The 65,246-nt window shown below is 34.5% G+C and overlaps 5 protein-coding genes and 2 pseudogenes across 7 annotated transcripts; 3 read left to right on the forward strand and 4 right to left on the reverse strand.

Moving 5' to 3' along the window:
* Positions 1 to 694: 694 nt before the first annotated feature.
* On the reverse strand, positions 695 to 3,789 carry LOC143536508 (universal stress protein A family protein C25B2.10-like). Of its 2 annotated transcripts, none has more exons than XM_077030490.1 (5): positions 3,239 to 3,789; positions 1,732 to 1,811; positions 1,402 to 1,520; positions 1,105 to 1,181; positions 695 to 1,002 (listed from the first exon to the last, which is right to left on the reverse strand). In XM_077030490.1, the coding sequence occupies exons 1-5, from the start codon at positions 3,438 to 3,440 to the stop codon at positions 962 to 964; spliced, it is 519 nt and encodes a 172-aa protein (XP_076886605.1). In that variant the 5' UTR covers positions 3,441 to 3,789; the 3' UTR covers positions 695 to 961. The 2 variants fall into 2 exon arrangements, with proteins under 2 accessions (XP_076886605.1, XP_076886600.1); XM_077030485.1 differs by having other exon boundaries at positions 695 to 1,005; positions 3,239 to 3,623.
* Positions 3,790 to 10,635: 6,846 nt separating this feature from the next.
* Positions 10,636 to 13,355, forward strand: LOC143536525 (putative pectinesterase 11). Its single transcript, XM_077030500.1, has 5 exons — positions 10,636 to 10,855; positions 11,460 to 11,619; positions 11,708 to 11,896; positions 12,767 to 13,005; positions 13,091 to 13,355. Exons 1-5 carry the CDS (start codon positions 10,689 to 10,691, stop codon positions 13,272 to 13,274), a joined length of 939 nt encoding a protein of 312 aa, XP_076886615.1. The 5' UTR covers positions 10,636 to 10,688; the 3' UTR covers positions 13,275 to 13,355.
* Positions 13,356 to 15,068: 1,713 nt separating this feature from the next.
* LOC143537742 (adoMet-dependent rRNA methyltransferase spb1-like) lies at positions 15,069 to 19,809 on the reverse strand (annotated as a pseudogene). The gene is made up of 10 exons (XR_013136118.1): positions 19,353 to 19,809; positions 18,209 to 18,256; positions 17,988 to 18,143; positions 17,651 to 17,854; positions 17,497 to 17,558; positions 17,212 to 17,407; positions 16,711 to 16,800; positions 16,493 to 16,631; positions 16,277 to 16,403; positions 15,069 to 16,170 (listed from the first exon to the last, which is right to left on the reverse strand). The product of XR_013136118.1 is annotated as an adoMet-dependent rRNA methyltransferase spb1-like (transcript).
* A 2,543-nt stretch (positions 19,810 to 22,352) lies between these two features.
* On the reverse strand, positions 22,353 to 23,802 carry LOC143536534 (small ribosomal subunit protein eS25w-like). The gene is made up of 4 exons (XM_077030507.1): positions 23,724 to 23,802; positions 23,558 to 23,632; positions 23,351 to 23,485; positions 22,353 to 22,578 (listed from the first exon to the last, which is right to left on the reverse strand). Exons 1-4 carry the CDS (start codon positions 23,724 to 23,726, stop codon positions 22,465 to 22,467), a joined length of 327 nt encoding a protein of 108 aa, XP_076886622.1. The 5' UTR covers positions 23,727 to 23,802; the 3' UTR covers positions 22,353 to 22,464.
* Positions 23,803 to 25,303: 1,501 nt separating this feature from the next.
* On the reverse strand, positions 25,304 to 29,846 carry LOC143537752 (phosphatidylinositol/phosphatidylcholine transfer protein SFH8-like). Its single transcript, XM_077031455.1, has 14 exons — positions 29,665 to 29,846; positions 29,528 to 29,579; positions 28,367 to 28,797; positions 28,008 to 28,274; positions 27,487 to 27,564; positions 27,317 to 27,418; positions 27,170 to 27,213; positions 26,961 to 27,060; positions 26,770 to 26,868; positions 26,573 to 26,683; positions 26,361 to 26,493; positions 25,874 to 26,274; positions 25,708 to 25,782; positions 25,304 to 25,627 (listed from the first exon to the last, which is right to left on the reverse strand). Exons 2-14 carry the CDS (start codon positions 29,559 to 29,561, stop codon positions 25,607 to 25,609), a joined length of 1,896 nt encoding a protein of 631 aa, XP_076887570.1. The 5' UTR covers positions 29,562 to 29,579; positions 29,665 to 29,846; the 3' UTR covers positions 25,304 to 25,606.
* Positions 29,847 to 33,593: 3,747 nt separating this feature from the next.
* On the forward strand, positions 33,594 to 34,289 carry LOC143536544 (bZIP transcription factor 44 pseudogene; annotated as a pseudogene).
* Positions 34,290 to 44,092: 9,803 nt separating this feature from the next.
* Positions 44,093 to 49,055, forward strand: LOC143535421 (threonine synthase, chloroplastic-like). The gene is made up of 3 exons (XM_077029684.1): positions 44,093 to 44,162; positions 46,637 to 47,560; positions 49,042 to 49,055. The coding sequence occupies exons 1-3, from the start codon at positions 44,093 to 44,095 to the stop codon at positions 49,053 to 49,055; spliced, it is 1,008 nt and encodes a 335-aa protein (XP_076885799.1).
* Positions 49,056 to 65,246: the final 16,191 nt, after the last annotated feature.

The raw sequence follows: 65,246 nt of genomic DNA on the forward strand, positions 1-65,246 counted from the left end.
AAAAATTATACTGACACCTAAAAATTTCTGCCCCCTATGAAAAAAGTTTCTGGGTCCGTCACTGGATGTGGCTCAATGATAGAGCACTCACTTTACTAGTGAGAGGTAGGGGGTTCAAACCTCACTATCACCAACTTATATGGGAGATATGAGGGATGACCCTGTTTCCCAGGGTTCGAGTCCTGATCTCACCCGGTTTTACCGGCTCCACGCTATCGTGCCATTAGGCGGGTGTGGGGGTCGGGTTTTATCCGGTGAATCCCTCAATAGGGTGGACCGCTAGGGGTTTCGTCCGTCCAGAATAGTGGCCGGATCGGGCTACCTTTGACCAATGGGGGCCACATACGAAGTACCCGGCGTTACTTAGTTGGTCGTTCAAAAAAAAAAGATATAGGCTTGGGAGTTATTCAATGGCCAGTTAGTTTTAATTAAACTTGGATTGAACCTATTGGGCTTGAAATTAGGATCCAGTTGCTTGAGCTTGTAATTAATAACAGTTAAACTGATTTGAAAAATAAAATATATCACATTCAATTAAGGTTGAACATAGAGCTTGTGAAGATGTATTGAAGAAAGAAAAATGGATAGTTCGCCATCACATGACACTAAACCAACCATTTAATTAGCGTTTGGTATACAGAAATGAGAGACAGATGAAAAATGTCCAAATGATGAAAAAATGATCAATAGTGACTTGAAAATAAAAGACTTGTTTGGTTTTCCTAAAAAAAATATAGCTCAATACATACAGTAATAAATTATACAAATCAACAAAAATAACATTCAGAACACAGAAAATAAACTACAACATATTCAATCTACACATGAAGAATGTAATCAGTCAATACTCAATACCACCTCACATCCACCATCTGCAACCATAGCTACCGCTTCACAACCATCGCTACGATTAACTAAATCCAGACAAACTTTGCCACAGAAGCAATCTTTCATAATGTATTTATTTCGTGTCCAAAGAGCTCACCGATTCTTCCCCGCCTTCTACTGTATCGTATAATAAATAAATTTAGAACCCCTTGTATTGTATACAACAACTTATAAAGATTAAAGTAAATAGTAATAATGGTAATTAACATTTCATACCTATTCCAGGAACAATTATAACAGGCGCGGCTTTGAAGTTGTGGAAACAATACTCACTCACACTTCCCTGTAATACACTGAACACACGAAGTAAAAAAAATTAGCTTAAAAAGAAAACGCGTCAAATGGGTCGAAAATATTAAAACAATATTATTGATATAAAACCAGTTATTGGTAAACTTTGAACAAAAGGTGTTTCGGGTCAACCTAAACTGGCACTTTTAAGAAAAATAAGCATTTTGACCCGAACCCGTAATCCAACATACCAACATGCCTATTTCACCACATAATTAATACCTTTGCATTAGGCTTCGGCCTCTTGTACCCATGACAAGAGCTATGGGCTTCACTCTTTCGGCTTCCTTGCAAATTGCCTTACCCGCGTCTCCTTCCACTATCCGAGTCACTATTTTTACCTGTTTTCAAGTAAAGTTAACAAATATAAACTTGGTATTTATGCCGGTTCAGTTAGGTTACTTAAGTTTGGTTTTTAATATTATATTTAAGTTAAATTGGTTTTATTGCACCCCTACACATACAAAGATACATAGTTCGTTTATTTCAGTTAAACCATCGCACATAGTCTTGGAATTAGGGTTTGCTTTGCATAAATGAATATTTTCTCACCCAAGAAACCTTCAAAGCTTGTGCTGATAGTTTATCCATTAGCGTCTGCGTCACATCATACACAACTTTGTTCTTTAAACCTAATCATAACAAACAAATTCAATCAAAACAAAGCAAAATCAAACTAAAGATATTGGTGTTTAAGATCAATTCATTCCTATACTCAACTGCAGGGCTGTTTCGAAGCTAGTCGGGCCCGATATCAAGAGGGGCCCGAATTTTTAAATATGCCTTTTTTAAACACTTAAGCCCACAATAAGCCTTTTCTTTTTTAAGTATAGTCCCAACAGATATGGGTAATTAACGCTTAGGTTGTTTGTTGTGGGACTGCATCAATGTGATGAACCTTCGAAGGGTTTGCAATTTTGAAGAAGTGATGCGAGACAATTTGGTTGTCGTCAAAGATTAGAAATGTCGACCAATATTAAAATAATAACATAGAGTATAAACACATTATGTAATGGATTTGGGTAGAATGGTCTATTCATTAAAAAATAGGCATATATTAAAGTTAAACTTTTAGAAAATAAGGGTAAAATAGTCATTTATTAAATTGTTATTAATGAAAGAGGATATATTTGATATTTTAATTATTTTTTAAGAGTATATGATATTTTAAGTTTTGCATGAGTATATATGATATTTATAAAGTTTGTAAGAGTATATATATGAAATTAATCATTTATTTAATGTCTAGTTTAACCAAAATGCACGTGTTAACAGATGGGTTAGTTAAAGACTCACTGCCTTTGTGGCAGTGACGTGCCGTTTTACTTAACCCAACCACAACAACCAACCTTAAAAATCTTAAACATCTTGTATTTGTTTATTGCCACAACAACTTTCTTCTTGTCTATTCTTATCACAACTAACCAAGGGCGGTAATTGTTGACAACTTGACATGACCCGAACCCGCCGCGAAAAAAAATAAGTTATGGGTTGACTAACATGACCCGTTTAACATACGCGTTGGGTTTGGTTAGGTTCACCCGTTTATCCGTTTAAGTTATTAAAATTAAAATTTTTTAATTATATTTTTGTTTTTGTTTTTGTTTTTTTTGTTTTCTGTTTTCCTAATATACTCTTGCAATTTCCAATCAAATTTCATGATTTTAATTATTTTTAAAAGTAAAAAAAATTATATTACTCATTTTCTCTACCAATTCTATATTATATCCATTATATATTTAAAAAAATCTTTTATTTTATTTGATAAACGGGTCATTTTCGAGTAGATCCAAATTTAAGTGGTGCGGGTTAAGGTTGAAATCTTTGAAACGAATAATAATATGGGCCGGGTTTGAGTTGGACGTTTCATCCTGTCAACCCGCAATCCATAACCCGCTAACCCTCCAACCGATACAATTTACACCCGTACGATTAACTATGTATTTGAAAAAGAACACATATGATGGCAACTTTTTTAGCACAGGGCACCCAAAATCTCGGAGACCATCCTGCTCAAATAAAAACCGCGATCTAATACTAAACGAAAACCGGAACTTACTTGAGACCGAGTGCACGAGGTAAACAGTATCGCCCGCGCAACAAAAGTTATGTAGCGCCCAATCGAAAGCGTGTTTCGATTTAGGACCATGATCAACAGCGATAACGATATCACGGCCCGTTCGTTGACTACGAGCAACCGAGTCCTTCTGGGTCCAATTGTACTCTTCTTCTTCGTTCAAAGTTTGCATTCGAAAACTCATATTGGCGTATAGATTATTGTTCGTTGGATATGAAATGATATGTGTTATAGTTATAACTTATAACGTATATATGACAGAACTGTTACGGGCCGCCACTAAGTAATTGATTATTGGTGGAGTCTAATTGGAAAGAGCATTAACGACGAATAATTAAATATTTAAACTAGTTGTCTAATATTGACCAAAGGTGACCTGGAAGTTGACTGGTACGCGTTCGTTTGTTTCTCGACATGTTGAATATTCGTAGCGCCGTCACCGATAGTATCTTTTGTAATAAGATATTTTTTTAAAATATATTCACATGTGTTTTTGATTTTATTATTTTATGACCATATAGATAGATTAAATAATGTAATGGAAAGGATTGAATGACCTGTCTTGTACGTTTTATGAGACTTATAATTTATTTAATATTTCTAGAAATTAGTGATTTTAGTTATATAACATATGATCAAATGGTGGCAAATATGAATATGATGATATTCAAGTTGGATATAAGGTGGATATAGATAAATCATTTGATTCGGTCAATTGATTGTTTATATATTCGATCGTCACAAATGCGATTTTCGGAAATAGGTTAAAGGCACTTTGTACCTGGCTAGATTGTTTATTTTTATTAATGGATCTTGACGACAGAGTTTAATGTTAGGCGGGGAGCTCGTCAAGGCGATGCTCTATTCCCATTTCTATTCATTATAGCAATGGAAACACTTCTTTGCTATGAGTTCAACGTGTTCAAATGTATTCAGACGCCACAGGAAGGGTCACTTATTTTATGCAAATGATGTGGTTTTCCTTGGCGAGTGGTGTCGGTCAAACTTCAATGATCTTACTTGTATCTTGAGGTCAAACTTCAATTAGGGAGTTGGGAGTTTGAACGCTACTAATATAGCCTTATTGGCTAAATGATGGTCAATTTATAAAAAATGCAAATCCTAACTTTGGGTTAAGATTATTTCAGCACTAAATACAAGTTCTCAAACGTGGGTTATTATTTATGTAAAAAAAAATCAAGTGGCACATGGAGGGAGATCGGTAAAATGGAAAAGGATGAATCTACTTGTAACAATAAAATGTTGGATAGATTGAGATTTCAACCGAGGATGGGAGATAAAACTCATTTCTTGTAGAATGTTTGGGTACGGAACTAACCACTAAAATTATCGTATCAACTTTTGTTTGCTTTGATAAAAAGAAAAAAAGAAGATGCTACGATAAAGGATTGATATGGCTTGTTGAACAATGAAACTAGGTGGATATGTAGATGGAGAAGATGTCCGTGGTCGACATAGGAACTAGGTGAATTACAAGCCTTATGGTCCTTGGTCTCTCATGTAACGGTCACCAAGCCCAGATAAGTGGGCTGGAAAGAGGCAGATGGAGGCTATAGATTATTTTTTTCTAAAAAAAATTGAGGTGGGAATTAGATAAGCTGAATCATCTAATTGATGACAAAGTTATCTGGTTGAAATGGATTCCTATTAAGGTTAATTGCTTCGTTTGGAGGCTATTATTGGATCAAATAGCCACAAAACTTGCGTTATTGGTGAACGGAGTAAACATTAGGGATGATACGTATGTGTTGTGTTGATCAAGTCCAGCTCAGGTAAATCGCCCAGCTCAGGTTCCTTTGATTTCATCCGGGATTCGATAAATTATCCAAATTACATAAGCATAGTATGACTGTCCTCTATGGTGAGGGGATTCGAAGCTCCTCCCCAATGCCACGTCAGCGCCACGTAGGCACCAAGGGCTTCAAAGCCTCACCCCAAATACGCCCCTCAATGGTGTGGGGGCTTCGAAGCCCCTTTATTTATTATTTTTTATAAAACCAAAAAATCAACAAACACAAACACAATAACCCATCTCAAATGGCTTGACCGGAAACCCACCTCCTCCACCTCTTCTTCCTCATCCTCCACCTCACCACCACCACCGATCTCACCAAAACCTCAAAACCCACAGCCGCCCAGGCACCGAGGGCTTCAAAGCCCCACCCCAAATACGCCCCTCAATGGTGTGGGGGCTTCGAAGCCCCTTTATTTATTATTTTTTATAAAACCAAAAAAATCAACAAACACAAACACAATAACCCATCTCAAATGGCTTGACCGGAAACCCACCTGCTCCACCTCTTCTTCCTCATCCTCCACCTCACCACCACCACTGATCTCACCAAAACCTCAAAACCCACAGCCACCCAAAACCTCCAAAACCCACCAAAACCTCCACCACCACCTTCTTCAAAACCACCGCCGGAGACAACGATTCATCTACCACCATCACTGGTCTCTACCAATGCCGGAGACCCTTGTGTTATCACCGGCCGGAAATTGGTCGGAACTTTGGCAAGGTATGTATGTGTGTTTGAGAGAGAGAGAGAGGGGGGCCCCACATGATTTCCCATCCGTGCCGGCCGTTTGAACCACCTTTCCCTCGGCGCCCTGGGTTGGACCGCGCCCCACTGCGGTGTTCCGCGCCCATCGGTGCCCTCCAGCTCAGCCTTTGGAGCCCCATAGCGACCGGTCTAAGGAGGAATGTATGGTGAATGAAATCAAATCATTACATGTCATCTCAATCATTAGGTGTTGATTAATTTAGAGAACAAGGAACAATATTATCTTTCAAATAGCTAGGTCTTTTGTGTTGAATAACATGGTGAACAAAATCAAATCTACCTCTTTCCTTTGGGCGAAGTATTGAGGCAAGAGTGCGAGCTTAAAATGGGAGAAATATTGCAAGTTTAATTTTGTCAATTTTCAATTGTAATATGCATGCCCTCATGGGCTTGGTATTTTTGTTGCTTCATTTCATTTTCTTTGTATGTTTGGACCTCTTACTACTTTTGAGTTGCTTTATATATATATAACTAGTTTGAGTCATCCTGTGTTATAGGAGTTTATTTAGGTTTTTATTTTAATTGTTTTGCTATTTTATATCTTGTAATGAACTTTTTTTTTTATTTTTTTAATGTTGTTTTGTTTTTATTTAATACATGTATATTAGTTTATTATGTTCATTATATTTTTTAACGTTTGGAATATTTCAAATGAGATGTGTAGGTTTTTTTGGATTTTTAACGAACGAACATAAACGAACACAAACAAGTTGATTTTTTTAAACGAGCAAACATGAACACAAATATTTGTCTTATGAAAAAGGGGCGGTTGACGATGGTGGTTGATGCATAAGAGGGGAGGATACGATGGTGGGTGGTAATCGGAAGTTAACCGGTGATGGAAATGCAAACCAACGATGGAGAATATGTAGAGAAGGGAAATTAAATTAGGGTTTGATGATGAAAAACTTTCACAAATATATGAGATTTATAAACTGTTTAAGGGTTATTCGGATTTGGTGAGACTCATGACCCACAAAAATTATTGTTTGATTATGAAAGGGTTTCATAAATAACTAAGATGTTATAACACATTTAAGGACTATCTGGGTTCGGTGAGACCATACTCGCGAATTTGAGTCAAACACATGAGAAGTCACAAATCATAAATTAAGCAATCTGGTGACTTAAGAGTGGATGGGAAGTAACCATAGAATAACACATAGGATTTTTTGATAGACATTTAGATAGATAGATAGATAGAATTGACATTTCAAAAGAAAAAAGAAAAAGTAAATTAATATATCAAAAACTTTAGATGTTTGAAACAAAGTAATAAAACAACCTTCAAACAATGAAAGAAAGAAAGAAAAAAAAAGACAAGTGTTACGGAGATCGAACTCTACATATTATATTACTATTACTAATGTATATAAAGAGTTAATTTCAGTTTTGGTCTATGTGATGGTACCTGAAACGCAGTTTTCAATCCTCAGATGGCACTTTTGCATTTATGTTCCCTGTGGTCAGTAATTTTTTGCAATTAGGACTTTGTCATGAATCCAAAGTTTGGTTTTCTGCGAAAAAAGCGTTCTACCTTTGCAATTTGCGACCTTGTGGTTTTAAATACATACAATTTGATTTATTTTTAATTCGATTACCATAGCGAACGTAAAGAAAATCTAACAATTGTGATTTTTTTTGTTTTAATTTTGGTACCATGACGAAAATTGACAGAAACCGACCAAATTCAAGTAGACTCGTAACTTCAACGCCTTTGACTGACAACGCTCAGGTTTTACCAACGCACAAGTTTACCGTCCGACCCCCCCCCCCCCAAATTAGCCATTGGCCCACCATCATTTTATTTATCTATTTTCATCAAAACCGACCGAATTCGTGTTGAATTACCGCCACAATGACCGAGACCAAAAACACTTGTATTTTCCACCATCTAGGTTTGCCGACCAAATAAATATTGTTTTAAATAATTTGTTCTGTTAAGTGTTTTTTTTTCCTTTTGTAACAGAAGGTTTAAGTTAAAACCTTTTTTATATATGTTTTTTTAGTTTAACCCATGCGTAATGCCCCCTCCGTTGTGGCGTTTTGCCTCCGAAACGCTGGGGGACACATGGTCTTATAAGGTCAATATACAAGGGCGTTTTGTTTTATTTCATTGGTTATTGACTTTCGGTTGTGCCCGGAGTCTTTGAAGTTTGGATAAATATTTTGGAAGTTGAATTAAGTAAATAACTAAACAAACAACAGAATGAATTAAATAGGTAAATACAAAGTCAACTTATTTGTAGATTAGTTAATTAAACGAAGAATCAAACAAGTCAATATATAATATATTTCTTAATCGCTAATTTTTGCATTGTATAGAGTTTTAACCAATGACCTCCCATTTCACTTCCTAACTACCTTACAATATTGAAAAACAAATGAATATATTAAATACACAAGTAAGCAAGTCAACATTTTTTAAGACAGGCATATATCTAGCTATATGCAAGTAATATAGCTAAACCATTTATAGATATAAATAGATGATAATTTTATAGATTAACATATATAGCTAAACCATTTTTGAAGGTAAAAATTCAGGAAATACCGGTCCCGTACTGTACCGGTACCGAACTTTGGTACCGTTTGGTACCAGTACTCATTTTGCTCATCCCTAGTCGACGATACAAAACAAAAAACCAAAATCGACTCGTCCAGTGCGAAAACTTGAAAGAAACTGAAACCCAACCCGGCTAGTGCTAAAACTCATGTCGGCACGAAACCTTATCCGATCCAAAACCTAAATCGATGTCGTTCCAACCCAAAACCCGTTTCAACCCAAACATGCTACTTTTCTTTAAGACACTAACCCACATCGACCCATATATTTAAATTTGTCGACCCATTTTGACCTGAAAATAAGAATGTGAAATTTCAAATGACCAATTTTGATCATTTAATTAAAACATATAAACCAAACCACCACATATAAATTTTGAAACAACCAAAATTAACCTATTTTAAAATGATTTGAATCAAGGTTTCCATCCTTACTTAAAAGTTAAAACAATTAGATTCTTTTGATTGTTTCAAACACAAGACAAGTAAGTAGTTGATTGTAATCCCACAAAACATTTCAATGCTAGCTGATTGTAATCTTTTAATTATATAAATAGATCTTATCAATTATTCAATTTACCAAAAATATTACTCACCAATATCATTTTATTACTTATATGATTCTCCGAATTATATATACGTATTTTTTCTAACAACCAACAAACATATAATGCTTAGATACTCCATACAGGATCACCCAAAGACAAAATGTCACAACCAGCTAGCCTAACCAAACGTTTAAGCGTCTCGAAGTTATATTCGGATTCAGAAAAAATCATTAAATTCTTTCTGGAAGGAAATTCATCAATAATAATAATAATAATAATAAAGCCATGGGGGCGGGAAAAAGACTGCGGGAAAACAGTGACCGAACATTCTCTAAATAATAATTTACACGTCTCGTGTTTTTTGTGGCCCACTCTCCCACCACATGCAGCGCCTCTTTATATTTCTTCCTTCCGTTATTTACTTTAGAGTTAATGGCCATTTTCGTCTCTGTAGTTTGTTACTTTCGTCACTTCAGTCCAAAGTTTGAAATTTTGTCAATTTCGTCCTCGTGGTTTTAAATATTAGCCAATTACGTCCCATCCATCTAACGGCATCCAGCTATGCCGTTAGTTTAAGGGTATTTTTGTCCTTTTCCTTTTTATTTTGAGTTAATGGTCATTTTAGTCACTGTGGTTTGATATTTTTGCCACTTCAGTCCAAAGTTTGAAAATTTGTCAATTTAATATTTAGTTTAATTCAGATTTTTATTTTATTTTTTTTGTCTATAACCCTAAAGAGCATAATCCAAGCCCATAACCATCGAGCATCAACCAAAACAACATGTATGTATTTAATCTGTCGACAACATTAATTATACCCCCTCCCATCGTATTTAGTGTCTAGATGGTTCCTAAACTCTTTCCCATGGTGGAATTCAGTGGTAAAATGGTCAAAGCAATTTCCTGAAACCAAATTGTACGAAAAAAAACTAAAAATCATTTATTTGATTAATGCATAATAGTTAGGGTTCAGAGATTTAACATATCGTAACGAAAATGGTGGTCGAAATCAAGTATTATACATTAATCAAAGAAACGATTTTTAGTTTTTTATGTACAATTCGGTTTCAGGGAATGACCTTGACCACTGAATTCCACCATTGGGGGGGGGGGGTTAGGAAATGTCTAGAAACTAAATACGAGGGGGTATGATTCATGGTGTCAACAGAGTAAATGCATACATGTATTGGAGGTTGCTCGATGGTTTTGGGATTGAATTATGCTCTTCGGGGTTATAGACAAAAATAATAATAATTATTATTATTATTATAAAACTGAATTAAACTAAATATTAAATTGACAAATTTTCAAACTTTGGACTGAAATGATAAAAATATCAAACCACAGGGACTAAAATGACCAATAACTCAAAATAAAAAGGAGAAAGACAAAAATACCCTTAAACTAACGGCATAGCTGGATGCCGTTAGACGGATGTGACGTAATTGGCTAATATTTAAAACTATGAGGACGAAACTGACAAAATTTCAAACTTTTGACCGAAGTGGCGAAAATAGCAAACCACAAAGACGAAAATAGCCTTTAACTCTTTACCTTATTTCACTCAATCTCCGCCGTAAAAACGCTTCACTTTCCAAAACTAATCGTTATTTCTCTCGCTTAATATTATTATTATTATTATTATTATAGTGCACAGCATCAACTTTGATTCACATGGCCGTCGTTTACACACTTCTCGTGTCGTTCATTTTGTTTTATAAATTAACCGATGTCATGTGCTCATCATCAACAGTGGCGGTTTCTTCTTCTTCTGATGCGGTTTTGATTGTTGTGGATCAGTCGGGACATGGTGATTATAGAAAGATACAGCAGGCTATTAATGCGGTTGCTTCCAATAACTCTCAAGTTGTTTATATTTCTATTAAACCCGGAATATACAGGTTTGTGGATTCTAAACTTTGTTTACAATTTGTTTTGATTCATTTAGGTTTTCAATTTTTAACTCTGCAACGAGTCGAGCTTTACTGAGCCCGAGTCTTAAATAAAGCTTGTTTAGTAATTAAGTCTGAGCCCGGGCTTCAAACAAAAAGCTAGAACTCATGCCTCGTGTTTTTCTTTAATTATAACTTTTTTATGACTTTCATGTATTAGTTTCATGGGCTTGAGGTAGCTTGTTTAAGGTACTACACACGAGCATGAGCCGAGCTTAAGCATGCTTTGTTTTATTAAAAATTTTAAAGATACTAAAGTTTGGTATTTTTCAACTATAAAAAATTTATAAACTAATAATTATTAATAATTAATTTTGATTTTATTTAAAAATATATAAAAATAATTTATAATGTAGATGAATTAGTTAATAAATAATGAACATAGCACAAGCTTGAAAAGTATAAATAAAAATGTATATAAATTAAGTACTAAATGATAAATGAGATGATCTTGAGCGTAAAGAAAATGACTCACGAGCCAAGCTGAAGCTCTTGTAAGTCAGTTGAGCTTCGGCTTATAGCTTATTTAACTCTAGATTCTTGATTTTATCAGAGAGAAGATTATTATTCCAGCGGATAAACCCTTTATAACATTGAGTGGTACACCGGGGACCAACACTACCATAACCTGGAACGACGGTGGAGACATTTTTGATTCTCCAACATTATCAGTAATGGCTTCTGATTTTGTTGCGAGATATCTTACGATCCAGGTTGTGATTTTGATATATTGATCTTGTATTTGATTTGATTAAATATGATTTTATTTGAATTTTTGTTTGGATTGTATTGATTATGTAGAACGAGTTTGGAACAAGCGGGAAAGGTATCGCGCTGAGGGTATCCGCGGATCGGGCTGCATTTTATGGGTGTCGAATATTGTCTTACCAGGATACTTTGCTTGATGATTTTGGTAGACATTATTATTATAATTGTTATATTGAAGGAGCTACTGATTTTATTTGTGGCAATGCTGCTTCTCTTTTTGAAGTAAGTTTATTTTTTCATGATCTATAGCATCTTTAAAATGATTTACACAATATGACAACTGTTTAAGGGGATCGTGCTATATAATTACTTATTTTACATAAAATTTCATTATTAGTTTTTTTATATATATGGATGTAATCTAAAACTTTTTTGTTTATTTAAGTCATAGGTTATAAGTTACAAAGTTATAACTTATGACTTATACACTCACAAAATTAAAACTTTCCCAAACACCTTATGATTTATAAGTTATAAGTTGTTATATTCATAAGAAGACACAATAATCAAATCCCAAACACCCCCTTAATCGCTTTAAATTTATACTTAGGTTTATGAACCGTTTTAAGTACACTATCATCCAAACTAATGTTGATCGGCTGATCATTTGAAATATTTATATGGTTTGCCTTATGTTTCGGCTTTGACAGCTCGTTTAACATTTTTTGTAATTTTTGTTTTTATTTTTGCAATATAGTAATTTAAAAAATCTAAATTTAAAAAACAAATTAAACCGCCAAACAATTAAAATATGTCAGTTTTCGGTTTTGTTTGTTGCCTTTTAAAACGTAGTTAGCAATTCAGTCTAAAATTTTGTCAAAACGAAATAGACAAACCTCAAACCCCCTTTCAATGTTATATGGATTTAAATCTATCTATATTTTTTTATTTTTCATACTCGAAATGTCGTTTTTTATAAATTTGACATCGATTCTTAAAATTTTGAAACGTTTAAACAATATCTTGTTTAAAAAAACTTAACATGTAATTGCATTTTAATTGGTTTTGGGGAATGTAATATATCAAAATTGAGACTTGTACATCTCTCTTCAATGTCAACTATATTTCATAATGCATTTAAACACTTTGTAGAGTTGCCAACTACATTCACTTGCTAGAGCCTTGGGAACCATAACAGCTCAACATAGGAACTCACCATCAGAAAACACCGGGTTCATATTCTTGGGTTGCAAAATAACCGGCTTAGACAACAGTACTTTTCTCGGAAGACCATGGGGTCCATATTCACGAGTCATATACGCACATACATACATGTCGAACACCATCTCTCCCGACGGGTGGCATGATTGGGATGATCCAAGGAAGCAAGGGTACAAACTTTATGTTCATATATTTTGCATAACATTTTAGTTTATTAATCTTAAAAAATGTGATTAATAATATTTTTGTTTGTAGGACGGTGTACTATGGTGAATACATGTGTTATGGTCCAGGGGCTAATAGATCAAAGAGAGTTAAATGGTCACGTGAGCTGTCACGTGTTGAGAGTGCACCGTATTTGAACAAGACTTTAATTGGTGGGAGGAGTTGGCTTAGACCTACACCGAGTCACTTTAAGATTAAAACACACTTGAACTAGATTCATATAAATGATGATTCTTGTGTGTTTGTTTTTTTTGCATTTAGTGTTGTTATCCATTAGAATGTTGATAGTTTTTGTTCTTTTCCAGGTATTTTACTAGTTAATAACTTAGTAAATGTGTTCTTGTATGAGTTGCTTTTTATTCCCAATGGTTCAAAAATTGTTTTATATTTTAACATAAGTAGTTGTTTTTTATTAATCAAAGTTGGATTGTAATAGTTTCTGATTTACAAGTTAACATATTGAATGATAAAAGAAAATTATAAAGTTATGAACATATATTTAATTTTACGAATCTATTAAAAATTGAACATACATTTTTTCTTTATTAAAAAATGTGCTTTAACTTAAAATTATAATGTACATAACACACAGATTAGTTTTTTTTTAGTGGTAAGTGTATCTTCTATATATCTATGAGTATGTGCATTTGAATTATACCGTTATAATGATTAAAATATATTATTGATTTTGAAATGAAACTATCATAATGAATCATCATGATTGAATCTAATGGAAATCGTAGGGGTTAAATGACTGAGTTATATCAACTTCAAATATTGTCATGTATTTTAAATGAATAATTAAAAGAAGAAAAGAATGAGCTTTTTCCAGCACGAATCATAGTTTGCAAACACAGCACCTAGTCATAACCCATCAAGTTTGAAAGAAATTTTAATAATGATGTAAGTTACAGCCCATAACACTACATTTAAAGAACAAACCATTATAAATGTGTGAAAATGTATTAAATGTGTGAAAGGTGTTTGATTTCACGTCATTTATGTCTAAGAGATTTTGAATCATGATAACTTTTGAATGAATAAAAGTTTTGATGGTTTAAATGCGTAGAATTTAATTCTTTTTATCAATACTTAATCCATTTGTTTGTATTTAGAGGGGAATAAAAATAATGTAATCGAGTGAAATGACAAAGTTACTATATGTAAACATATTTAAAATTTATATAGTAAGTAATGTAATCGTTGTATGAAATGTCATTAATTTTTTAAAAACTTGCATCGATCGTTAAAATTCTAACTAGTAATGTAATGAGATGAGCCATTGACTCAAAACTTGTTTATTGATATGATTAATTGATTGAAAATTACATGATCGATATAAAGTCTAATTAGTATTGTAATGAGGTGAGCAAGAGAAGCAATTGGCTCATAACGTGTTTATTGATATGAATAAACTATTGCAAATTACAATGATCGATATAAAGTCTAATAAGTATTGTAATGAGATGAGCAAGAGAAGCAATTGACTCATCATAACTTGTTTATTGATATGATTAATAAAATGCAAATTACAAAGATCGAATATATAACCCGAGCAACCCTACAAACCTATTTCAAATCAAACTATGAGAGAAACTAACTCAAAAGGCTCCTAGGTCTATAAGTACGACAACCAACCCTCCGTACAAAGAGCATGTTTTCTCTCAATCTTCGGTCCTTACATTTGGTACACAAGTAGTATCAGAGCCAGTTGGTTCATCTATAGACGCTTATAACGAAATCGATGCCAAATTATGCCAGCACGTGAACGAAAACCTTGACACGGCACAATTTCTGGTTTTCATCAGACGCACACCATTTTAAAAGCCCACCATAGGCTTTATCAAATCCACTCTTGATAGTCATCAGGACAAGGATAATAGTCATAATACATAAAGGAAAATTTGCGTTGAACATGGAATAATAAATATCAAAAACCTATTCCAAGTGTATCCAAAATGGCATACTGTAAAATATAAAACAAATAAAACTCCTTTTTTTTTAATTTTGTAAGTGTTTTATGACAAAGAAAGAGCATATGTTTATACAACTTAAAAAACAAAATTTCTTTCACAACTCATCAAATCATCTCAATAGTCCATACTGCTGTAACTTCACTTCCTTCCCATTTTACCCTTTGGTCCTTCACCTTTTCCCATTTTACCCTTGCCCCCTTTACCTTTCTGCCCATTTCCACCCTTTTTCGCCTTTTCCTTATCCTTCTTCATCCCATGTTTCCTTGCATCCTTCTTCATCCTCCTATCAACAAGCACTTTCCCTTTACCAGCCTTCACTTGCACCCCCTTCTTCGCCGCCACCAACTCCTTCTTCGGTCTCTGTGGAGTCGCTTTCTTATAAAGCGTGTTAATCATCTTCATCTTCGACCGATCGTTAATATCCTCTTGATCCGCAATAGTGTTCGCCTTCTTCCTAACCTTCTCCATCTTCCTCATTGCAACTCGCTTCTTTCGAGCCTTAGCTTGCGCCACCTTCTTAGCGGGCCGAGCGTTTATCTCTTTGAATTGGGCTTTCATCGCGTTCACTTCTTCCTTTGTTATGGGCTTAATGAGCTGCATGAGCTTCTTCTCCTCATCTACAAACCATTTTGGTAACCCTTCATCATCATGAAACATATACTTGTTGTACGCATCATCAAGCATTTGTTCCCTTTGCTTTTTTCTCAACATTTTCTTTGCACAAGCCAAAATTTCGGCTTTTGTTTGCACGTCATCATCGGACTCGTCCGACGATGAGTCATCGCTCGAATCCGTCTCTTGAGCGGGGACCACCTCAAAATCTCCGGTGGCAGCTGGTTGGGAAGATTGAGGCTTTTGCGGTTTGTTTTTAGATGTAGGTTTTCTTGGGACCATAAGTTGATCATCGGGTTTTTTATCCACTTGCATTTCGTCTTCGTCTTCATCGTCGGTTTTTGATTTTTCTTGTTCTTCATCGTCGTCAAAGACGTCTTGGCTAAACCATTTTGCAGCGATTTCTTCCTCGGTTGGCTCGCTATCGTTAAGAGGGACCATTAGAGGATTGGCTTCTTTATCATTGTCAGAATCTTCATCCATATTTAGAGCATCATTATCATCATCATCATCATCACCATCCTAGCATTGACCAAAAATATATATATGTCAACCTTCTGTCACCAAAATACAACAATATAGAAAAAAAACTTAAAACAATACAATAAACTCGACAAATAACACAAACCTCAAGTAGTTCACCATCTTCAGAGTGCTTTTGCTTCATTCGTTTTCTCAGTTTTGTACTTCCTTCTTTCTTAGTTATATACTGCTCATAAGCTTCTTCCATTAACTGTTCCATTTTCTCATCATATCTGAAATCAAAATGAAACGTTTAACGATGACTCACCAAGTTTAACAATCATTAATGATAAATATTTTTTTCATCCAAGCAAAAACGCACCTTCGACGCTCTTCATCAGAGTCCATGTCACTAAGCGCCTCGTTTTCAGATTCAACTTGATTTTCCTCATCGCTGTCCTTACTTCATTATTTGGACTATCATCTTCCGTGTTATCAACAGCTACCAAATCTTTCTTTCCCTGAATGACAATGAAAACGTGTCATAAAAAATATCAACAAATATTAAACTGTTTACTGATGAAAGAATATCAGTCTGACCTTGATAGATGATAAAGAGAGAAACTCAATATCAGTATATCCATCATCCATTATATCACTCTGCATTCCAGTTGCTTTCCTTGATTTATCCTGCATATTTCAATCATTCGGTTATGTTCTTTTGTGTTTATCAGTTTACGTTGGTTTATATATTTACTTAACCTTTTTGAGTCCATTACGATTTAGTCTAGTTTTATGGTAACCTTAAAAGCCCAACAGATCAATTTTTACGTTTACTTTTACTTGGTTTTCACTCGATAATGCCCGTTCATCTATGTTGAGTTATGTTCGTTCTTGTACGCTCGTTTATACAGTTAACAAAACGAACACGAACACCCTGTACGTCTAACTGTTCATGTTCAATCATGTGTTTGCATAAAATTAAACAAACAAACATGATTGTGCCATGTTCGTGTTCGTTTACAAGCATATGTATCATGCATGTAAACAGATAAACAAAATACCAAAATTAAGATGACAACAAATGAAATTATATAAAACCTTAGCTCGTCGCTTTGCAATGATCTTTTTTGCCTGTTTTTTCTTCCGTAACATAGCATTTGTTAGTTCTTCCATTTCTTTAAGTCCATCATCATCTTCATCTTCATCCTCATCAACTTTGCTCTCAGGTTCAACATCTGCAGGTTTAGATGTTTCCTTTTCTGGAGACAATGCCTTTCTAATAAGAATACGCCACCTAATATGCCAAATCAAAAAAAAAAAGGTTTCAGAATCATGAAAATGCAGTCAAAATACTTAATAACCAAACTGTAAAATGCAACATACTTCAACAGATGCTTAAAGTCTTGCTTTCCTAAAACACGCAAGTCGTCACATAGTGCTTTAACCTTATATAAAACAAGTATTAAAAACTTTGGCAGGTGCTTTCTGGAAAAATAACAAATGGAACCATGATATTATGATCAATCAAAGAACTAACCTCCTCTGTAGTCAAAGCATGATTCTTGATAGGCAGACACATGTCATCTTTAAAAGTAATAGATGTAACAGTACCAAGAACATCAAGAGGAGCCGTTGACCAAATAAAATCTGTTGCTGAACTCGTTTTCCTCAAAGTTGTATCACCATCTTCATACCCGTCACGATGTCTCTTTTGTTTTGCTGGTCTAAGTACATCAATTACCTGAATTTAAACGTTCACACAAAATCAGAGCTTCTTCATGAACCATTGTTTTATCATTTTAAAAACTTTAACAAACAAGTTAGTGAACACCACTAAATTGTCTATTAACTTGGATATGAATCTATTATATTACCTTTGGTGGTTCTTTGCCACCCTGAAACAAATGCCTAACATCAAAAAGACGAGGATCAATCTTAGCAGGAGCCTTGTATTTCTGACAAACTATAAAGATTTCAGCAGATGTTGAACGACTAGCAGCTGGTTTATCCACCTCAACATTTTCAAACAACTGCAAACAAAACAAAAAGTTAATATCTTATTCAATTCAATTACAATCAAATTACAATCCAATACCTGTCTAAGACAATAAAGAACGGCATTGTAATCCCGTGACCTGAAAACCTGTTACACATTAAAGACATCTTCAAGTTAGTAATTCTCAAACTTTATTGTGAGTAAACAATATGAAATGAAATTACAACGCTAATATTTCAATCAGTAAAACCCTTATCGAACAATGAACAGCCAAACTCAGTTAAACCATAACATTAGGATGTTGGAAAAACTAAGACTAGTAAGCCGGTGACTGATTACTTTTTGGGTAATTCACGAGAAATCTGTAGTCAGACCTAGCTAGACCAATTCAGACATTAACTCTGGCAAACTGCGGCAGTTTATGGCGATTCCATATAAAAAATGTGTGTGTATAAAACTGAAAACTAAATATAAAAATTCCAATCCAATCAATCCCAATTAATCGCTAGTCCACACCCCACCGCTAAACAAGTGAATTCTACAATACTGATTATAGAGCTAAATTTTAATCTGTGAAACCCTAAATGAACAATACAGAACTAAAACTTTAATCTGAAAAACCCTAGATGAACAATACAGAACTAAAATCTCAATCTGTAAAACCCTAATTGAACTACCGAGCTAAAACTTTGATCCAATAAACCTTAATTAAACAATATAAAGCTAAAATCTCAATCTGTGAAATCCTAACTGAACAAAACAGAACTAAATATAAAATCTTTGATTCCCTAACTGAACACTACAGAGCTAAGAACTCAAAACCATAATTGAACATTACAGAGCTAAAATTTCAATCTGTGAAACCCTAACTAAATAGCATAGACCTAAAACTTTCAATCTAGTAAACCCTATTTAAACAATATAAAACTACAATTTCACTCTGTGAAACCCTAAGCACTAAAAAGAGTCAAAAAAATCAATCCATAATAATATAATAAAAAAAATTAATATATAATAACCTAATTAAACAATAAAGAGCTAACATTCCAATCTACTAACCTTAATTGAACAATACAAAGCTAAAACTTCAATCTGTGAAACCCAAATTGAATAAAATAAAGCTAAAAATTCAATCTTTTAAACCCAAATTAAACAAAATTAAGCTAAAATTTCAACCTATTAAACCCTAATTAAACAAACTAAAGCTAAAATCTCAATCAACTAAACCCTAATTGAACAATACCTTCGTAACAAAGGCGCCTTTAGGCGCAAGCAACTCCGAAGCCAGCTTAATCGAATCAACCACCAACGCATTCTGCGTAACCGCCTCCTGATCCCAAGCCCCACCAACATTAGGCGAGCCATCATGCAACAACAAATCAAAAGCCTTGACTCCATTCTCACTCATCACCCTCTTAACAGTGGACCTACACTTAGGCGTAGTAATATCCTCCTGAACCGCAATCGCTCCACGGACCGGTCGGATCGGGTCAAGATCCACGCCGATGACGAGGCTGCCGACCGGAACTCGCTCCACGGCGGCTTGCATCCAGCTCCCGGCGTGGGAGGAGCGGAGGAAGGTGTGTTTGGAGTCGAGTTGGATGAGTTTCCATGCGGCGCGAGAACGGTAGCCGTGTTCTTTGGCTAAGTTGTAGTATTTGTCCAAACGGTGCTTGCCTTTTGCCTTGCCGCCCATTGTTGGTTATGGCTGCTGTGTTATGGTGTTGGTGTTTATTTATTATTTAGGGTTTAGTGGGAGTGAAGGTGGTGTTTACAAGTGGCGTTTTGTACCCTTAACTTTTACTATTTCCAGTTTTTCCACGAAAGTGAAATTGGAACAAAATAATGAAATATGGTTCGGTTTAAGCGAAAGTGCACAAAAAGCTCGAACCTGGAATGACTTGACAAAATCCTGGAACTGAGTTTTTTTTTAAACATGGATTTTTACTATTTACTACCTGAAATCATATTCTGGAACCCTACCTGTAGGGTACAGATAGGGTGTGCATTTCAGTATCCAAACACGTATCTGGAACCGGCCCGATTGTATCTTTTAATACCCGAAAACCGGACCTCGATTTTCCAATACCCCGAATCCGTTTTTTTTTCAAATTCTCAATCTATGCTCGGAAAATAGTTGAAAATACCCAGAAAAATGCAGCCCTTAAAAAAACCCGATCTATACCAAAAAACTACCCGGAATAAACCTAAAAATAGGTTTTTTCTATACCCGGAAATAGTGTATTCAAATACCTGGTTCTATACCCAACCCGAACTCATTGCATAGTGTGTGATTTTTAGAAACAATACCCATACCCGAACCTGGCCCGGGTATCGCTACTACCCGATTTTTCAATTCCCGGACATACCTAAACTCAATTTCATACTCAGAACCGGGTATTAGAAAAACTCGATTTATGTACCTCTAGTTTCAAGTGTGGGTTTGAAAATTGGGGCGGGATATTGATAGTCTTAGATTTGATTGTAAAATTGTGTTTCGTGCAGACCAATACCCATTGATGGACACATAGGACCATCTTTGAAAAATGTTGTATGTTGTATTTGTTAACGCTGTGTTCCCTAGTTCATTTATGAAAAGAAAAGAAAATAAAATAAAAGATTTTTTTTTCTCTTATATTTTCTTTTGGTCTTTTCTCTCTCTTCAGTATTCTTTTCTTTCAAATTCTCTTATTTTACTCTTCATTTTCTTTCACATTTCTCATTTTTTTTAATGAAACTCGGGAACACCCATTTTTATTTTTCCTTCCTTAAATGAAATCCGAGAACACAACAAATTTTTCTCATCCCTCATTTTCCTCCCTTTCCTTCTTTAAATGAAACTCGAGAACACAATGTAAGTGTAAATCAATTTATGTGTTATCGATTGATCTTGTATATATATCATGTACACTATCTAATCTAATCTAACTATACTAATAAAAGAAAATAATGAGGATGATGTAGCAATCCCACATTCATTCTTGCCTAATATCTCTTCTCAATCATCCTACCTATTCATGGGTTATGAAGCAAAACCATATTGGTAAGTGGGTTATAATTTCCTTTCTAATTTTCTAATCCATTTGTCATGGGTCATTCATCCTACCTATCTTCATTCATCATAACTATCCATTTGTCATGGGTCAAATTAGTTTAGGCAAATGGGTTATAATTTTATTTATAATTCTCTAATTTCTCATCTTATTTATCATACATATTCATGAGTCATGGGACAAAACAATTTTGAGAAGTGGGTTATAATTTATCTTCTAATTCTCTAATCTCTCATCTCATTCATCATAGTTATCAACAGGTAATTGGTCAAAACAATTTTTGCAAATGTTGTATAAAAAAAATTGAATTTGTAAATTTGAGATTCCAGATTTCTTATTGTTTGTACCATATATTTTATCTTCTTTTTACCTATAATTTTGTCCATTTCTTTCAAATAATGGATGTTTTACTTTTATTATTTGACAAATCCCGTGTAATCACGGGTTCAAAAGCTAGTATATTTATATGCCTAAATAGATATACTATTTGCATACATCTTTACTATCCTCAGACTTTACATATAGCTTTATTATAGATAAGATTGTATTGTGTATCATTGTTGCTAAATACATCTACATATCATAGCTGAAAGTTTATATTTGTATAATTATTAAAGTAGCAACTTTTCACTCTAATATAACAAGCTCTTAAGTCTTAACAATAATGTGCATACTAATATAGATTTTAAGTGAATTTTAATCTCTAGAAGTGCGTATCAAGTACCAACTAATCCTAAAACAGTTTTGGTTAAAATTCATTATCGACAGTCCTACATATACGTTACAATGGTAGAATTTGTCTTCACAAACAATTGCGGTATGTAAAAAACTCATTAAATTTTGGCGTTGTAAACTTTACAACTAACAACATGAGTCAAAGGTGATCACCTCACTCAACGATTCACATAAGCGAGACGAGACAAGACTTTTGAATGCCAAACACATTGACAAGACGTCCTTCACCTAACTCATTTGAGACATTCTTGTCCGTTTTTAGGTGCATGCAGGGCAAGACAAGACAGAACCACATTGGTTTAATGAGGTGACAAAACAAACATAAACTTGTGTTTTACATAACAAATATTTATGCATCTTGAATTTTTTTGCGCCTTGCGGCGAGACAAGAAAATTAACTACCTAGGTTGAACCATATAAAATAGTTTCACTTAGAAAGAAATACAGTTTTCAAATTTTCAACAATAACAAAATAATTATACCAAACACTTAAGGCATTAGCATATCCTCATCAAAACAAAGAAAATTGAACAAAACACATAGAAAAAGAAAACAAAAATGACTTGTTCAAGTGTTGGTAGCCCTGGTATAAATCTGCTGGCTAGAATGTGCAGAAACCATTCTGATTGCGCCGCTAGCCATCAATTCCCTGATTGCCTTCCTTGCAAGTGATCCATTAATCTGCATTCATCATACAAAATAAAAATTACAGTTAATTACCAAAAAGCACATCAGCTTCAAAGCAAATATTGCTCAAAATGCTCGTTCGGCAAGTTAGCCAGCTGATTGTTCTGTACAAGGAAACCAAAACAAGCAAGCAACAACCATGCCCAGATAAAAAAAACCCACCAATAGCAAGGCCATTAGTAGAGTAAATGGGGGTGAGACACTTAAATATCGGGCTCGTAAAAACATTCATTTCAAGATGAAAACTTGTAAAACATTGAGTCAGAAAGAACGAAACATACGCAAAAAAACATACTTAGCATAAAAACATTCACATTCATTTGAGATGAAAACCTCATTTAACAATCACATTTATTTAAAGCACACAACGCTCATATACAGCTATAAATATACCCAAAACTTCAACTAGAATCCAACACATCGTTTTATATATATCGGCGAAAATTAACATACAAATTAAATTAGTGTGCTAACTGTGAGAATCAAGTAGTATAATTAAATATACAGCATAGTGTAATTACACCATAAAATTACACTACTTGATTCTCACGGTTAGCAAGTTAATTCAATTTGTATTTGATCCAAACACTATATATAACTATGTTTTTATGCAATTTGCTAGTAATTTAAAATCCAAAAAAATAAATAAAAAAGCAAAAAACAATGGCATCAATCAGCTAAACTTATTTAAAAAAATTACAAAAAAAAAAAACAAAACAATATGATAACATGCATAGTGCATAGAAGTTAGAATCATGTAACTTACCCTAAGACGATCAGATAGAATGGAAGGAGTAATGAGCTTAAACTTAGGAGCTTCAGCTAGCAACTTGTCATAAGTAGCCTTATCAAACAACACCATATTATTCACCTTCTCCTTTTGCTTTCCTTTGCTCCATTTCTACACATAACCACAACATTATTAATTTATTATAATTATAATAATAATAATTATGATTATTATTATTATTACCTTCTTCTTCTGCTTTCCGCCGCCGGATTTGGCCGGCTTCGATGACGGTGGTGGAGCCTTCTCCTTCTTCGGTGCCTGAAAAACAATTGAGCGTGGATTTGTTAGGGTTTAAGATTGTATATAATAATTCTGTGTGAATATTGAAGTAATTGTGACAGTAATGTACCATTTGATCGGAAAACGGTGAGCGGCGGCGTAGTCCGGCGGAAAATACGATGCGAAAGCTCAGTGGTAAACCCTAGAAGGATTTTGAGCATTTTGTATAGTCTTCATGGAAGCCCATTAATGTCATGGGCTTTATTTGGCCCACTTGTTTAACACAAATAGTTAAAAGTTGAATTTAACATGATTTTTTTTACCGTTAAAAAAGGGTTGTTTATAGTTGATACTTAAGAAACAAAATCAAATACATTTTATTCTTAACACGAAAACGATGAAAACCAATTTACTGTTACTACTGGGTTTATTTTTATAAATGTTTGCTGTTATTTTTTGTTCGTATTTCCTAATTTTCGATTATGAGACGTTATAAGTATTTGTTGATTTATACTTTGTTGTTATTATTAAATGTTTTCTTTTGCTGTTATAAGTATTTGCTGGTATTTGTTATTATTTTGTTCTTGATTTTGATTATTTTTTTGTAATTTTATGTTGTTTTCTTTGTTATTATAAATCATTGTTTATGTAGATTGGTATTATAGTTTGTATTGTTTCTTACGTTCTCATTTTTCTATAAATTGGTATTATTTCCTATGTTCTCATGTTAAGATTAAAATGTACATGAACCTCCCTATGGTACTTAAATATATAAATAATAAGGCTGTAAACAGGCTCGATTCCTGTCCCCACGGCCACATTATTTAGTTTTTGCGGAATCGGGTGATGATGGGAGGCTAGACGATTATGTGGCATTTACTAGTTGAATCTTTGAACGGAACTAGTTTTATCTCAACATTGTCTTGCGTTAGGCGAGTATATCTTGATGAGGTGAATTTAGCCGGTAGATAATTTGAAAGATTCGTTGGTCATTTAAAAAAATAAGTAAATAAATGAGAATAAGACACAAATTAATACAAGAGGAAACAAAGAAAAGTATATTTCACTTAATTAGCCACCATAAATCTCATAATTCAAAAGTCTGGGATTTTAGGTCATAATTCATGGAAATTCCAAATACCCATTTAATGGTTTGTTCATCTCACAAATTAATAAGAATAAAACTTAAAAGCAATATCATTCTAAGTTAGATTACATCAATATAAGGATAAATTTCTCAACTTTTCCAATAAAGATCATACCAAGACACAAATGTTGTTTGTAATATAATGTGATGCAGAAGATACAACAGAAAAAATGAATGATGAGGCTTTCCAAGATCCACACATTGCAATTCAAGGCACTTAACACATCTTGACGGACTCATCGTAAATCATCTCAATTCAAGACTCATCAAGGCCATTTCGGACTCTTGTGATATATATGTGATGCGTGTGAACACATTACGACCGAGACAGTAGCCTTAATTCGGTCATTGAATCCCTTATCGATTCCTATATTTGTCTCTTTAGACATTTCCATGGGTTTTATTTGTGGCGTTAGACATGTTGACCAAGTATATTGTCATTTATGGCCTTCACAAGTAGCCCAAGTTTTTGTTTCCAATGTTTATAGGTCGCATGGGTGGGCAAACACGTTTTGGACAGAGATACGGTGTTTCATGAGAATACAAGGTGCGACATTAGCAACGTCAACTACATATCATCCCCAAACTGATAGTCATATCGTGGTCGTAAATCGATGTTTAAAAAGTTATCTTAGATGTATAATGGTGGTATAATACAACTTTTCACACAACCATAGAGAATTCACAGTCGAGCTCAAACCCATCACAAATTTTATTAACAAAGAGCTTCTCCCTCTTAAGCAGGCACCGTTAGAACTTAAAACACGAGGTTAATGTTAACACGTTTGTGCACATTATTCTCAAAACAAACACGAGAAAGGAAACAGTTGCAAACACTTTATACACATCCTTGCATTCATCACTCTTCACCAGCAAAATTTCTTCTTCTGCAAACACATGTAGCAATATACCGCATCAATAAAGATTATTTAAAACGATATATATTATTAACCTAAGTTTCACTCACCCTGAATTTTTTCTCCTCTTGACCGTCGATATAAGCTAGCAATTCCTCTTGCCTCAACAAAGCTTCATGCAAAGCCTGCAAAAGATGTAGTCAAGTAACAATGTTTATCAAGTCTAAAGAGTGAAATAAAATAAAATAAATAAATTATAAAAAATAAAAAATGTACCTTTTTGGTAGCAATAAGTTCTGCTTCTAAACCATCAACACGACAAACCGCAGCGTTTAACAATTCCTCTTTCTCATAAGGCATTTCCGATGGCTTTGCTTTGAGTGTATCAACTTTCTCCTCAAGTTCACCTAATCTTTTCAAAACCGAATTCATGATTTCGGTTTCTTTAAACAAACGAGTTGGTGATGGAGGTCGGCATTCCTCCTTGGTTGTTGATGCATCAAAACAGAAATCCTCAGAGCTTTCAACAACCACAGATGGCGAGTCAGCAACCCTTTTAGTTGCACGCCTCATAGCTGAACTAAACACGGTGAAAATGGTCATGAACATGGCCAATAACATTAACCATATCCGAGAATAAAGTTTTTCTGGTCCCATTTGATTTTCAACAAGTGTCCCTATAACACAAACATCTAAAATATAAGTATATTACACTATTTTATATTATTATTAATATTGTTTTGAGGAAATACATATATATCACCTATGGGATCATGAGGTGTTTGAGTTGAAGTTTGATTGTTCCATCCGGAATCAACGGCTTTATCAACCATGGGAACGTATTCATCGTTTCCAGAAGATTGACCAGGATAACTTATCGCTCCAATTGTTTTCGCCTACATACAACACATAAAAACTTTAAAACACTTTCTATAAGAATAATATGTTTTTTACAAACTAAAAAATAATACCCACTTCTTCACGAACAGGAGTCAACTTAAGATGTGAATAACTCCGCATTGCTTTAGGGGACGCCATGTCATCAGCTTCTGAACCTGACTCAGCAGATGTATCACTGCTTCTTAGCTGCTCAAAACAATTTTTTTAAACTTTCTAGCAGTTAATGTAAAACAAAAATAAACGCAAATTATATAAGTTGCGCATTTGTGTACCATAGGAAGCTGAGGCTTAACATATGCAACAATCTCTCCCTCGCTGTTTAACACTTTAACCACCTGTCGGGCTCGCCTTGCTTCGCTATTAAGAGCCAACTGCAATACCAGGCCACACAACGGTTGACTCAGTCAAACGAAAAAGAGAGATAACTAGTAATACCAATAAGATGATATTATAAGTATATAACCTGCAAGATTTCAGGATTATTCCATGGTCCTTTATCAGATAGAAGACAACCACCTTTATCTGCACAGGTACATGTGCCTCCTAAGAATTCCGGTAATTCACTGCACAAAATGTCATTTTTTATTTTCATAATTAAACGACATTTTACTTATAAATAACAATAATTTAAAAATATACATACATACTTGGCATTAAATAAAGACAAATTACCTGGCATCAATTATCTCAAGCAATTTATTCTTGTTACTCAGAACCTGAGGAAAAACCAACACAAAACAAAATGATATATATCACACAACAAGCTTGTACAGTAAATATTTTATTTTTATGAAGACAACATGAGGGAAAAAAACATACATGAATCTTTGCAGCCGTTTTGGGATCAAGAAACGACTTTACAGTATTCCAAAGCAGCCTAAAACCAGTCCCGGCGTTGATTATGTACATTTGATGAAGTGTCTGAACAAATAAAGTTAGTTACAAATGGCAATAATAATAAACTTCAGTTGTAAAGAAAGTGATCTTACTTCAGGATAATTGTCACCATCAATTTTTTGTAGCCGCATAACGAGTTCACGAGCATTCTTACTGAAGTTCTTCAGTCCCTGAATCATTCAAAGGGATATTATATACCGAGAGTTATACATGTATTTTTTATAACGTTAATTACACGGATGGTCTCTGCGGTTTGTCCATTATGCATGTTGAGTCCCCATTCATCTAAAATTACATTGGTAGTCTCTAATGTTCACTCAACCGTAACACAAACGGTCTTTGTAGTGGACGGAGGTTAACTTTTCTTTTAACTTTGTAAAAAATGACCAAAATACCCTTTATGAAGATTATCCTTTTGTTTTCAATAAAAGGGTATTATGGTGATTTCTGAAAAAACTAAGGACTATGTGTGTTACGCTTGAGTGAAAAACATGGGACTTGCAGACTTTAGAAATGTGGACACTAAACACGCAATATGGACAAACCACACGTGTAACTAACTCATTTTTATAATATATTATAATATACATCACAAGGTGAGACCAGGACATACCACACCCTGAACATCCAAAATGGTTGTGCTCGAGTCTATGTGTCTTTTTGCAGCAATCGAACAAGCGGGAAACTTAAAAGCAAAGCTTTTTTCAAACTCTCGAACATGATATTTCACATAACGGTCCATGGTCGTCGCTTGCATAAGCTTGCAAGGGTCAACTTTCCCTAATCTTTCAATGTAAACAGGTCTTCCCTCTTTATCGACTCCGTGATTCCCATGAGGATAATACTTCAAAACTTCATTCAACTCATTAAACTCAAAATCCTGAAGCAAATAAATATTAATTTTAATGCTAGATCACAAACATATTACAACAATGAATATGTTTAAAGTTAAAAGTTTAAATATTTAATCACCTCAATTATTTTATCAGCACCGAATTCATTTCTCCAGTGAACCATGTCAGCCCACATTTGTTTCGCCTTTTCAATATCAAATTTCCTTGCTTTTAAAAACCGTAACATCATATGATAATCATCGAGTTTTTCTGGCAGCAATTCTTCCAACACGAGTGCTTGTCTGAACGCATCAACCGTACGAAGCTCCTCTGCATCTCTAATATCCTCAATGGATACTGAACTGACCCGCCCGTCACCTTTTCTTCTATTGCTTTTTTTCTTGAGAGAATGTTTGAACCGGCTCGATGCGTTTAACGCTTTCTTTTTCAGTGAACCGATTCTTGTCCTCCTTTCGTCTTCTGAGTTTTCAAAATCAGACTTCCGGTCTCTTCGCTCTGATCTTGCTCTTCTCACCAGTCTCTCATCGTTGCCTGATGACCCTTCAAAGCCTATGAAACATCAAATACATTTCGTTTATTATCCCTAAAATCACGAAACATCTAAAATATCAAGTGCAACAAACTTCTCTTATGGATTCGTGTAAACGAGCTCAAGCTCGGTTCATGAGTAGTTTTTCAATCTCGAGCTATGCTTGTTTATTATTTACTAATTATTTTTATATTTATTTTATAATAGACTTGTTTAGGCTCGGAAAAAAGCTCAAAGATCGCGCTTGTTTATTATTCAAGCTTATTTTTAGGCTCAAGCTCGGGCGTCAAACTTGTTTAAGCTCAACTTGATTGAAGCTTTTAGCAAGCCAAACTTGTGAGCTCGAGTAACTCACAAGCAGCTTGGCTAGTTTACACCCCAAGATCAATGTCATCGTGCTCGGAAAAACATTTATTAAAACCAGAAACAAAAACAACATTTAATGGTATAAATCCCCAAAAAGGACAGGATTAAAGATGATACTCAAGAAATAAAAACCCTATATATTCACTACTTTCAACATCTAATATTACATTTTTTAGATCAAAAATTCAAAAAGATAATACAATGCAAAAAACAGCATCTCCAAAATATTTGGAGGCCTTGGTCTTACCATATTTTGTAACACTAACAACAAAAATTGTAACCTATTTATTGTAAAACCCTTATTTTCTCCTTATTATCAAAATATAAAGTTGCATCTAATAATCTAAACAACATATTAAATAAGAATCATATATAAACACTTACAAGGCCTTGCAAATCGATCAAGCGGTCCAGACATCGACTCGAATCACAAAAACTGTATTACCATTGAAAAAAATAAGCTGAGTTAATGTAAAATCAGTAGTAGTTAATAAGTTTAGTCTTATGAAAAGAAAACATACCTTGGATTAATTTGGAGTGAAAGCTAGATCGAACGGCATACAGAATTGGTTGGTTATTAAGATCTAAAAGAAGAAACAAACGGTGTAATTTAGGGAGTGTTTTGGTTTTGGAAGATATGTATGATTGGAGTCAACGGGTTACATATTCTAGTTAGTGTTTGTTTGTTTGGTTGGTGGATATATGCAAGAGTGGCATTATTGAGTAATGATTTGGTCGGACGGTGACATGTATGTAGATACGTAATACAAAAGTCAAATTGTTAGTTTTGACTTTTTTGAGATAATTGTGTTAATCAAATGTTTAATGTAAAGTGTACAACCAAGGCATATGCAACTTATTTTATTTTATTATTTTTACTTTTTTTTAGTATAAAATGTTTTAATAGTTTCTACATCCCCTAACACAAAGAAACAAATAAAATACATACTGTAACACAAAGAACAAATTAATTAGGCGGAAACCATCAACAAAATGAAACCCTGATTACTAATATTAACAAGTGACAACTTTTATGTCGTAAATACCTTATTGGACCACTTGGTGGTACCCTAGTGGTTCAGTGGTATTTTTATTTTTAAATTTCAGTAACATAACAAACATAATAAAAACCGTTCAAATGTCGATTTTTTTTGTTTTAGTTCTGGCACCGTAACCAACGTGACGGAAATCGACCGAATTCGTGTAGACTTACCGCATTGTGTTTTAGTTCCTCTACCGTAATGAATGTATCGAAAACCGACCGAGTGCCAATTTTGTTTTTTTAGATCCGGTACCGTAATGAACGTGACAGAGACTAAGCGGATGCACATAGACTCACCACCTCAATGCCCCACGATCAACAACGCTCCGATTTTACTGACCGGCGTCCACCTAAGATTTTATATTTTTATTGTTTTAATTACAATACCATAAAAATTTGTAACTAAAACCAACCAAATTCCCAAAGATTTACCGCCTCAATTCAAAAAACAACAACGTTTGAATTTTACCAACGTCCAGGTTTAGAGAGAACTATTGCATCTCTACTGAACCCATGAACATCACTCTCTTGGTCTCTCTTGAACCCATGAACATCACTCTCTCGGTCTCTCTTGTGTTCATACAATAAGACCGGATAACTCGTGAATCAAATAACTAAGCAGTAGCCCAACATCAAAAGCAGCCCATGTTGCCCAACATCAGGCCCACAAACTCTCCTATTACCAGCCCAATTACATATATGAAAACAAAAACAAGAAAAACTATTGAACTCCAAAATATTCTGATATAAAATTGTTAGATACATGTTACATTTTCAACACTTAGATTAAAAACATACATAAAAAAGCCAAATTACTTAGTCGTTAGCTGAATCGATCCGAGCTTAGCTCGTATTGTTGTATGTTTGAACCGAAACTGATAATAATCAATCTCATCTAGCTGCTGAACATGCGTAATGCAAATAAACCTTTACGTTTTCTTTTTAAAAAAACAATTTTTATACCCTTTTCAGAAACATTATATTTTGAAACACTGATTTGTTTTAACCTTGTAGGATTATATATACTAAAACGAAGATCCATGTTATGCAACACATTTTTTTTTACTTTTTTCCGGACTTTATACATTTATAAACCAACATCAAGAACACCAAACAAGTATCCTCCACAACCTGGAGGAGAACCTCCAACAAAAGAAAACAGAACCTACATGAAGCTAAATTTACACCAATTCCACCACGTGATGCAAGTTGCAACAGATTAAATACGTAAGTGTACTGTTTTTATTTTTTGTGGTCCATACAATAATCTATATTCATATCTTGTAATTGTAAGTTTACTACTTTACTGTTACTTTCTAAATTTTTTTTATTCAATTAAACATGCAATCGTTTATAATCATCGATACATAAATTTTCTTAGCTCTTAAGAATATTAGGTACGACATTGTTTTATATAACCCAAACTTTCTCTTCATAAATACTTGTTTTGAACTAAAATAATTATTCATCATGCAAAAAGAAATATTTTTGCTCCCTTTAATTAAAAAAAATGTAAATGTTTAAAAACTATATTTTTAAATATGGAAACACTTTTTTTATATATCTCTTTATCAATAGTAACTTTATTTAAATATGTTTTTCTAAGGTCCATAACTTTTGTATTTTTTGGAATTTTGGGTGGGGGTCTAACATCATAAACCCTGTTGTGGAAAATCTTTACACAATTAGTATTCATTATAAAAATAAGAAATCTCTCTTTTGAAAAATATGTAATTCCTTTCTAAAAGTACTTTTAAAAAACCATGGTATTTAAGGAAAAAGTTTTCTAATCAACAAAGACATTTTTGTGAAAATTTTAAAAGATTGGTTAAGTTTTCTTTCTTATTTTTCATTTAATTTTTTTTATTGTTAACCAATGTTGAAATTAGTACAAAATGAGTTGCACAACAAGTCTAGAACACTAAATAAGTTTAATAAGAAACTCAGGGTTATAAACGGGCCGTTGGGTTGGGTTTGGGCGAACCCGCCAACTCGAAATTCAATTTATTGATCCGTTTGTAATAAGAAATTATATTTGAAATATAAAGTTGAAACTAGTTAACCTAACTAAGGCTAGAAAAAGAATAGAACTATTGAAAGTCGTAAAGAAGTTTACCACTTAATAATAAAAACAATGGGCAGTTAGTTAAAAAGTTATTGAGCAAAAGTTTCCAAGATTTGATTTATGTAATGAAGAGACATAAAATATGTTTAAAAAGAATTCTCCAATAAGCAAATATCAATTTATTTATATTTTAAATATCAAAGAGCACACACTATCATTTATCACTAATGTTCATATGGGTCGTATGACATATAAAACGTGAGAAGTTTGCGTAGTATGATAGCATATGAGTTGGTGTTTGTCATTATATAGCATGTATGATGTGTTTGACTGTCATAAAAATAACTAATAAAACCACTGCCAAAGTCAGAACACCATGTTGAAGTTGGTATAATGTTATATTTTCTCAAATTACAAGAGGAAAAATAAAATTTGGTCAATTATTTTACTCCGTTGAAGTTTAAATACTTATTCAGTTATTTCTTGTTTGTATATTTTTCCAATTGCTATAGTGAATTGGTTAATATGCCTCATGCCGTATAATTATATCAAATGAGACGTTATGCTTTTTAAAAATCTTTAGATTTATAAGATACATATATTTTTCGGGTTAAATTATATATGCATAAAGATAACAACTAGTTCATAATTCGTATAATAACTCTTTTTCCTCTCACACGACATTTATAACAATCTCTAATGTACAAACTTGATTTAACATCATACAACCTGATATGAAATAATAACTTACAAATTTGTAGGTAGTGTCTCGTTACATCACCCAATACAATATCAATAATATAACAATGCCATCATAGTTAAAAACACTTAGAAACAAAAGTGATGATTCCAAGCATATACCTTTTAATAATTTTATAAAAAATATCTCCACTATGAAACCTTTATTGCTTTTTGGTCTGCAAACTTGTCCTATAAATCCACCCACAATCCTTCCCATTTCCCTTCCCCCTCTCCTTCTTCTCTTTCTCAGATCCTTAAGATCATAATATTAATATTAATCATCTCTTTGTTTATTATTCTTCCACATTTCAAATTTGTTACTTCTTGTGTATTATTATCTAAAATCAATATTAATGTGCAACCTATTGTTATTATTGTTTGTAACACATGACTCAAATTCTCAGTGAATTGTTTCTTTCCGGGTTTATGATCAATTCCACATATCGACGCCGAACCCATCTAGTTCAATCGTTTTCCGTCGTCTTCCTCTACTGGTTTTATTACATTTCATGATTTTTCCCTTGTTTTCAATATATTAATATTAACCACCTTTACAATATTAGTCGCAACTCTATATAAATATTTTTATTTTTATATATCTATATTATCCATATATAAATTAAAACTAATCCTACAAATTTGTTACTATATTTTGTTACAAATCTGCTATTACTGTTATTGTTACTATTACGAAATCTGGTAATTTAATGGCTACGTCTGGTGGGAGTGGGACCACGGTGACGTCATCGGATGGTTCGGGTTCAGAGGAAGATCCTCAACAGTTGATGGATCAGAGGAAAAGGAAGAGAATGATATCCAATCGAGAATCGGCAAAGAGATCGAGAATCAGGAAGCAAAAGCATTTGGACGAACTCGAGACTCAGCTGAGTCAACTCAGGAAAGAGAATAACCAAATGATATCAAGGTTGAACATTACCACACAACATTATGTGAATGTGGAGACCGAAAACCGGGTTTTAAGGGCTCAAATAGCCGAGCTTAGCCAGCAGCTTCAGTCGTTGAACGATATTATTGGGTTCGTGTATGGGCCGGTTGGTGGCGGGTTTGTGGAGGAGGACTATGGTTTTGGGGGTGGGATTGAGTTTGTTGAGGGTAACTCAGTGAATTATGTTTATGGTAACCAGGGGAATCTGGCTTCTGCTGACATGTTTATTTACTGAATCCGATGTGGATCCTCTAGAAATCTTAAATAAATAGATGAATAAGGTTTGTTGGTAGGTAAAATAGTGGTGTGGTCTTGGGTACAAAGTACTATGATTGTAACGGGGGTATTTTCTTGTTTAATGATATTATTATTGTCTCTATAATATTATTTTATGGTTGCAATTATTGTGTTTTCTTTGATTAAGTTGGGTTAACTTTGTTGAAAGTAAATCAAGGAATGATTGATGTTTGATGTTTGCGACTATTGTACTAGATTCTAGATTGTATTACGTACAAGTTGTAAGTTTTGTCGATATTAAATTATACTTGAGTTAGTGAATATACGAGTTAATCTAACCAAGCTAGAAAATGAGTTTGTTTTTGGTTTCCCGTCGAATTCGCATGAGTAATGGTTTGATGACTTTTTATGCTTATTAAAGTTTTTTAAATAAAAGTCTTTGATAACAAATATGAACAATCATGGTACAAATACCAAATAATGCAATACTAAACTATCAATATACTATAAAAAAACTTAATTTATACTAGTTAGCGGCGAGTTACTTGAGTCAAGTTAGCTCTGGTACTTATACTACCAACCTATCTGCAAATTAAACTTGGCTCGGACATATATATGATCCAACGAGCTCAAGTGAGACCACTTCAAGTTTGTAATGAAGCAACATGAATTTTGAAAATCTTGGTACAAAAATTGATATTTCTGAAAACTAATGTATATTATTTATGATGTTAACTTTTCTTTTCTTTTCTTTCTAGAATAGCAAATTTCAAAAAATCCTCATGACCTTGCGCTTGCAAGTATTTGAACCCGCCGCCTTTATTTTGAAAGGATGGACGCTATACCACTAGAACATTAATTCATAGTATTTATGATATGATGAGGTTAACTAGTTATAAAAAATATCGTGACAGATAAAAGAAAAAACTTTAGCGATCCAAATAATTAATCATGCATTAAATTTTATAATTATTTTATGTTATTAAACTTTATTATTAAAGAAACCCCATAAAGCATTATATTACAATTTTTTTCCCACTGCGGCACTGCCACACGATTCTTTGCTTCGTTCATAATCTTTGTGCGTGAACGTGTGGAATGGTTCTAATAAATTAATGCTAGATTAATTTATGATAATTGATGGATCTTGTTTATGCTATAACATCTTGGCAGTTTATATTTAAAAAAATTCTATAATAACAAAATACTTTTTAATCATGTGTGCTCACACTTTTAAATATAGGTGTGTGTTTAATTGTGTTTTAGTCATTCTTAAACCAATATCAAATAGATTAAACGATTAATTAAAAAAACAAAGTATAAAAATTGTTAAAAAGTATATCTTAAAATTGTATCAGTTAATGTTGCAAATATATTTGGTATAGTAAGTGTGCCTTTTGAATCTCCAATGACTAAAGTGTTAATTGTTGATTTGTTGGATTAAATCACCGCTAACGAGTTAAGTTAGGGTTTAGCTCTCTTCGTTTAGTTCTCACTTCGTGTGTATTTCATCTTCGTTAATGGGGAGTTCTATCTTTCTATTATCTAGAAGTTAGATTGTAGTTCTGATTCTGTTGGTCGAATCTTATTGTTAGTCTTATGTATAATCTTTTATTCAATGTTTTAAAAACCGGTATTTTACTTGTACCGGATTAGGGTAAAAAATTGTACAACCGGTTGAACCGGATTATACCGTGAAGTTCAACCGGTTTAATAGTTTACCTTATAATTATTTACTATAAATGTAACTTCAATAAAAAAATAACCCAAAACTAAATTATTCCTATAATAAAAAATAATTCAAAAGTTAATCCATATTAAAAAAAATAATGCAAAAGCACTTAATTTAAAAAAAAATAGTCTTAAAGTTTACACGTTTAAATGTTAATTGTTGGGTTAAAAGTATTTGAAAACATATGGGTTATAAATATCAAAAATTTCCCGGGCTTAAAACCGGTTTGCCGGTAAGAACCGGTATTTTAGACAAAAACCGTCGGTACGATGTTCTAGCAAACCGGTCAAAAATATCGGACTTAAAATACCGGCCTATTGTGCGAAATCTGGTTTATCCGGTTCAATCGGCCGGTTTGAACCGGTTTTTAAAACACTGCTTCTATTTGTCTTGTTGAGAAGATTATTTTTGTATCGGATTTCTTTTCTAAAGGTTAATAGCAACATATTGGTTTGGGTATTTCTTGTTCTGGTATCGATTGTGTGTTCTTCAATAAGTTATAAGAACATATATAAATACTATCATTGAATATATTCTTGATACTTAATATAAATGATACACTTAACAGTACTTATGTTATATTATGGTATATGGCTGTAAATAATTCTCCAAAAGTTATAAATATTTAAACAAGTATGGTATAACTAATAAACAATTCAAGATTGAAGTTTATAAGCTTTTTAATATTAGACCACGTTTATTATTTATAATTAAAATATATATATAATAACAGAAGTAACGTTAATGGATATAAATAAATAATTGTTAACAAATTACTTAAACTGTTAAAAACATTACTATACAAGCACGACTTTCGTTCACACTCATTCTTTTGAAAACTAAAAAAACAAATTATTTATCATATAATTAAGAAAAATACTAACCTGCTTCTATCTAGATAATTTACAAACGATGCATTGAATACAGTTGCTTAAAAACATGTGTAGGTAAGCAATTAATAAAAGAAAAAAAAGACACAAGATGAATATCTCTAACGAGGTCGCCAATGAAGATCTTTGAACCGATATGGAAAGGAGGGGGGTTGTCACACTGGCCTCTCCTTCCACGTGGGCATGAGAATGGTGGGCGATTATTACGTACGCCACCGAATAGCCTTAAGAAAACTCTTGTAAACATATACATTTTTTTAACAATATTTGCACATCTTAATTTACATGACTTTCTGGTAATATTAAACGTGCTTTCAAACATAATTCGTTGTTATTTTTGTTGCTGCTGCTGCTATTATTATAAATATATAAGTTTAATATCATAGTACTCCTATTACAAAATTTAAACACAAAAACTTTCTAAGTCCTAACTCCTTGGAGAAATTAGAGCCAAGCACTCTAAAGAACAACCATACATAATCAGATTTCTGTAATTAGTACTATACTTATAATTAGACTAACAAAGGATCGATGATTTTAATACCAACACTGAATAAATCAAAAATCACATATACTTGCATAAAACACGAAAACAAGATATTATGGTTGTGTTTTCTAGAACATCAACAACGGTGGTTTCTTGACCGGTACTGTTAAAGGGTTGTGTTAATTGCATGTATTCTATATTATAGTTTGAGCTCACTACAATGGCGCTTCTCTAAGTTGTTTTAGAGAAACCCCAAACAGAGTGTAACATCCTAAAATATTATAATATTAAATAAGGAAGATTTCGTTAAGTAGTCGAGCGTTAAATTATTAATTAGTATTAAATAAAGAAAAGTCATGGACTTGGATTAATTAAGATGGATTAAAAGGGTAATGGGCCTTAGGTCCATGGGCTTTAAGGGATATAAATACCCCTTAAACCATCCTAAAACCCTAATCCTCATTCCATCTTCCATATTTCTCTACACATTCAAAAACACCATGTGGTGGAAGGTTAATCAGGCACCATGTGGTGGCGTTGATAGCCGAAAGACAAGGGCACATGCACCAATCAGCCGGTGTCCCGATGATTGAGTGCTATGTGCCTTATGTCCAAGGCTTAATGCAAAACTACTATCGAGCCGGAGGTCTCACCGGAAGCAGCCTCTCTATCCCTATGGGATAGAGGTAAGGCTGTCTACATCTTACCCTCATCAGACCCTACCATAGCATTGCTATTGGTGGGATATACTGAGTACGATGATGATGATGATGATGATGATGATGATTCAAAAACACACACACATTCTACACCACACCATATATGGCCGAGAGAGAGAGAGAGAGAGAGAGAGAGAGAGAGAGAGAGAGAGAGAGAGAGAGACGAGCGAGATCCGAGAGCGAGTAAACGTTAGTTGTGATTAGATCTTTGTTATTCGAGTCTTATACAAGATCTAGAGTTCCTAAACAAGCTAACCAAGATCAAACAAGCATGTAAAGGTATGTCTTTTACCTTAAAGTTTACGTTTTTATAAACGTTTGGCCTTAAAACTTAGAACGAGAATAGATCGGGTGTATATGAAACGTAAAGTTCTAAACTTGATGCTAAAACGAAACTAATGAACCCATAAACCTGTGCGGATCAATTAAATGAACCCTTAAAACTAGTATCGAACATTTTGAGCTTAAAGGTCCCAACTTTATGCGTTTTCGGGCCAAATCTTATCCAAAAACGACCATAGGATTGATCGCGAGTTGGTTAAATATCGTATCCAAGAATTTCACGTTAAAACATATATGATTGTGGGGGATTAAGATTGAACAGAGGCGGCAGCTGGGCAACTTCGCCTGCAGGTAACCTCGCCTGCGGCCAAGTTCGCCAGGCCAAGTTCGCCAAACCAACTTCGTTGAGGTTATAAGTTCGTTGTTGTGTGAACTTCGCTGGTTAAGTTCGCTAATATATAACTTCGCCTAGTGACAACTTCGCCTGGTATATGTTCGCTTAGGGTTAACTTCGCCCATGTTAAATTCGCTTAATATAAAGTTCACCAAAAGTCAAGTTCGCTGAGAAATAAATTAAAAACCTAATGAAAGATACGTTAAGACAGTTAATGTTAAGTTCGCCAAAAGTCAGCTCGACCCCAGCCAGGCGCTCTGCCCCTTGGACCCTGCTAGGGGCTGCCGCCCCTAGAACCCCGCTGCCAGAGGCGCTTCCCCCGGACCCCCGTTCGTTGTGGGTAATAGCTAAGACTAGAAAGATGATATGAGTAGGGATAGTTAATTGATACGTGTAATTATTATACAGTCAGCCGTGCACAACTGAAGAAAGGGATTACAATTAACGGTGAACGTAACCGCATTCAGGTGAGTTTCTAGCCCCACTTCTGTGTTATGTTTTCGGGGCTGTGTGCATACTCGATATGTTTGTTAATACACTTATCCTAAGTGATAAGTGTATGCCTTATGTGAATGATGTGAAATGTATGAAGAATTGCTTGATAGTACGTGAACGATCTTCGGATATTGCACGTACTGTCGGGTTGTAGTGTTATGTATAAGGTAAGTATAAAGTATATGCTTATATGTATGAATGCGATAAAGCTAACAAACGAAGGAAAGGTATGGTTGTATGGTAACGAAGAGGGACCATACCCTAACAATATCTGTGATGTTAGGGACCAGACCCTTATAATATCTGTGATGTTAGGGACCAGACCCTTATAATATCTGTAAGGTTATAGGGCGAAAGGCTCTTTAAAACGTATGATTATGTATGTAAAGGAAGTATGAAGGTAAGAATGAAAGTATATGCACTTATGTATGTATGAAAGAAAGTTAAGAGGTTAAGTATGAAATGTAAGAAGGTATTGTATGATTATGTGATTAACTATAACTCACTCAGCGTAGCTGACTTTTAGTATGCACGCAGGTGAGTAGAATGAGGCAGGTAGCTTGAGGAGGACACATGGCAGAGTTGGACGAAGCTGGCATCTGAAGATTTTGCTATGATGTTTTATTTTAAAAGACTATGTTGTGTTTTTAAATGACTATGAATGTTTGATAAGACAAGATTTGGAAGTCATGTAATGTTTTAAGGTTGAAGTTCACGTTCCGCGTAAAGTTTTAATTAACTCTGATATTTAGAACTGCGTTTATGAGTAAATCCAACACCAAAGTAGGGCTACCGGTAACGGGGCCTTACACGGAGAAGACAAATCCCATCGAACTGAGTATCGACGAATGAGTCATTTTGGTGTCTCTAATATAATAATAATAATAATAATAATAATAATAATAAATCAAAAAGGAATGCTTGGTTATGAGGCTAATTTGAGTAAAAATGACCTAACCCCATGGTGTATCAAGATAGCTCTATTTTGCCAAAACCATCAAGAAGATATTCATAGCTTCAACGTGTAACATTACTTTCATTTGGCAAGAATCATGCACAAAATCCCTTTTTTTGTAAAGTGACATTTTTATTGACTTTTTGTGATTAAAAAAGAATAATATCATCGGTTGCTAGAGGCTCTTCCACCACCAACGTACATTAAAAGATAGAAATTCCCAAACAGAAGAAAAGAAACTTTGGTACACTTTGATGTGAAAAATGACAAATGGCCAACTTGATCTCCATTCAAGAAATGTAAGTGATTGATTTCTTTAGATTCCATTTAACTTTTATGAAAGTCAGGAAACAAACAAGACAAAATGATTCAAAACGATTAATTGTACTTAATCAAAATATATTATTTTATTTTATTTTCTTTAGCACGCCAACAAGTCACTTTAGTATATGAAGTTACGAACAAAGGCTCTTAGTTTCCAACATAGAAACTTACTAGATGATGGTCTTGCTACCTTAGTCATGAATATATGGTATTTTTGCAGGTTGACATGCTGAATTGATTAATACGAACATGATACATAGATTACTCGTGTCAAGGACTTCAACCTAACCGGACTTACTTAAAATCATGATGAGGACGCAGCTTGTGTAACCCATTTGTCTATACGATTAAAATGAGTTTACATGTTGTAAATGAGCCATAAGCAAGTTGTGATAAATGAGTCATTAAAGGGTTGTCGTAGATGGGTTAAATTGGTTGTAGATGGTTCCTTGTTGACCCTATAAAAATGTAATTTTCAATTTTATCCTAATTATAAATGGATTCTCGAGTCTACATGTTAAAAAACAAACGGGTTTAGCAGATCGTCTCGAACACGACTCGATTAACTAATGGATTAAACAAGTCAACCTCAAACACGACTGATTGGTTAAACGAGTTAGACATGTTAACCAAAAATTTGATTAGAAGTTAAAACCTCTAGTGATAAATGATCGCAAGCAAAATTAAGGAGAGATTGAAATAATGTGAACTAGGTTATATTAGAGCCCGTGTGATACACAGGCGGTTAAAAAAATAAAACGAAAAAGTTAAATTTAATAATATACATAATAACAAATCTTATGGATTCATACGATATAAATAATTTCTTAAAATACAATAGAATAGTAATAATAATTTGTATTTGTATTTTAAAAGAAATCAAAATGGATGGTTGTGATTGCTTATTTTCACCAACTTATAACTTATAAATTTTTTGAAAAGTAATAAGGTGTTTGAAATTGCTTATATTTTGAGATGTAAAGTTTCATAAGTTACAATGTTGTAACTTATTAACTTAATGAAAAATTATAAGGAGGTAAAATATGGAATCTCAAACACCCCCTTAGAAAAAGAGAATGCTAACATCAATTCATCATAATTGAGTTGGTAAGCCACAAACATGTTAAAAGCAAGGTAATGAGTTCGATTCCCACAAACCGATATGTGGCAAAGCTAGAACATATTCAAGAATATTTAAGGGGTGTTATTAATAAAGAAATTGTTAAGAGATTGTAAGGAGGACATATATATGGAAAACGTGTGAAAAAGTTGTGATACACTTTGGAAAGATGATGAATTCAAACAAGGGTAATAATAATTTAATATCAGATTCAATGTATGGTTTGCATTGACCATTAAATTGGACTTTCATTACTAAGGCGTGTTGATCAGCAGACAACAGTGATTTACATGGTACAATTTTATGATATTAAAGCAAAGAAAAAGAAAAAGATTATAACCGAGCACATACTTTTTGGCCAAACCCGCGGCTAACTAGACAGAGTCCAAAGGGATGATAATGCCGAACGGGTTCATGTTAAAAATCAGTAGTTATTGAACAATAAGATAGAACTTTTTTTTTTTCAATTAACCCATAATTATATGTTTATTTCTTCTCAAATACTATAGGCCTTACTTGAAAATATTTGGATTTATAGTGCATGCATAAAAAATCTACTATTATAATAAACAAAAATCATTGTTGTGTCACATGGCACCTAATTATCCCATTTTTTTGCCAAGTGGCATAGTTATTATTCAACTTTGAAATTCATAAGTCATAACTATCTAATTAAAACAATTAATGAATATTTTAAACATTCCATATTTTAAACAAAAATCATTGTTGTGTCACATGGCACCTAATTGTCCCATTTTCATTTGTCACATATTAACTAACTAGGTTATTGACCCGTGGGCGCCACGGGTGGAAAATTATAAATCATGTAACATCCACACGTTTCTAGTATCAACTAATATATAAATCATGTATAAACATATTCAGCTAAAATAACATCCATATTACAATTATAAATTAGTAAATAGTTCCTTATAAACACATTTGTAGTTTTATTTGTAACTTTACCTTCCTTGTCTAATATAAGCATTTTAACACCGTCTCTACTCTTCACTTGTGATAAAGCCACATATAATTGACCATGTGTAGACACCGATTCTTGCAGGTATATGCCAACTCTTGCTGGTGATTGGCCTTGACTTTTATTAATGGTCATTGCAAAACAATCCGCAACAGGAAACTGTCTTCATTTCAATATAAATGGCAGTTTATTATCTGAAGGAGTTATAACACTACGAGTTATATAAGTGCAAAACTCAATGTTAGTACCTGAAATAACCTTTACTTCGATAAAACGCATCCCCAAGTTAATTACTTGTAATCTGGTTCCGTTGAATAAACCGTTCTTCTGATCAATATTCCTTAGTAACATTATTGGCACACCAACTTTTAGAACCAATCTATGATTAGGCATACGAGACACGGTGAGTGTAATGCTGGATCGAAACCAGAACCAACACTATCAGACTTGTCTATACTATCAGAACTGAGATATTTAACTTCTTCTTCGAGAAACAAAGACAAAAATTTGTCATCAATATCTTGGACAGCCTCATTTAAAGGTGCAAGTATGACTCTTTTCTTGAAAATATGAAATATCATTAAAATTATCCAATAATGCTGGATATACAAAATCAATCAGATCATAAATAGGATCGGATGAATCACCATGTAACATCCCGAATTTCAAATAATAATATTTTATAAAATAATATAAGAGGGAAAGAGATGTAGGCTAATTAGAGAACTAATCATGGACTAAAAAGGAAAGATGGGTCTTAGGTCCATGGGCTTAAGGGAGTATAAATACCCCTTAAACCCTAAATCTTTCCATTTCCATCCATCTTATTCTCTCTACACCTCCATAACACACACAAACCCTTCCCTATTTTACGGCCGAGAGAGAAAGAGAGAGATCCAATACCAAATCCAAGCCGAATACCAATAGATATTGATTACACAAGCTAGATAAAAGATATGTCCTAGATAAAAGATATGTCCTTGATAAACAAGTCAAGCCGTAGCCTATTAGCCGTATAAAGGTATGTCCTTGATCTTAAAGCTTACGTTTTTATGAACGGATAGCCATGAAACTTGAACGTAGACTAGATCGGATCTAGATAAAACATAAAGTTAACAACTTGATTAAAATGGACGTAATATACTCATGGCTAGATACGGTTCATGAAGGAAACCCTAGATCTAGCCTAAAACGTGTTAAAAGTGTAAAGATCCAAGCTTTATGCTAGAAATGGACTAGATCTTGATAATGGGATGTTAACAGGTGTAAAATGGTTAAGGAAACTGGAAATAGGAAGTTAAAAATGTGATTTTTAGACTGATTAATCATTTCTCGAGTCTGGACTGGGTGTATGGTTAGGAAAATCCGAGTTAAAAACATCCGACATGAGTTTTCGGTCAACATGAGAACCTGGTCATTAGGAGATCTCGGTCAACGAGAGTTCTCGGCCAAGGGGGTTCTCGGCCATGAGAGTTCTCGGGCAGGAACAATGTTTCTCGGTCAACATACGAGTTCTCGGTCAAAGTTGATGATTTCGGTCAATGATCTCGGTCCCAAGTGTTCTCGGTCACGAGTTCTTGGCTGAGTTCTCTGTCCTTGAGTTCTCGGACAGTTAGTGACTCGAGGTGGACTTTGGGCCTGGCCAGTTAGGCCCAGTTACTTAATGAACAGATGGGCCAGATTTAGCTAAGTCCACTGGATGCTAAGCCCATTATCTTAACCCCAGCCAGGGGCTCTGCCCCTTGGACCCCGCTAGGGGCTGCCGCCTCTAGAACCCCGCTGCCAGGGGCGCTGCCCCCGGACCCCCGTTCGTTGTGGGTTATATAAAGATAGAAATACGTTATGAGTAGTAATAGTTAATTGATACATGTAAATATTATACAGCTAGCCGTGCACAACTTAAGAAAGGGATTACGATTAACGGTGAACGTAACCGCATTCAGGTGAGTTTCTAGCCCCATTCCTTGTTATGTTTTCGGGGCTGTGTGCATACTCGATGTGTTTGTTAATACATTTATCCTAAGTGATAAGTGTATGCCATATGCGATATATGTGATAGATATGAATGATTGCTTGTCGGTACGCGAACGATCTTCGGATATTGTGCGTACTGTCAGGTTGCAAATAAAGATATGAATGTTATATATGGATGATGTATGATCGTAATGAACGAATGATTGTCGGGGCATGAACGATCTTCGGATATTGCACGTACCGACAAGGAGTATGATTGTTAAATGAATGATGTGAAGAACGCCTAAAGTGTTCTTACGATATGATGTAATTATTGTATATGCGAAGTAAGTGTATGCAGGTACATGAATGGTATGTGAGTTCTACATCTGACGCAGTAAGTTAGGATGGCAAATCCCTCTAACTTCCATTGGGCTTAGACTTGGCATGTGATGGCGTAGTTAAGGACTGTGGGCCTTATACGTGTTATAGATGATAGATGAGAACGTAGTTAAGGACTGTGGACCTTATACGTAATTTAGATAGGAGTCAGCATAGGAAAGGACTGTGGACCTTATACGTGCTGTAATTGTATTGTGGTAGCATAGGGGAGGACTGTGGACCTCGTACGTTCTATGAATTAGGTTGCAACATAGGGAGGGACTGTGGACCTTGTACGTGTTGTTAATGTAGGATGGTATAGGGAAGGACTGCGGACCTTGCACGTACCATAAAAGGTGAGCATAGGTAAGGACTGCGGACCCTTTTCGTGTTCATGACCTTGAGTATAGGTATAGACGGTGGACTATGAACATACTCTCGGTGTACTGAGATAAGTGATAGTAGTAAGTATGTACGTTGAACAGAAGAGTAACTAGTTAAGTATGAGTATGTATCTTCGGATACGTAAGTATGTGTGATATGTGTATGTAATGTACGTTACCTGATTAACTAGAACCCACTCAGCGTAGCTGACTTTTAGTATGCACGCAGGTGAGCTGAATGTAGAGTTATATGAGGATGACACATGGCATGGATTGAACGGCTAGCATTTGAAGATGGAAGAAACGATGGTGTTTAAAATATGATGTTTTAAGTTGGTTTTAAAGAAAGGATTTAATGTTTTGTAACGAATGATTGATGTTTTATATTCCGCGAAATTTTTAATAAACTCTGATTTGTAGAACTGTGTTTATGAGTAAATCTGACGTTAAAGTAGGGCTATCGGGAATGGGGCCTTACACACCAATCAAAAGATCATCTGGTATATCTATAATGGCGTTGTCGTATTTATAAATAATAAAATGCAAATGTTGTATTAATAAATAAATGATAATTTTATATGAATTATAAGACATCATAACTTATTTAAATCAAATACAAAAATTTTTGCACGTCAATGTTAAAAGATGAACAATATCTAAGACATTTCTTTTTATAAGTATATTTTAAATTTATGTTACAAAAAAGGAAAATTGGATTTTAATAATCCCAACTTAACGCAGTTGGCTGATAATAATCCCAAATGTTGAAAATAGTTGTCACTGATCCCAACTTTCACACTACTTGTTTTCATTGGACCTCCGTTAAAAAAAACTTAACGATGTTAAGTTTTTTCCAAATTTCAAACTGATATTTTAGGGCTTTTGATCGGAATGAGGATACGAGTCGATTGATGTAAAACTACCATCAAACGGTGGTCCAAACGACTAAAGGATGCTTCAATTCCGATGTTTAAACTTTTAATTAACAAAAATCAAACTGTTTAAAGCGCCATTTCGAGTTAAGTTTTACATCAGTCGACTCATATTCTCATTCTGATCAAAAGCCCTAAAATATCAATTTGAAATTTGAAAAAAACTTAACGTTGTTAAATTTTGGACTATTGGTTTTTATTGGTCCCAAGTATTTCATTTTTGCCGGCACTGGTCCCAACTATCACTTTTAACTGCCAACGGTCCCAACTTTCACACATGTGTCTGCCACCAGTCCACGACTAACCGAGTACTAAATCCGTTATGTTTTAGATGACGTGTCCATCCTACGTGTTAAAAAACCTTGACGTGGCTGCCTGCGTGTATATTAATAACAAAAAACCCTTCTCCTCCTTGAATATATAATAATATCAGCAGATGACAATCGATCGATATCTCCAATCGATCGAGAACCCAATCGATCAAGAACAACCCAATCGATCGTCTACCGCTCACGCTCCGGCGACTTACTCGACGTCCAAGACGACATCGAAGCGTTAAAAGCCTTCGACGGATCCTACTGGAAGTCTTTATTCGATTCACGCATCGGCAAGACCACTTGGCCATACGGGTCGGGTGTCTGGTCCAAAAAAGAATGGGTCTTGCCCGAGATCGATTCCGACGATATCGTATCGGCTTTCGAAGGTAATTCGAATATGTTCTGGGCCGAAAGGTTTGGGAAACAGCATTTGGGTATGAATGATTTGTGGGTTAAGCATTGCGGGATTAGTCACACGGGTAGTTTTAAGGATTTGGGTATGACTGTGTTAGTTAGTCAGGTTAATCGTTTGCGTAAAATGAACCGGCCCGTTGTCGGGGTGGGCTGCGCGTCGACCGGGGACATGTCGGCCGCGTTGTCGGCCTACTGCGCGTCCGCAGGTATTCCGAGTATTGTTTTCTTGCCTGCGAACAAGATTTCCATGGCGCAGTTGGTTCAGCCGATTGCGAATGGGGCGTTTGTGTTGAGTCTTGATACGGATTTCGATGGGTGTACGCAGTTGGTTAGGGAGGTTACGTCTGAGTTACCGATTTATTTAGCGAATTCGTTGAATAGTTTGAGGTTAGAGGGGCAAAAGACTGTTGCGATCGAGATCTTGCAGCAGTTTGACTGGGAGGTGCCGGATTGGGTTATTGTTCCCGGGGGTAATTTGGGGAATATTTACGCGTTTTATAAAGGGTTTCATATGTGTAAAGAGTTGGGGTTGGTTGATAGGATTCCGAGGCTCGTGTGTGCGCAGGCTGCTGGGGTTGTTCTTGATCGATTGGGTTCTCGATCGATTGAAGATATCGATTTGGGGATTTGTATTAAATTGTCATCTGCTGATATTATTATATATTCAAGGAGGAGAAGGGTTTTTTGTTATTAATATACACGCAGGCAGCCACGTCAAGGTTTTTTAACACGTAGGATGGACACGTCATCTAAAACATAACGGAGTTAGTACTCGGTTAGTCGTGGACTGGTGGCAGACACATGTGTGAAAGTTGGGACCGTTGACAGTTAAAGTGATAGTTGGGACAAGCGCCGGCAAAAATGAAATACTTGGGACCAATAAAAACCAATAGTCCTTAAATTTTTTTTAACGGAGGTCCAATGAAAACAAATAGTGTGAAAGTTGGGACCAGTGACAGCTATTATAAAGTTGGGATTATTATCGGCCAACTGCACTAAGTTGGGATTATTAAAATCCAATTTAGTCTTTCATAATACTATAATTAATTGATATTCAAAATAAAGTCTTAATCAATATTCAATAACATATGAATTTTCATTCAAGTATAGTTGACATATCATTGATTCCTAATATATATCATTTAGGAAATTAGGCAAAACTTTCTCATCCATTTTTTTATAAATCCTTTTATGTTAAATAGTTATTGAATACATTTAATAATAATAATAATAATAATCTAATATTATTTTAATAGATTGTGCTCTGTAGCTGTATTGTTTTACCCATTTAGACAAATTGCATCTACTCGGGAGATTAAACTTTTCGCTATATTTCGTACATGCTAATTTGGTGGTGATGAAAATGGAAATTTAATTTTGTTAAAACTTAAACATATGATCAACTATATGTTGCTTTATCACGAGTGAAGAGTAGAGACGGTGTTAAAATGCTTATATTAGACAAGGAATATAAAATTACAAATAAAACTACAAATGTCGTTTATAAGGAACTATTTTGTAATTTATGAAATTCTCATTTTAAATCTATCTAATGATTGTAAAATGCATGTTATTTTCGCTTGAAAGTTATGTTTAAAAGTTTTTATTTTGTTTACCGACATTATTAACAACTGTATATCATCTTCTCGTTTCCACATATATGTATGAAATTATGTTTTCCACTTTTATATTACCGGTAAATGTTACATGATTTATATGTTTCCACTCATGGCGCCAACAGGTCAATAACCTAGTAGATAATATAGATCTTTGATTCTTTAAATGCATAATGTATGAATCTTGCAAGTTATTAAAGCAATGATATATTCACTTTAAAAAGTGTTGTAGGTAACAATATGACAATCAAAAACCTAAATTTAGTCTTTCATAATGCTATAATTAATTAATCTTTAAAATAAAGTCTTAATCAATATTCAATAACATATTAATTCCCATTCAAGTGTAGTTGACATATAGTTGATTACTAATATATATCATTCATAAAATTAGCCAAAGCTTTCGCATCTCGTTTTTTATAACTCTTTTGTGGATAAATTACGTTATATAATTATTAAATGCATATAATAATAATATAATATTGTTTTAATAGATTGTGCTCTTTAGCTTTTATGTTTCTTTCAATGTGTATCCATTTAACCCGTTTCCTTTGTAGTTATATCACTCATGATATTAAACTTTTCGTCATATTCCGTACATGCTAATTTAGTAGTGATGAAAATAGAAATTTAAATAAAGAATTAGTTAATACCAGTCAATTTAAAAGTGTAACATAATTTAAGTAATTTTATTTAATATAACGATAATTTTGGTAATACGATTGATATTGATATAAAACGAACAAATAAAAGTTTAGTATATTTAAGGGAACGATATTATTGATATAATCGTTATTATTGATATCTATATTAGAGTCTGTGTTACAAACGGTTGAAAGTATAAAAATAGCAACATAAGAACTTGTGAAAAATATACTTAATTTTTTCAAACCCGGGTCATAGTTTCAAATCCATAATAATCTAGCTAGTATTTCAATTAACAATATACCAAAACATATTTATAATCTAATAATACAAAAGGACAATATGGTACCCAACTACCAATTAAAAGTAAACTATAACACACAACCTTCATCTCCTTCAAAGAATATGAAATTTGAAATGAATGATCAACTTTGTATTGTGAGTCTCTTGGACTTGCTTGGCTGCTACAAATTCAAATTATAAGGTATTACGTCATGAATATTAGTTAAACGGTAATTGCATCATTTGAAATTAAAAGTATAACTCTAATATAATTAATATGTTATAAACAAAATGGATTCATATGTTATAAACAATTACAAAAGTTTAAATAAACATATATGTTATAATAATAACATATAAAATGATTCATAAGATTTTATTTTCGATCCCAACATCACCTATAACATCTTTTGTCTTAGACTTAGTAACTAATTTTGAAACTGCACCATCAACACTGTCATAAATATCCTTGATGTTCCTTTTTAGATTTGTTAACAAAGTTTGCATCAACAATTTTCATATAAGTACTCACCAAAGGATATATGCTCTTTCATAACGAAAGAGAAGTTAAAAATACAAAAGTAACAGTCCCATATCACAGATATTAAACATACAAATTAAAAGTTTCCAATATTGCATTGACGGTGTCTTAGGATTGAATATCACCATTGCTAATCTGGTTTAATTCGGACATTTCAACCATTCAAGTAACAAAAAATAAGCAAGTATTTTAATCTATAAAACATATAATATAATAAAATAATAAAAATTTATAATATTACTAATACCTCTTCGTTGATAACCCTCTGTTCCAAACACTCCAGAAACAATATATCATTAGCAAACTTATCAATATTAAAACACGTTGCTCTTTAAAAATCGTTATAGACCAAGAGGAGTAAGTATTCCTTTCAAAACATAGCATTCCCAAACTGATGTAATTTCATATAGTTTAAAAACCATGTGAGTTATTTTTGAAACAATATTACATAACATTAATAAAGAAATCTAAATTGTGAATTATGGAAATGTCAGAAGTCTTTTATTTAAAAATCTCTTACATAAAATTATTTTTAAGAAAATGTTTAATTATCGATTATGTATTAAGTTAATATATAATAAATAAATAACTTGTTTATTATATATTAAAATTTATATCGTTAGATAGTTTTACAAAAATAATACACCTTTATTTTAAAATTTACAAGTGTCATTAATTTGAATGCATATTTTGATAAATATTATTATTAACATTTAATAATATTAAATGTGGGTGATGTGTATTATAGAAAGTTTTTAAAAATATCATTATGTATTTTGGAAAAGTGTAATCTATATTTATAGAAATTATAGAGTTGGTCAACATATTAAAGTTTGAGAAAATAATCTATATTAATATTGAATAAAAACTTAAACGAATAATAATGCAAAAAAACCTATATTAATATTGAATAATAATAATGTTGTGAACAATATATGTAAAGTAAATAATATGAAAGCAAAAAAAACATTGTAATGTTTTTCGTTACAAATATTCCATTAAAATGGATTTATTTGAATTTAAGCTATTCAAATTCGTTTTTTTTAACAAATAAGGAAAGTCAAACTATATAATTGTTATAATGAGATTTGTGGACTAAGATAAATATATATATTTTAAATTGTATTTTTTCAGACTAAGGTATAGTAATAATTTTTTTGTAAACTAAGTATAGATGAGTAATAATCGGTATCTATAATACCATATTAAATGTGTATAAATCTAAAAATGTAAATTAGAAAAGATGAGAATATTTTTCATTATGATTTTAAGGAAAGAATTATGCTTATGATCAGATCTTTTCTTTCTTTTCTCATCCAAAAAATTCCTAAAATTAAAACAATAAATCAAAACTGTGAACGTGTAGATTTGACACATATTATTAAGACAACCTAAATCATGTTGATCATCCGTATAAAAATATATAAAAACAATAAAATAAATGTATAATATTAATCAAGGGGAACTTGTGTTCACAACTTACAAATGAAAATTAGAAAAACAAAATGAGAATATTGTTTTGACTCATCCTCATTTCAAGCAAAGAATCATGTTCATGAGATCTTTTACTTCTTTCATAAAATAAAAAAAATCATAAAACTAAAACACAAATCAAAACTATGAATGTACAGATTTGGTTTTCCTTTAATCATGACCATAATACCAAATATACCACTTAAAAACGTCTTTAACCCGGTCGTCAAATTCGTCGTCGGCTTATACCCAAGTTCCCGTCTAGCCAAACTTATATTCGCGTGCGTAAATGGAACATCAATATAACAATCAACGACCTATTCACACCAAGCCAAACATGCTTGGGGACACAAGCCTTCCTTACATAAGCTTGAATTATGTTGCCCTGATACATTATTATTTACATTAGTACAAAATTTTATGAATAATATAGTAAAATTAATGAATGTGTAACAATACCATTTCGTCTTACAAAATCATTTTTATCGACCAATCTTCTCCGGGCTTTAAATTGTCCTTGAGACGCCATAGTTTCAAAATACGCACCATTCACTATTAAGCACATCCAATTGATTCAACATTGTGATGTTTGGCTCCATCTTCCTGGTGGTGAAAAATTAAAATTAAACAAGATATTAATTTTTTAACACTAAAACTTTTAAACAAAAAAATAAAAAAAAAATTAATTATATAAGCACAACCAGAAATATAAACCTTACAAACAAACAAATAGATTTTTGCTGAATATGATGTGATAGTGTAAGAATGCTTGTGTGAAAGTCATACTATTTATACACAAGTAGTAAAGGATTCAAATTTTGAAGTCTTGCATAAAGAAAAAAGTTATTAATGTAATTAATTAAAAACATAAAATTAGTGATTTTGAATTAGCTAAAATTATGGACGAAAATATGTAGGTTACATTAGGGATTTTGAATGTAATCTTTAAATACTTGAATGTAATCTTGTTAAATTATATTATAAAGACAAAATAATTATAATTGATATCTTTAAATCTACTTCATATTTCAACCTACAACATTAACTTATTAATGTAGAAAAATAAGTTACTAATTTATTTATTAACATTAATATAATTAATCATCAATGTTTTTAATTCCTTGTATCTAAAATTGATTATCAATTACCGTATATCTAAAATTATAATAAATTATGATATATTAAAATCCTTAATCATATGGTTGAAATTTATAAAAATAGTCAACATAATATAATTAATAAGCAATTGAATAAATAAGTAATTCATATAAGTTGTGCAAAAATAAGTTAGTAATTTAATTCCGTAATTAAAGTAATCCTTAATCAAATGGTTGATTTTTTCCTAATATACACAAATTGATTACAAATCTCAACTTATACTCCAATGGTTATACTTTTAATTAGTCAGTGGGTTAAATTTCATAAATATATAATTAATACAATTTTAGTAAAATTAAATCTGTAGTAACGTTGACCGGTATGAAATCAAAAATAAAAAAATATATATAGTTTCAGTTGAATCAAAATACAAAAAATAAAACTTGATGATTTAATTGACCGATAGTAACGTTGATGGATTGTGAAGACAGTCATAGATAGGCTGATATGCTGTAGATAAAACGTCCGGCGGGTGAACAACTTCATCGATGGTAGACGGTGAATTTGCCGGATAAATAAATTGAAGGTAGAGATTCGTGGAAAAGGATGGAGGCGTGAAAGATGAGATAATTGATTTGGGTTTTTAGGTTAAACTATGACTTGTGTATACATAATAACAGAAATAATAAAAATTGATATTAATAATTATAAATTGTATTTGAATCATTAATTTTAATCATTAAAGAGATTAAAGAGAATTGATTGTATATAATTTTAATTTAGTTTTGATTTATTTTATTCATATGAAAATTAGAGAAGTGTTAGATATACATGGAAACTTTAACAAACAACCAATAGGAATATGCCAAATTGACTTAACCTCTTTTGTTTAATAGTATAGTTAGATAGTGAAATTCATTGTACTTATTTATTGTCACAAACTTGTATCAGTTAGAGTATTGGGCTAGGTTGATACATAAAATGAGTTGTTTTGATCCCTACAATACAGTGGTGTCATGGTGTGTTTCGTTTCCTTGATGATATGTTTATATCCATTTATATTCATGAAGTAAAATTCATATCATATTGGGAGAGTGTACTGGTGGTGATGGCATTGTGTTGTATGTTATGGGCAGAACACTCATTTTTTTATTCAAATCTTGCAAGTTAAGGCCATAAAGGATATTTGTCTATTATAAATGATAGGAAAATGGTTGTAATTATGGGTGTTACAAACCGATTTTATACAAAATCATTGTAAAAAGTAAGATCTTGAGCAGAGTGTTCGAAATACTAATATGTTTCTTTTAAGTTGGTTGTTTACTATTATGATTTGTTTGTATTCAATATTCTATATAAGAATCTCAAAATTGTTTGATACACGGGAGGAATGATGGTTTTTTTGTAGTGTGATACTTATTTGTTGTGAATAAAACATTTGCAAGAGTAAAAAGTTTTTTTTACTCTAATGGGTTACAACAATTTCCACTTGAAACATGCCAAATTTTAGTATGATTTGGAACATATCGGGCCAGTTCAACTTGTATTCGAACCTTTAAGTAAACAGGTCAAATTTGCTACTTGTGTTCTCTTATAGCTGGCAAAACGGGCAGATCGTGCCAGTAGGCGCAACGCGTAAGAACCGGTTTAGTCAGTACAAGTTAGAGTCAAAATTTATCATTGAAAGAAAAATACTCCTTTTGTCCTCTTAAAAAGTGTCATGGTTTGAAAAACACAAAGTTCAAGGTAGATTGAATTATTACTTTTTTTGCTTACCAAATGACAATAATGCATTTGGAAATTGGGTTTATCAATATTGTTTATTATTGTTAGTTGTGTGTGTTTAAGGATAAATTTGAAAATTGGAAAATAAATTTTGAAAGTGGACAATTGTAATGTGGTAAACTAAAAAAACAAAATATCGACACTTTTAATGAGACGAGAGAAATATTACTTTTGATTCGGAAAATGTTTTCTTACACTTTTTTTTTACTTTTACACAAAAATATAAAACTCATTATAACTGTTTATTTTCTTGTATGTCGTTGGAGTTGAGTAAAGTGTGTCAAGATCATCTAAAATTAAAAGTTTAATAAGATGACATGTTTAAAACCGAAGATAAAATGCATATAACTTCTTTGCTTCTAATTTTATAACATAAGGAATGAGTTAGAAAGTTTATTTTTTATTTTGTAGCAAAATATGTTGAAACTAACAAAACTACATATTTAGCAGTTTGTTTACATTTGTAAGCTCTTTAACTTTTTAAGAATTTTGATGTGTTTTTTTGTACATGATTATTATAACTTGAAAACCATAATAATATAATAAGATAATTTATGAGATTTTATTTTTTAAACCCGTGTAATACACGGGTTTATAACCTAGTACATCTATACACTAACAAATGAGTGCATTCATGGATGAACACAATATTTTTGAACTATAGTGTATTCGTTAGCCTATTACGATGGAATGGAAGCCCTCAATATATAGAAGTGAAAAACCCTATACATATCTATATACCTTAGAGAAATCTATTTTGAGCATAGGAGTCGTATACTAATTAATTAACCCCGGTAATAAAATGCTAATCACTATAATTGACACTTCTCCTCAATTTGGAGGATGGATATTAATAGTGTCCAACTATAACTACCAAACACACACACATGACACAACTCCTCTTGAGCTCGAAATCATTGATCATGTGTCGGGACCTTGAACCACAAGTTGTAACAACTGCGACATGATGAATGATTGAGAACATAAAATATCAATTGGCATGAGCGTGGATTGTTAGTTTGCATGAACAAAGCACACTAAAATGAATAGTTACAACACTATACGAATAGGAAACCATGATTATCAGTAAGAATGTAAAATTTGTACGAACAATATTAATCACGATGAATAGCACATGAACAAAGTAGTTATAATCTGGAGGCTAGGGAAGAACCAGAACCAGAAAAGGAAATGGAATAATGGGCAAGTATATTTAGGTCCTAATTAATATTGAAAGTTTGGAACAACGGACAATGAATTTTGGAATAAATAAGCCTTGATCGGGATAGTGAACATTGGCTTTGGAATAGATATGCCCTGATCGGAACAAAGAACAAGGTTCTTGAAAACAAGAACATGGACACGGACATGTTTTTTTCAAGGAACAAGGAGAGGACAACGTCACCCTGTCTAGGGTTCGTGTTGTAGGAACCGTTCGGTATAAAATAAATAAAACACTTTTAATACGATTACAATACAAAGAATGAACAAAAAAACACCTATCTAGAAAGCATTAAATTACAGTACAATTACAACTGAAATAAATCAAAGTACAAAGAATCGGGTAGAAGTAGAAGTTGGTGACCGATGATCGTGTTGAACACGGGGCCCTTAAAACAAATTCCGAGTCTCTCCTCGTTTTGTTTCTCAGGGTACAACAGCCAGAGCAGTATGTACTGCCGGAGTTGACTATGCACCTGAATTGGATCGGTTCGTACCTTCTTGGTTGTGTTGGAGAAGATGAAGAAATGTTGGAGAATTTGCAAGCTCTTCAAGTTGCAAAATGGTGTCTCTCAAACCCAAGCCTTGCCTTGGTATTTATAGTGGAGCTAGGATCAAAGACTCAAAACTGAAAATTAAATTGCATTAAACATTTTTAATGCTTTTTATTATAATTTTGAATTCAATCCGTAACTCCCGTTAGTTACACAATTGTTTAGGTTCTCCAACCACTCATCTTTGAGCTTCGATATATCATTCATCTTAGCTCGGTTTTGGACGTGGTTTTGCTCGTTGTGATGCTCTCACATAAAGGATAACAAACCCGTAAATAATTATTTATAATACGCAAATATAAATATAATTATTAATGTCCAAAATTAGCAAACTCATTTTTAAAAACATTTTTTGCTAACATTTATCCAACAATCCCCCACATGAATGGAAATCGATCCGCTCATGCAAGTTTCAAACAAAGCAATTCAACGGTTGAATGTTGCAGGAAAGGTAGGTGTTTTACCCTTTGAACCCTCCTTTGTGAAGTATACTTAGCCTCCTGACGGTGTGTAGACACGATGTCTTTGAACATACCCTCGTTAGTGTAGACTACAATACACTTCACACAACATTGTCCCTAGTTTAGTCAGCCCCTCACTGTCGTGTCCTATTATGGTCCTGGAACACTAGCCTGGTTCCGCGAGAGCTCTAGGATTTTTTCCCCCAAATCCATTCGAAGCGACCCTGCTTCTCTCTCACGTAGGTGATTCCCGCTCGAATCTTTAAAAGCCATATGTTATTCTTGATTTATACAAGTCATTAACCTTTGTTATGCTTATCCTCGTTTCATGTCACTGATTGGAATGGACTAGGACGCACGCATGCGCAACGCGCTTTAAGTTTGGTTTGGGGTACTCCCCCACAGTGACTACCCTTGGTTTCATGATTAAGTTTTCCTATTGAACTTAGATCTTGGGATCTCCAGTCAACTAAGTTAGGTTTCCCTCATGTTCCCTTTTTCCATGGGCTTCAGTCCCATTCCTCTTGATGACTTATAAACTAACTCTTTGCTTAAGCCTTTGGTTAAAGGGTCCACAATGTTATCTTTTGACTTCACATAGTCAATTGTGATAACACCCGTTGAGAGTAGTTGCCGTACCGTATTATGTCTTCATTGAATATGCCTTGATTTTCCATTGTACATTACGCTATGGGCTCTACCAATTGCTGATTGACTGTCACAATGTATGCAAATAGCCGTCAAAGGTTGTGGCCATATTGGAATATATTCCATAAATTGACGAAGCCATTCCACCTCATCGCCACACTTATCTAAGGCGATAAACTCCGATTCTCGTGAATCAAGCTATAATTGTTTGCTTAGACGACTTCCAAGAAATAGCCGCACCACCAAGTGTGAACACGTACCCACTTGTTGATTTGGAATCTTTTATATCCGAAATCCAATTCGCACCGCTGTATCCTTCGATTACAGCCGGATCACGGTTATAATGGAGTCCATAGTCTCTCGTGTATCTCAAGTATCTTAGCAACTGCGTGATACTTTTCCAATGTTCCTCGCTTGGATTACTAGTGTATCTACTTAGCCGACTCACGGCATAAGCTAGATCGGGTCTAGTGCATGTCATAAGATACATTAGACTACCAATTATTCTTGAGTACTCACGTTGAACAACCCCCTCGCCTCTATTTTTAAATAGATGGTGGGTCGTATCAATTGGTGTTGACGCGACACGCGTGTCATCCTTATTGAATTTCTCAAGAATCTTGTCCACGTAGTGAGATTGACTCAAAACAAGACCGTTTTGGGGTCTAGTGATTTGTACCCCAAGAATCACGTCCGCGAGACCCAAGTCTTTCATGTCAAACCTCGCTTTCAACATGTCTTTTGTTGATCTGATCATGTTATCATTACTCCCAATGATAAGCATATCGTCTACATAAAGACATAATATCACATATCCTCCCGGCGTCTCTTTTGCATAGACACATTTGTCACACTCGTTTATTTTGAAACCATTGTCAAGCGTGACATGATCAAACTTTAAGTGCCATTGTTTTGTAGCTTGCTTCAAACCATATAAGGACTTGACAAGTTTACATACATTGCCCTCTTTTCCTGGGGCAGAGAAACCCTCAGGTTGCTCCATGTAAATCTCTTAATCTAAATCACCATTTAGAAATGCGGTTTTTACATCCATTTGGTGAACTTCCATATTTCGTAAAGCCGCGATAGCAAGAACCAATCTTATGGAAGTTATTCGTGTGATAGGCGAGTAAGTATCAAAGTAATCTAGACCCTTCTTTTCTCTATACCCTTTGATTACTAATCTTGCCTTGTACTTATCAATAATTCCATCAGCTTTCATCTTCCTTTTGAATATCCAACGATATCCAAGTGGTTTACAACCTGGCAGAAGATCTACTAATTCCCAAGTATGATTTTGCAATATAGAATCTGTCTCGTTCTTAATTGCTTCTTTCTATTGAGGTGCTTCCGAGGATGTTACCGCCTCGCGGTAGGTATTGGGCTCACCCTCCACCATATAGCTCATGAAATCCGAACCGAAAGATTTTACAATCCTTGGTCGTTTACTTCGTCTAAGCTCACCCTCGTTTTCCTTAGGTTGTTCATGTCTATCATCATGAACCATATCATCAAACGCTCTTGATGTACTTGCTTCATCAACCGATTTTAATGAAGTTGGGTGTGTTTGTCTTAAATAAGGAAACACATTTTCAAATAATTCAGTGGTCTTCCATTCCACGATGGTGCCTTCATGTACATTGGGATTCTTGGACTCATGTACAATAAACCGATGCACATTACTATGGTGTGCATATCCAATGAATATGCAATCCACAGTTTTGGGTCCTATTGTCAATGCCTTTGGTGATGGAACTGTCACCTTGGTTAGGCACCACCACACTTTCAAGTATTTATATGATGGTTTCTTACCCATCCATAACTCATACGGAGTCTCTCTTATTTTCTTGCGGGGTATCTTATTCAAGACATAGTTGGCCGAGAGAATAGCCTCCCCCCCACAGGTCATATCTCACTCCCGAGCTAATCAACATGGCGTTCATCATCTCTTTCAAAGTGCGATTCTTACGTTCAGCAATGACATTTGATTGTGGAGAATATGGTGGGGTTCGCTCATGTATTATGCCACTTTGTGCACATAATTTCGCGAAAGGTGAAACATATTCACCGCCCCTATCACTACGCACAACTTTTATTCTCCTTTTAAGTTGATTCTCAACTTCATTTTTATACAAGGTGAACTTGCCTATTGCTTCATCCTTACTTTTAAGTAAGTATACATGAAAATATCGAGTAGAATCATCAATAAACGTGATGAAGTACTTGTTGAGCCAACTAAGTTTGCCTTGGCGGAAGCATCCACCATGGTAACTTTTTGAGCCACATTATTGTCCTCCTCAATACGAAGACGAACAATAAGATCCTCCATGGACATCTCCTTTCGCTTGTGTTTAAGATAATTCTTAAACTCAATCCAACTCGGGGGTAATTTCTCAATCACTGCTGCCACTTGAAATGTCTCACTAAGTGTCATTCCATCGGCATGGATATCGTGAAGTATAACTTGCAACTCTTGGACTTGGTTTATCACAGTCTTGGAGTCAACCATTTTGTAATCCAAGAAACGAGTGACAACAAATTTCTTTGTTCCCGCATCCTCCGTTTTGTACTTCTTCTCTAAAGACTCCCATAATTCTTTGGCAGTCTTTATTGAAGCGCACACGTTATAAAACGAATCCACAAGGCCGTTTAACACGTAGTTACGACATAAGAATTCCGAATGCTTCCACGCATCTACCGCGCTCAATGCTTGAACGTCGGTCTCCCCTTCGGCGTTCGTAGCCGGGGGAGAATTTCCTTCAAGAACCGTGCTAGGTTCAAGGTGGTCAAATAGAAAAACATCTTTTGTTGCCACCGTTTTCAGTGCAAACCCGAGAACTTCTCGGGTTTTTCAGCGTGATTAGCCATAGTGGACGCTCCCACCACGATGTGTAACACCCCGACCAAAGGCGGATTATACATCGGGGCGCCACATATTGTTTCATTACCCGTGACACTATTTGGGTGTCAATATTTAATAAATATATTCATTCACGCACGCGCAACGTAAACACAAGATATAAATAAACCAACATAAATCAATATATTATAAATCATAATATTCGAACAGCAATAACTTGTCTTGATACATTTTAATCTAGGTCCAAAAGTAAAAACGTCCTATGTGTCCACAAGCTCCAAAACAGCTACTGCAAACCTGAACATGTGTTAAAATAAACGTCAAACACTTGCGTGTTGGTGAGAAATCAAGTTTAATACAATACATAGATAACAATAAATCTGCGCGCAACACGTGTATGTCTGGTGTTTAACAAGGGTGCAATCAGATTGTGATCAAGCCTAGATAGATCATAGCTCATAGTTCATAGTTCAATCCGTGCTCCCAATTGAGCACAAAAACGAGAAAACATCTGTGCAAGTGTAAACAAAGAAAACCGTAAACGATAGGTCTCCCGTGTTCATCTAATGGATCCATGAAAACTGCGGAATAGCCGAACAAAGCGGTTAATGATACACACATACAAATAAACAGCCAAGTAAACGTCCTCAACACATGGGATACTGCGCGACTAAAGCTCATAAACAAGTTTAAGACTCTAAGTTTGTATGAACACATGAACATCCCAAAACATTAAAAGCAAAAAGGGATTAGGTACGAGATTACTCACTTGATAAACGATGCGGTGTAAGATAAAGCAAGAACCAACTTTAAACAAGCACAAGTTAACCTATAATTAAAGATTATTGTTTTAACGATCTGTTTTAAGTCTTGATTATAAGTTAGCATAATTAAATTATTATATATAATATATATATTACCGGAAAAGCAGGACAGAACAGGGAGGAAGACGGAGGCAGAGAGGGAGGCGGCAGAGAGAGCAAGGAGAACAGGAGAGATTAAGTGCTTTGTGTGTGTAGTGTTAGGAAAAATAATACTATTATTTATAGAGAAACCCTAGGGAACACAATCCCTAGAAAAAGGGGAAAAGATCTCAAAAAGTAAAAGATTCTAAAAGCAAAAGATATCAAAAGATATGGCAGCAGGGAAAAAGAGAAAAAGGCTGACAGGGAACAGTAAAAAGGCATGGGCGGTTCAGAAAAAGGTACTGGTCAAAGCATGGAAAAAGCAGATTTCCAAAGATAATGTCAGTCACTTTTTCTGCCAACCAATGGGGTTGGTGCGCATGCTGCGCCGAAAGTAACTTTTCAGACATAAAGCAGATTAGGTCAACAGCACAAAAGATAAGACAACACAAAAGCAACGGCTAGATTAAACAGAAGAAAACTCAAAGGGTTTAGCGCGAGAAAGCTCGAGCGCGAAGGCAGACACAGAAGGTCAAGAGAGCGCGAGCGCGAAGGCAGACAGAACCAACCTTAACGCGTCGCGGGAAGAACTACATTTCTAAGCGCGCCGCGGGAAGAATCACATTTCTTAGCGCGCCGCGGGAAGAACTATAATTCTTCGCGCGTCGAGGGATGAACTACGATTCTTAGCGCGCTGCGAGAAGAACTACAAATCCTTAGCGCGTCGCGGGAAGAACTACCGTTCTTAGCGCGCTGCGAGAAGAATTACAATTCTTAGCGCGCTGCGAGAAGAGTTCGTCTCGCGTATCGCTGAAACAGGTGGTCTTCACGCAGGATTCCTTGTAAGGGGTCTGGCGCGTGGAGCTGCGCAGACAACCTTAGGCGGGAAGGAACAAAGGACAAGCAAAGAGTTAGAAGAAAAAGAGGGAAACAAGGCGTAAGGGCGGGACGGCGACAAGAGGGAAAAGAAGGCGGAAAGAGAGGAGAGGGACGGGACGGCGGAAAGAAAGAGAGAGAAAGAGGCGGGAAGGAAAATATATTATTATTATTAAAAGTAAAATATAAGTATAAATAAATATTAAATCATAAAAGAAAGAGATCGGGTCAGAGAAACGGGTACCTGGGTCGGGTCGGATCGGGGCAGATGTCACAGTCTCCCCTACTTTAAGAAATTTCGTCCCGAAATTTATCTCGAAGTAGGTTGCGCAGAGAACAGGTGCGGGTACTTGATCTTCATTTGATCTTCCCTTTCCCATGTAAACTCGGCTCCGCGCTTGAACTCCCAGCGAACTTTCACGATAGGGATACGACTGCGCTTGGTTTGCTTTACCTCGCGATCCATAATCTCAACAGGCTTCTCAACGAAATGCATAGTTTCATCAACTTGAACTTCATCAAGTGGAATGTGAAGGTTCTCGTCGGCTAAACACTTCTTGAGATTGGATACATGGAACGTTGGATGCACATTACTGAGCGCGGGCGGCAGGTCAAGTCTGTAGGCAACTTTTCCCACACGCGCGAGAATCTTGAATGGTCCAACATATCGAGGAGCAAGCTTACCTTTCTTCCCAAAGCGGACAACACCTTTCCAAGGCGACACTTTGAGGAGAACAAGATCACCAACTTGAAATTCGAGAGGCTTCCGCCTATGATCTGCGTAACTCTTCTGTCGGCTTCTGGCAGTCAGCAGATGATCACGGATCTTGGCGATTTTATCGGTTGTCTCTTGAACAAGTTCGGGTCCTGTGATTTGAGCTTCTCCCACTTCGTTCCAACAAATCGGGGAGCGGCACTTACGACCGTAAAGTGCTTCAAATGGGGCCATACCGATACTGGAATGATAGCTGTTATTATAAGAGAACTCGATCAAAGGCAGGTGCGAATCCCAATTACCTCCAAAATCAAGAACACAAGATCGGAGCATATCCTCAAGAGTTTGAATAGTTCGCTCAGACTGACCGTCAGTCTGAGGATGATATGCCGTACTCATGTCCAAGCGAGTTCCTAGCGCAGATTGGAGAGATTTCCAAAAGCGAGATATAAAACGGCCATCGCGATCGGATATGATGCTCAAAGGAGTACCATGGCGGCAGACAATTTCCTTGACATAAAGCTGCGCAAGTTGCTCAACACGGTAGTTTTCACGAATGGGCAGAAAGTGAGCAGACTTAGTCAAACGATCCACTATTACCCAAATGCTATCATGTTTGCTTGCTGTCAAAGGTAACTTGGTAATAAAGTCCATCGCTACACATTCCCATTTCCACGTAGGAATTTCTGGTTGTTCGAGCAAACCAGATGGGCGTTGGTGTTCAGCTTTTACCTTAGAACAAGTCAGGCATTTAGCTACGAACACAGCAATATCCTTTTTCATACCGGGCCACCAATAAGTAATGCGCAAATCCTTGTACATTTTATCGGCGCCAGGATGAATAGAATACCGAGATTTGTGCGCTTCACTCAGGATATCGGCGCGAAGATTCTCATCAAAGGGAATCCAGATGCGATTAAGATAGCAGAGAATTCCACTCAGATTAGGGACAAAGTGCGCTTCCGCGCCACACGCTAACTCGGCGCGAAGGTTACCATTACTGATGGATGCGCGCTGCGCGTCACGAATACGCGATTCAAGGTTGCTTTGAATCGGCGCGAAGTGAAGCTGGGTGCGCGGCAAGATACAGTTAAGCTGGCAGGGTTTTCGGCTGAGCGCATCGGCTACCACATTAGCCTTACCAGGATGATACCGGATCTCACAATCGTAATCGCTGATGAGTTCGTTCCATCGGCGTTGCCTCATGTTGAGTTCCTTTTGATCAAAGATATGTTGAAGGCTTTTATGGTCAGTGTAAAGGATACACTTAGTACCATAAAGGTAGTGTCTCCAGATTTTCAAGGCAAAAACAACTGCACCAAGTTCGAGGTCGTGAGTTGTATAATTCTTTTCATGAACCTTAAGTTGCCTTGATGCGTAAGCGATAACCTTGCCTCGTTGCATAAGAACACAACCGAGACCTTGGTTGGATGCATCGCAATACACGACAAAATCATCATTACCCTCAGGTAGCGCAAGAACAGGAGCTTCACACAACAAACGCTTGAGCGTTAGAAAGGCTTCTTCTTGCTTCGAGCCCCAAATATACGGTTTACCTTTGTGCGTTAGAGCTGTTAAAGGCAAAGCGATCTTTGAGATGTTCGAAATAAATCGCCGGTAGTAACCAGCTAAGCCCAGAAAGGAACGGATCTCAGAAGGAGAGGATGGCGTAATCCAGTTCTTGATTGCTTCAATTTTGGATGGGTCGACATGGATACCCATCTTGTTAACAACATGGCCAAGAAAGTGTACTTCATCCGACCAAAATTCACACTTGGAAAGCTTAGCATAGAGTTGCTCAGCTCTAAGCTTTTGCAATACCAACCGAAGATGTTGCTCATGCTCGGCCTTGGTCTTAGAATACACCAGAACATCATCGATAAACACGATCACGAATTTATCCAAGAAAGGCCTACACACCCGATTCATTAGATCCATGAAAACGGCGGGTGCGTTGGTTAAACCGAAGGACATGACCAAGAATTCAAAATGGCCATAACGAGTTCGAAAAGCAGTCTTCGGAACATCTTCATCGCGGATGCGCAACTGGTGATAACCAGAGCGGAGATCAATCTTCGAGAAACAAGAGGCACCTTGGAGTTGATCAAAGAGGTCGTCAATACGCGGTAAGGGATACCGGTTTTTAATGGTGAGTTTGTTCAACTCGCGGTAATCAATACACATGCGAAACGATCCATCTTTCTTTTTAACGAACAACACCGGAGCACCCCAGGGCGAAGAGCTAGGGCGGATGAATCCTTTAGCTGTCAACTCTTGAAGTTGGCTTGCCAATTCTTGCATCTCAGCGGGCGCAAGACGGTAAGGAGATTTAGCTACGGGGGAAGCACCAGGGACAAGATCAATACGGAACTCAACTTCACGAGCGGGAGGGATACCAGGAAGATCATCAGGAAAAACTTCAGGGAAATCACGCACAACTGGGATATCGCGAAGCTTCTCTTCAGCAGGTTTAACCACATGGGCTAAAAATGCAATACACCTTTTCCGCATAAGCCTTTGGGCTTCGGCGCAAGACATAAGCTTAAGACCACTGGAGGGTTTTTCGCCGTAGATGTGAAGATCACCATTTTCTCGAGGAATGCGAATCAACTTCTTGGCGCAAATAACTTCGGCG

This window comes from Bidens hawaiensis, unplaced genomic scaffold (assembly GCF_021521415.1).
Source record: "Bidens hawaiensis isolate Kalapana, Puna unplaced genomic scaffold, B.hawaiensis_p1.1 tig00000780_1, whole genome shotgun sequence".
NCBI classification, from domain to species: Eukaryota; Viridiplantae; Streptophyta; class Magnoliopsida; order Asterales; family Asteraceae; genus Bidens; species Bidens hawaiensis.

What these genes read in the sequence shown, in the direction of transcription:
- LOC143535421 (XM_077029684.1), top strand. Translation starts at nt 44,093, where the DNA reads ATGATCTCGGTCCCAAGTGTTCTCGGTCACGAGTTCTTGGCTGAGTTC. An exon ending in TGTCCTTGAGTTCTCGGACA is followed by an intron (nt 44,163 to 46,636) that starts GTTAGTGACTCG and finishes TAATATCAGCAG; the next exon opens with ATGACAATCGATCGATATCT.
- LOC143536508 (XM_077030485.1), bottom strand. Translation starts at nt 3,440, where the DNA reads ATGAGTTTTCGAATGCAAACTTTGAACGAAGAAGAAGAGTACAATTGG. An exon ending in CCTCGTGCACTCGGTCTCAA is followed by an intron (nt 1,812 to 3,238) that starts GTAAGTTCCGGT and finishes TGTTATGATTAG; the next exon opens with GTTTAAAGAACAAAGTTGTG. An exon ending in AAGCTTTGAAGGTTTCTTGG is followed by an intron (nt 1,521 to 1,731) that starts GTGAGAAAATAT and finishes ACTTGAAAACAG; the next exon opens with GTAAAAATAGTGACTCGGAT.
- LOC143537752 (XM_077031455.1), bottom strand. Translation starts at nt 29,561, where the DNA reads ATGTCTGGACCGCTTGATCGATTTGCAAGGCCTT. An exon ending in TTTTGGATGTTCAGGGTGTG is followed by an intron (nt 27,565 to 28,007) that starts GTATGTCCTGGT and finishes TGAATGATTCAG; the next exon opens with GGACTGAAGAACTTCAGTAA. An exon ending in CTTGAGATAATTGATGCCAG is followed by an intron (nt 27,061 to 27,169) that starts GTAATTTGTCTT and finishes CATTTTGTGCAG; the next exon opens with TGAATTACCGGAATTCTTAG.
- LOC143536534 (XM_077030507.1), bottom strand. An exon ending in GCGGAAAGCAGAAGAAGAAG is followed by an intron (nt 23,486 to 23,557) that starts GTAATAATAATA and finishes GGTTATGTGTAG; the next exon opens with AAATGGAGCAAAGGAAAGCA. An exon ending in TTCTATCTGATCGTCTTAGG is followed by an intron (nt 22,579 to 23,350) that starts GTAAGTTACATG and finishes TGATGAATGCAG; the next exon opens with ATTAATGGATCACTTGCAAG.
- LOC143536525 (XM_077030500.1), top strand. Translation starts at nt 10,689, where the DNA reads ATGTGCTCATCATCAACAGTGGCGGTTTCTTCTTCTTCTGATGCGGTT. An exon ending in ATTAAACCCGGAATATACAG is followed by an intron (nt 10,856 to 11,459) that starts GTTTGTGGATTC and finishes TGATTTTATCAG; the next exon opens with AGAGAAGATTATTATTCCAG. An exon ending in ATGCTGCTTCTCTTTTTGAA is followed by an intron (nt 11,897 to 12,766) that starts GTAAGTTTATTT and finishes AACACTTTGTAG; the next exon opens with AGTTGCCAACTACATTCACT.